Genomic DNA, 69281 nt, shown 5'->3' on the forward strand with positions numbered 1-69281 from the left:
AGAGAGAAAGAATTACTGAAGAAATTCCTTAGTCCAGGGAGTAGGGAAGATGAGAAGGAGGTTCAGCCTACTTTGTGGCTCTTGCTTTTAAATGATTACCTCAATAAAAACTTGGATATTGTATGTGCATTCTTATATGTGTAGGGCCCTTAATAAGCTTCATCAATCCATGGTTCCATGGGGACTTTAGAATCCTGGACCAATCCAAACCACTTACCAGGGGAATGTAAGATGAAGTCTTCCAACTTAACAAAATGGCGGAATATTACCAGCAGCCAACAAATGGGTATGGTAAAAGGAGGGTAATGATACAGCAGCAGCAAAACTGATGGCCCTTTTGACTCGGCTGTACAATGAAGGTCTGTATCTATTTGCTTGTGGACTAGCAGCACAGCCCATGCTAGCAGATTGAATGTCTAATAGACCCTGGGAATATATATAAGAGAGAAAGAATTACTGAAGAAATTCCTTAGTCCAGGGAGTAGGGAAGATGAGAAAGAGGTTAAGCCTACTTTTTGGCTCTTGCTTGTAAACAATTACCTCAATTTTATGAGTGTTCACAGCAAAAGAAAGTATGGAATTCCCTAGAGCAGCTTGCAGAACCTAAGTGCATGACATAAGATGGGTCTTGCTTCAGCTGCAATACTGGAGAGTGTCCTCCTCTGAATTTGCCAAGTTTTTGGCAAGTAGTTTTAGGCAAGAAATACATTGAATTTGTGTTTATTTCTGAAGTTGCAACAAGAGTGAGGTCAGCTTTACCAGTAGGTCAGAGAGGAAAACACAGCTAGATAAACTAATTCTATTTTATTATAAGACTGCATTAACAGAACTTTGCAAGTCTGAAAATACCATTCTTTCACCATCATTTAGGGAAGGTCCCTTCCTAGCCTCTTGCTCTGCCCACTGTGCAGCTTATCTGACCATTCCCTAGGCAGCATTTCTTTGCCATATCTTTCAAGATCTTTTTATATTCCAAATACAGCTGTAACTAAGTAACTAATAATGATTGCCAATCTCTTTGAATCTGAGAGCAAGATGCCAGGTCCTTCCAACTACTCCATATAGAGAGAAGATACTCTGTTGTTGCTGAGAAATTATCCAGCTGTCAAGATGTCACTGATACAAGGACAATTTTGTATCATATTATATTGATTATACTCTAGGCATGCTTGCTGTGCTTCATAGTTGATAGTTATAGAATTACTAAAAATGATAGGTTAGACTTTAGATCCAGAACTTAAACCATTTGTAACTCCTTCGCACTTCTCACTAAACCTCCTGGCATCTATTGTCAGATACTTTTGCCCAGCTTCGTCTGGTGCACCAGTTACGGCCCTATCTGGACCGAGATGCCCTACGCACAGTCACCCATGCGCTCGTGACCTCCCGGCTAGACTACTGCAACACTCTCTACATGGGGCTGCCCTTGAGGACCACGCGGAGGCTTCAACTGGTGCAGAATGCAGCCACGCGAGTTGTTATGGGAGTTTCCCAATACTCCCGTGTAACACCTCTTCTCCGTGAGCCGCATTGGCTTCCAGTTGCCCTCCGGGTGAGATTCAAGGTGCTGGTAATGACCTATAAAGCTCTAAATGGCTTGGGTCCGGATTATCTAAGGGAACACCTGCTGCCGGCATCAACTTCCCATCGTCCTGTGCGCTCCCACAGGGAAGACCTTGTCAGGGTGCCGGCGGTTAAGGAGTGCCGGTGGGTGATCCCCAGGTGGAGGGCATTCTCTGTGGGCGCGCCTGCCCTTTGGAATGATTTACCGGTGGAACTTCGGACCGCCCCCGATCTGCGTTCATTTCGCCGGGATCTGAAAACCTGGTTTTTTGATCTATCAGGCCTGGACTGAAGGGGTTTTAGCTTTTAATATTGTTTTAATTGTTGGGCTTATGTAATTTAATCTATTTTAATTTATACTATTTTTATATTATATTTTATGCTGCCCTGTAAAACGCCCTGAGTCCTTCGGGAATAGGGCGGTATAAAAATTTAATTAAATAAATAAATAAATAAATAAATACTTCTTCTCAGTTCTCCTGTTCAAATAGCCCCACCAAATTGAGGTATGATCGTCCAGTTACCGACTGACCCCTGAATATATTAGACCATTTACCCACCAGTCTCATTCAAGGTTTACTAAGTCATGTATCCATCTCAGAAATTGGTTTCTGGCAAATTCCAGAAAGGTGATACATGATCCCACACTAACAACACCATCATTGAATTTCCTTCTTATCAGTAAATAATGGAACAAAAAAAATGTTTGTTGTTCAAAAAAGATGCTGAAAAACAAGAACTGATAAAAGGTTAGATGCATCATTCTCCTTTAATTAAATGTTAAAATATTTGGAAAATGCAGACAAATTATATAAATCATTATCTGAAAGGTACAGTTCATGAATATTCTACAGTATATTGTATAGGAATGAAACATCTATATTAAAATTTGAAAGAGAATAAAAGTGATTGTATTAGCAGTCCTTTTTTCTCATTAGTTGTTCTCTGTTGTTCAGGTCTGGCCGAAACACAATGATATAACATTTTGGGGAAAATATGCAACCCAAAAGCCCAGCACTAGAGGCTAAGATGGAAAAGATCTCCACAGCTACCATGTATTTTCCCTTAGAGCTCAGGTATGCTGGGACAAAGGACAACCAAACACTGCAAAAAACTAACATGCTAAAGGTGATGAACTTGGCTTCATTGAAAGTGTCAGGTAATTTCCTGGCAAGAAAAGCTGTGATGAAGCTGATAAGAGCCAGGAAACCCATGTAACCAAGGACACAATAAAATATGGTCACAGAGCCTTCATTACATTGCAGGATAATTTCTTCAGTTACTGAGAACATATCAACCTCTGGGAATGGGGGAGCAAAAATCAGCCACAGAGTACAAATGCCTGCTTGGATCAGGGAGCAGGAAACAATAATGCAATTAGTTATTTTTTTCCCCATCCATTTCCTCAACCTGGATCCTGGTTTGGTGGCCATAAAAGCCAGAACCACTGTGATGGTTTTTGCCAGAATAGAAGAAACAGCCACTGAGAAGACCATGCTAAAAGTTGTTTGTCTTAGAAGACAGGTAAATTTTCCTGGTTTACCAATGAATAGCAGGGCTGAAAGGAAGCAGAGCAGGAGGGCAATGAGGAGAGTATAGGTCAGGTCTCGGTTGTTGGCTACCACAATGGGAGTGTTGTGGTGCCTTATAAATGCTCCAAGCACAAGAACGGTAGTCAAAGAAAAAGAATGTGATAGACAGGCTAAACTGATTCCTAATGGTTCTTTGTAGGTCAAGAAACTAATACTTTTGGGAATACAAAAACTGTGTTTCTTGTTTGGATAGTATTTGTCTTCACATCTGGAACATTCTTTTCTATCTGAAAAAGAACAAATGATGTGATGCTTTTCTCATACATAGTCTGTATATCTATCCACAATGGCATAATAATTAAATCAATTTATGATTTTAAACATATAATCTTTATATCTGGTAATCTGTATAATATTATCAAGATACCTGTTTGATGTAATTGGCATACTAATTTCATTGATTTTATTTAAAAGTATTTGATATTTATCATTGTTTTTATCTACCTATCATTTGCCAAATAAAATAATTGCAGAATGAGAAATACAAATTCGGTATACAAAAGTGATAGAAGAGAGTTTAATGGAAAATAGAAGAAAATTAATGGAAAATGAAGGAAAATGCTGGAAAGAGCAGTAATATAGTTATGTCACAAATTGCCACAGAAATGTGTTGCCTCACTATTGGAAAATTTGAAAAAGGAATGTTAAGTGAAAAAGTATAGTTGGGAACAAACACATCCAAGAGATGGCTGAACAAATGAGCTTGACAGAAAGTTAATGTATATCATAGAATGCAGTATGAAAAATGTGTTGAAAAAGGGTAAGGAATAATTAAGATTAATGTTGCGGGTCCTGTATCACTAAGGAGATACATCTGGTGGGATGAAGAAAAAGGGCCTTCTCTTTTATGGCTCCCTCTCTTTGGAATATCCTTCCTTCAGAAATTAGACTGGCCCCTATTTTTATACTCTTTCATAAGGCCCTGAAGACTTTTGCCAGCCATCCAGGGGAAGCCAGAGTGAAATGGCTCATTTGACTGTGTGTTGTTGCTGGGGGTGGGGCTTATTGTTTTTTTTATGTTTTATTATTATTTTTTTTATTTATTTTATGTGTTGTGATTTTATTGCTTGTAAGCTGCCTAAAGTCACTGTGAGTAGTGTTTATTTTAACTAACTAACTAACTAACTAACTAACTAACTAACTAACTAAGAATAAATAAATAAATGAAAGTGCAAACTAATTCTGTAATAAAACAGAAGTAAAATACATTTTGTGAAAAAGTTAAAAAGTGATAAGGATGCAGATGTTGATATTCATGCTAACATTATTATTAAATTAAGTTATAGGTGTGGGTTGCTTGTTTCTGAACTGTGTAATGTTCCATCTGTTACTGGCAATTTGAAAAACACCATTATTATTTAGCTATAAAAGGGAAAAATAATAAAAGTGAAAGGAAAAATACAGGGAGATGTGAGATGTGCCTGGGAAGGTATTTTGCAGAATTGGGTTACATTCCCTTGGTAAATTGGGGACTCTACTCATTCTGGTCCAAAATTGGAGATAAGCCAGATCTTTAAGGCCTGCACTGTCCTGTGCCACTCATATGGTGAGGAAAGATTGTTCCAAACTTCCATCTGTAATTTCCACCCAAGACTCATTCTCCTTAAGTGCCTGTTGCCTTGCCAGATTTTGATCACCAGGGAGAAGTGGTTACTTTACTCCCTGCCCTGTACATCTTATAAATTGCTGTTTCAGATCAGATTATAATAGCATCTTTCCTTTCAGTCTTGTCTGCTGTCATTCAGGACATATACTGTATGTACCTCTCCCTGTGCTATGGAGAACAGGGAATCATAAAATTCTTAGTGGAAATTGAGTAATGAGAGAGGAAGTATGGTAGAACGTTTAACAGACACTGAGTACAAGGGAGAGGGAACAGTCCGTTACAGAAGAGACTCCATAGTCCAAGGGGGCAGGGAGAAACACGACCAAGAAGCATAGAGTAATTACAGTAGGTATAAACTGATGTGGAGAATCATGTTGGTAGGCTTTCAAGATTTTATTTCTTTAACCTATTAATGATAAACATCAATTCAGAAATTCAAGTGGTTTTAGTCTTCCGATTCACATGGCCTCTAAGGGCTTGACAGTATGTGAACAAGAGGGTTTATCATAAGTTTGTTGATTGAAAAGAAGTATATCGTGAAAAGGGTGAAGAATGAAACACAATTGGAATTAAATTTTGGTCACTAAATGTGGCAACAGCAGTGTGTGATTGAAGTGAAAATAAAGGGTGAAAATAAATGGCTGTTTAGTGAAAGGTTTAGCATAATCCAGGGATTAAAACTGGTGTGGTTTATGTCTGTTTGGCTGTTTAAAAAAATAGTCTATTAGGAATGTTTGCACTGTTGGTTTTTTCAGGATACAAATTTATTTATTTAGGGTCCAAAATGAATATCTTTTAACATGGCTATTCTACTGTAATTTTGTTTCAAAGTTATACTTTTTTTTATTTTTTATTTTTATTTTAATCCCGTTTATATCCCACCCTTCTCTGAAGACTCAGGGCGGCTTACAATCTAAGCACAAATCAATGTGCTTAGCAATAGCCTTCATTCTATGTATATGCCTGCTTATTAGGGCTTTCCCTCCCCCCCACATGGCATTATTACAAAGTCAGCTTATTGCCCCCAACAATCTGGGTCCTCATTTTACCTACCTCGGAAGGATGGAAGGCTGAGTCAACCTTGAGTCTGGTGGGATGCGAACCTGCACTAATTGCAGGCAGCTGGTGTTACTTAAGGAGGCATTAGCCCACTGCTCCACCAAGGCTCTTACTTCAGATCTACTGGATTTCAGTTATTTTCATAATATTAATTGGGTATGATTTGAATTACAGTCCAACAGATCAGGACCCTAGACGATGGGAAAAATGAGGAGGGGTCAGGTATCAATACACAATTGCGGTGATGCTTCATAGATGGCTGGATGATAGCTCAGTGTATAAATGAAGAGCTGGCAACTTAATTTAGTCATGATTATGATCATCACTGAAAATTAATGATCAATGTATAATTGAATATTCCTAAGAGGAGAAATGATTAATCTCCAGTTTCAGAAATATATTCTGCATATTACAGAGCTCATGCCATGTTGAATTTAATCAGAATTTATTCCTTTTTTTAGAAAAAAAAATCAGGAGGTGATGAAAATCTCTTACCATTCTCAGTTGAAACCCTCCCTTCTGGGCATAGGACGCAGTCATAGCAGCAAAATGGCTCTCCCTCCTTCACTTTTTTGCTGAAACCAGGATAACAGCTCTCACTGCAGATAGAGATGGGTATCACCTGGAAATTAAAGAGTAAAAGTGTATATCTGTAAGTTTTTTATTCCACTGATCACATTTGAAATGATGAGAACTTGCTGTGGACATCATACCAGATTAGGGATAGGAGTAAGCATTTGAAAAACATTTTTACAATGCATAAATTCAGTGGAATATACTTGTTTTTAAATTAAACAACTACAATCATGAGTTGGGAAAAGTGAAAAAACCTGGATTCCTAAGAATAAGTTTAGCATGGGCACAAGTGGGCTGGGAATGAGACATGATTGTCTTATTATTATATCGTGAAAAATGATGCCCCACAAACTAACACCTAATTAATCTTTATGTCACATATAATCATATCTCATAATGAGACTTTGAAGTTGCTTATATGAAAATAACTTTATATAAGAATTTACTATTGCCCAATAATATGAATTTACATATAAAAGTGGAAAAACATGTTAATTCAGAACTAGGAACAATAAATAAATCCTACCTTTTTAAACCAGCTGTGCCATGTAATCATCTCATCATTAATGGTTAATATTTTATCTGGAGGAGCTGAATAATCCACACTTCCAACTTTCATATGAAGAAATGAATTGTTTGGGAAAGCAATCAAGTTGAGAATATCAAGTCCAGCTGCTATAATTCCATTCTGATCAAAGGAGACTGGTTCCCCAGCACCATTATTAAAAGCAACATTTCTCAGAAAATAGTGGAACTAAATTGAAAGGAAAAATGCAAGTATTTGGAAAGACTAAATTGCCAGTCTCCATGCTGATATATTTTACAACAGAAAAGATTTAATAGATTCGAGATCCTTTTCCACCTCATTGTATTGCAACTGAAGAGAAAATAGAATCAAATAGAATTAAAAGGATCAATTACTTTTGTTCAAAAATGAGGTGGAGCTAAGGGTTATGATTAACACTCCCCTAACTTTCCCCTAAAATTTGGCTTAACAGGAAAAAAACCACAGAGCGATTCTGACTTCTGGAGTTGGAGAATCATAAAGACATAGAAAAACAGATATATTTCTAAGCAAGAATAATGGGAGTTGAAAAATAAACTTTCTAAAGTTATAATTATGAGTTAACTAACATAGGAAGAGTCCTAAAATAAATCAGTAGGCAATAATCATATAGTAATCAATACTTAAAATAGAGAAAATATATAAAGAAGTTCAGCATTTTGATGGAAGCATAATTTTATTTTTCAATTCTAAAGCAGGGGACATCAGTCCAAATAGAATACGACGCCCATCACTCATAATATTATGCCTAATGTGGATGTTACCTGCCAAAAATCTTGATTATGAATCTTCCTTCCTACTCTACCTATCATTGATCTCGCGGTATTTCTAGAGGACGACAGAGCATGTAAAGCATGAGCTATGGCATGAATAGCATTGTAGATGCTGTAGCTGTGGCCAGTCATATCCATTTCAAAAAGAGTTCCAGGAAGGCTTTCCAAATTCTCTTTACCATTGCAAATATTCTCTTCTACATCACTGACAGTGATATCTGGGAACACGCAGTCAAAGGCTTCTTGCCAGAACTGTCTGATAAACGTATCTTTATTTGTGCTGAAGGGATTTTGTTTCTCAGCAAATGATCTAAAGTCGGAAAGAGCAGTGGAATGAATTGTGAAGGAAAGGGCACCATCGATTATTTTAAGATCCCAAGCACGTTGAACAGGAATTAGACTGAACTCCATCTGTGCTGTCATTATCCAAACAATACCTTTTGGTTTACTTTTCACCTCTTCTACATTTGGAATATATTGAAGCCATAATAAATTTCCCATTGCAAAAGATTCTCCATTATACACCACTGCATTTGCCTTATTCTCCATGATAATATCATAGATTTTTGCTGCCTTCTGAAGCATGCCATCAATTCTACTGAAATCAGTTACTTTGGGGAATTGACGAACGAAAGAAACACAAACCCCATTTTGGGAAAAAAGAGGAATTATCGTTTCTACAAATTTTTCTCCCTGGTCATTGTCCATGATAAGCATCCCAATCCATGTCCAATTAAAATGCAGGAGCAGTGAGAGAATCCCTTTATGCTGAAGAGGTTCTGGTGGAACCATCTGATAAAATGAAAGCCCTGGGGTTTTATCATCCATTATTGGAGCAGAGCCATAAATGAGCTAGAGAAAAGAAAAGGAGGTAAGAGCAACATCTAGAGAACATATTCAAGTGTTCAAAACTATCAACATACAGTATATTGAATTAATAATCCATAAAGCCAACCCTTTTAAAGAGCCTTGCCTGCCTTGTTGAGATGAAAATTCCCTGAATTCCTATTCCTGGAATTTGTAGTGGTGGAAGGCATGACTGCATGGAAGGTGTTGGAAGGCTGTTGCTTGCCACTCAGTGATGCTCCAGATCTGGAGGAATTATTGATAAGAATATATCTAAAACCAAGCAGTAGATTCATAGTTGATGGGTAATTCCTGTTTCATATTTTCAAAATATAAGAGGATATATAATTTTATTTGTACACATGCACAGGTATACCTGGGAGGTTTGTCTACATGCAGAGATGGACAAAGGGATTTGTATGTTGATGTAAATTTTTAAAAGGGTATATTTCTATAGTTGAAGGTGAATCAAAACAGTTACTTCAGATTAGAGAGGTTCTGTTTCTTGTGATATCTTTTGCTATACAAGAACAAAAATTTTAATTTCATAAGGAATTGTGAAATTAAACCCATAAAAAAATCTCTGCCATACATTAAAACCATTTAAGAATTAATAAAAAGTTTACTAAAATTTTCTGGCATCTCTGTAGTGCACAAAATAACAACATATTTTCAAAACCTTCTATGCATTCCCAAAGATTCTTTAGCTGAGTAAACAAAGTGTTTATTTACAACATATAATTTAAGGATTGGCTTATGAAGGTAATAAAGATTTGATCTGATTGATTTGACTTGACCATGCATGACAAATATGATAAAGTATAAGATTTCTAGAAGTATAAAGATTTCAGCTGGTAGTCAAAAGATGTGAAATTCTTTTAATTTCACAACAGAGATAGTTTCATTTGGGAAGTGGTACACCTTTTATATTATGCTAAGTGTAAGAAAGCAAGAAAACTTCTAGAAGAAATTAGTGATAAATAGACATAGAAACAAATTCTACTTAAGGTAAGGTAAAGGTAAAGGTTCCCCCGCACATGCGTGCTAGTCGTTTCCGACTCTAGGGGCCGGTGCTCATCTCCGTTTCATAGCCGAAGAGCCAGCGCTTGTCCGAGGACGTCTCCGTGGTCATGTGGCCGGCATGACTAGACGCCAAAGGCGCACGGAACGCTGTTACCTTCCCACCGTAGTGGTCCCTATTTTTCTACTTGCATTTTTACGTGCTTTTGAACTGCTAGGTGGGCAGAAGCTGGGACGAGTAACAGGCGCTCACTCTGTTACGCGGCACTCGGGATTCGACCCGCCAAACTGCCGACCTTCTGATCGACAAGCTCAGCGTCCTAACCCACTGAGCCACCGAAATTCTACTTATATACCATTAAAAGCAACAATTGAAAATTAAAAAAAAAGAAAATCAGCCTTAAGAATATATTTTCTTCTCTTGTTCCTGTTAAGTAACATTCAGATAAGTAACAACTAGCAAAGATGAGCAAGGTCAATCTACTAAAAATTGATAGGACAAACTGCTATATATAAAAATCCACTAACTCTCCCTTCATAACCATACCTTCATTGCTGTCACTGTATGTTCATGTATGTGTGTGCTTGAATTACTGAAATGAGGATGATAGCTCTTGCTACACCTAGAAACAGGTATCATCTGGAAATTAAAGAGGAAAATGCTTTTTCAAAAATGTTTCGAAAAATGTGATTCCTTAAAAAAAGGCTTTTTGATCTAAGAATCACATTTAAAAGGATGAGAGCATGTCATGGGGATTTTCCAAATTTAGGAAGAAGAATAATAGTTTAGAAAATGCTTTCATATTCTAACAATTTAGCTAAATATGTTTATAGATTAAACAATGCAATCATCAGTTGGGAAAAGAGGAAAAAAAACCCTGAATTGAATCATGGCAGATCTGTTATTTGGGAATCATGTCCACCAACAAAAACGTTGACATTATACTGGATATTTTGTATTTAACTGGAGATAATAATTATTTATTAATGTGCAATTAAATTTTACAGATATTGAAAAAACTGATAGTTTTCCAAAATACTTGTCTTTAACCATATTAATAACAAAAATATTAATGAACATTGCATAAATCTTTCTATATGCAGAGCTTGATTCATCTTGTTTAAAGGGAATAAGATGAATTTCTCTTTAAATTATCACTGGAAAACATTACGGATTATACTAATCACTTGAATGTTGGTCCCTTTGGTAACAATAGATACTAATTCATTAAAGATTAATTTCTTTAATGATACTAATTCATTAAAGATTAATTAATTGATTTTGATGAAATATTATTGAAACTCAAAACCTTAACACAAAGACCAGGCTAAAAAGATTGTTGTACTGTTTGTGAAATATGGTGCATCAAACTAAATCAATCAACTATTTATGGTATGGTTCATGCACTTTGCTAAGAACATAGCAAATACTGAACCACAAAAATTTGCATATTATTGTAGTCTAAGCCATGAGGTTGTTTAGAGACAGAAAACCAACCTTTCCCCAATAATTTCAAATAAATAAAATAGTCCAATCTCTGTAACATACTGAAGAAACACCTAACAGCTAAACCTGCTACAAAAAGAGCCCGAGTAGGTAGACCTCACTGGTTTGATCCTGATTGCCAGCGACTGAAAAAGAAATTGAAGGCAGCCATGAGGCTTGCCCAGAGGAATCCTACTGCCCATATACAAGCTAACATGCTGCACACAAGAAGGGAATGTAAAAAAACTATAACATTAAAGAAAAAAAGTTTTGCCATTTCAATCTGGTCAGAACTCGAGTTGGCTGCCAGAAGCCATAAATCAGTATTATTTTGGCACTCTGTAGCAGGTATCCTGAAGGAACAGAGATTTGCATTCGACATACCAATCTCTGCTGAGGACTGGGAGAGTTATTATCAGTGCTTGTTTGCTCCCACCAAACTGGTAAAGAGACTATTTTTAAACAGTGATTTAGTAAACCCTAGAACTCCTCCCCCCCCTTGGCCACCAGTCTCAGAAAAGGAGATACAGTTCATCATTAAAAGCCTACAGAGCAATAAAGCCCCAGGTGAGCATTTTTTACCAGCAGAATTATTTAAGAAATTTCCCAATTGGTGGGGCCCTGTATTAGCGGGTCTTTTTACACACATGAATAACACCTGCCATATACCAGATGGGTGGAAGATGGCAATAGTTGTCCCCATATATATAAAAAAGGGAATAAAAAGGATCCTAGTAATTACAGGTCCATCAGCCTGATTGACATTGTAGCAAAAATATATGCTAGGTACCTTTTGAACAGAATTGAAATCTGGGTAGAGGAAAACAACATCCTCAGAGAAGAACAAGCAGGTTTTAGACAAAACAGATCTACCATTGATAACTGCTTTGTCTTGAACCGTCTAATTGCCAAATACGCCTATAAGAGGAGACCCCTATTTGCTGCTTTCATAGACCTTACAGCAGCATTTTATATGGTAAATAGAGACGTACTATGGAGTAAATTGACATCTCTTAAAATAGAACCCAGACTCCTGGCTTTGATTAAAGCCCTTTACACAAGTACCTTTTTTGAGGGTGCGGTATGGGGTTAATGGGGCCCTGACTAACAGGATTCACACAAATAAAGGGATAAGGCAAGGGTGTATCCTGGCCCCATTATTATTTAATTTATACATTAATGACTTCATTAACCCTGGCAAGTCATTGGTACATACGCCGAAGATCCTAAATACTTACTGTAACAGCTTGTTTTATGCTGATGATATGATTTTGTTATCGTACTCACAGGTAGGATTACGTAGGCTATTAAGAAGATTCAGCTCTTATTGCCAGGATAACTCCCTAATCATTAGCAAATCTAAATAAAAAATAATGGTGTTTGGAAGAAACCATCAGAGACATAAGTGGCATTTAAATGGTGAACCAATTGAGCAGGTTAACACCTTTGTATATAGAACCATAGTTACCCAGGTCCCTAGCCCCATTAATTAAGGTTTATAAGGCTAAGGTTACCACAATGCTCTTGTATGGAGCAGAAATTTGGGGTCTTTACTCAAACACAATCCTAGAACAAACACAGTCTCAGCATTTGAGATCTATTTTGGGTGTAGATCCAAGAACATCTGCTGCAGCAGTTAGAGCTGAATTGGGAATTCATACAATTCATGCATTATCTAAAATTAGAGCTTATAACTACTGGTGCAAAGTTAATGAAATGGAGACTGACAGACTCCCCAAGTTATGCCTACTAGAGCGAATAAAACTACAAACACAAATCTCCTGGATCACCAAACTAACAAATTTTGTAAGAAGCTGTGGCCTTCCTGTCTCTTGCGTAACAGAACAATCCAAAAAAAGAGTTGCCCAAAGAATTAAGGATATAGAAGCACAAACTGATATAGCTATCCTTAGTAAGGTGGGTAACTTGAAATGGCTGAGTAAATATAAATATACTTTTCAAGTAGACAATTATTTGAAGTTACAACTCCCAAAACATCTTAGGGAGATATTTACGCAAGCAAGATTCGAACAGCTTGACACAATGGTCAGATATGAGAGATTTCATGCTATACCCTACAATGAGCATCTCTGCATTTGCGGAGCGGCAGAGGTAGAAGACCTGGCTCACATCCTATTTGACTGTTGCCTGTATAAGAGGGTGAGAGACAGGTATCTTGGTCTATATACCAAACAAATGACCCATTGGGATCCCCATATCAAAATAACTTACCTTATGTCCGGCCAGAACGTGAAAATAACATTTAACGTAGCACAGTACTTAAACAAAATGGTTCAGTTGAGATCTGCATTTGGGACTGATTGGGGTAGATTGCAAGGGCGACTTTGAAATATAATTTTATCATATTTTATCTATATCTTAAATTATTGTTCACTATTACAATTTCATTTTAGATTGTGTTTTATTACCATTTCATTTTAAATCGTATTTTATTCTAATTCCATTTTAAATTGTATTTTATCAAATTCCATTTTAAATTTCTTTTATCAAATTTTAGTAACAATTTGTTGCTGGAACTTTGCACTTTGATATGGCCCAAGGGCTAATCAATAAAGACTTTATTAAATAAATGAAATATATGGGCAATGTGAGCCTAAGTCCAGCACAAAAACAAATAAATCTGTTTAAAGGCATTTTTTTCAACTTCTGAACTATTTAAGGTAAAGATAAAGGTTCCCCCGCACATGCGTGCTAGTCGTTTCCAACTCTAGGGGCTGGTGCTCATCTCCATTTCAAAGCCGAAGAGCCAGCGCTAGTCCGAGGACGTCTCCGTGGTCATGTGGCCGGCATGACTGGACGCCAAAGGCGCACGGAACGCTGTTACCTTCCCACCGGAGTGGTCCCTATTTTTCTACTTGCATTTTTATGTGCTTTCAAACTGCTAGGTTGGCAAAAACTGGGACGAGTAACAGGCGCTCACTTCTGTTACGTGGCACTCAGGATTTGACCCGCCAAACTGCCGACCATCTGATCGACAAGCTCAGCGTCCTAACCCACTGAGCCACTATTTACCTGATTATAAATAATGTTGCAAAACAAAACTGCATTGCGAAAGTAGGTCAGTATAAGTAGCATGACATTTGCCTGCAAGGATATCCAACCTACCTGTGGAATCTTATAGATATCCAAGATAGTTGCCATGTGAAGGGAGATTTCAGCATCCAGTCCTCCAATAACTGCTATGACTTTATTCTGGATGTTACATAGGTAGTTGGGAACCAGTCTCTCAGTTGCTGATAGAAGCAGCATGGTAGCTTGATAAGTCCTTTTAGCAATGTCATAACTATCATAAATATGGAAGCCCAGGGTAAGATTGGGTAGGATTTGTGGGTTTTCATTGATCTCCTTTACTGCAAATGCCAAAGCCAGGATGTGTTGGTAATTCTTAGGAACTCCACTACAATTAGAATAGTATTGCACATCAGAAGGATATTCTACCTGTTCTTATATTATAATCAGTAATTATACTATAGCAGGCAAACCCCATCAAGTAATTCTGTCTTTCTGATACAGTAAATTAAAAGCCCCCAGGATGTAGATTAATATAAGTACAAGTGTACATTGATAAAGAAGTCAATATTTATTGTTGGAACTCAGATATTTCTGCAGAAAATATGTGCAAATGATTTCAGACATAAACACAGGGAATGTCTGGAATCCACATATATAATGTCACTTTGTAAAAGAAAGATACTCAGTTCTCTGGCAGAGAACCAGGCTTCCAGACACTCTTGTATTGTTAGTTGAAGATCTTGTAGTGTGTTTGAAGGAGTTATTAGGTGCAAGACTAATTAATGTATATTATTTAAGAGGAGTATGTAGAAAAATGCAAAAGCGTTCTAAATCAGACTTCCCCAAACTACCTGCCTCACAGTAGTGCTCAAGCAGAATAGCAATAATTGAGACTTATATGCATGGAATCCCAGCTATTTGGAGGTGCTCAGTTTTGGAAGTTTGCTTTAAACATCTCATTATATTCCACACTATATTTTGCCTGGTTGAGAAAAGAATGCTTTTCTGAGGATCTCCTTAACTTCCACCCAGTCAATTAACATTTTGGAATGGCAATGCTATAATCTATTATTTCAAGAGATACAAATGTAGAAAAATAAAAATAAAAAACAATAAAATCCCTTACATAAACTGTCCAAACAATACTGGTGAGGGATGATCTTTAAAGGTAATGTCTTCAGAGACTGGACCAACCTGAGATGAAATTCCACCAACCATAAGGTCTCCTGGATGATGGTACTTGTGATATGGAGGATATGGATGAAAGATGCTGCACCTATAAGTCATGCACACCACATGGGGATTCAACACTAGCATTAAGATCAGTAAAATTGCCATTCCCATTAAAAGGGCAAAAGAACCCCTTTTATTCCTAGAACAAAGCCATTAACATTTCTGCAATTTACACATCTTGAGTCTTTAAATCTGAATCTTGATCTATTGAGGATCAAACCTGGGGATCCTTATCCATGCAGAAGCCAGCAATGTTTCTCTTGATCTCTAAATAGTATCCATATTTTAAGAAAAAGAGAGAAAAGCAACATCTTACGTCAGTTTTTTTTGTTAGTGTTGGGCATTGAATTTCCATGGGATTTGGATTGACAGTAGAATTAATAATAGTAATTTAGATGCACAACAAGAAGGTAATTTTTAAGTCAGAGTGCAGTTCCCTAGGGAAAACCTGAAGAAATCATGCTTTTTAAAGTTCAACTATTGTTTTCACTTAAATTCTTAAAGGAACTGGGGCATTTGGCAAGGATGAATGATGAGGAATATTTGAGTGATTGAAAGCCACATTCATATTTTTGGAACTTTGATAGTGATATTGGGCCAAGTGATCACACCAAGAGATATGCTTGAGATTTTCATGGTTTTGTTTGAGATGGTATTGTGAAGGTGGCTTGCTGATAATATAAGCCAACTTTGGATGATCAAAGAAATTAGCAGGCCAGACCTAAACTTTATAAATGAAGAGCCATCAAATGATTGATTGTAATATAAATATGAATCATTTCTGCCTAAACAGGAATAAGTGGAGTATAGTTATAGACTGTTCAGTCCAAATCACTGAGCACCAAACACAGAGACACAGAGAAGGACTCAAAAGAAGTAGACTGCGGATATTATAATAAACCTTTTTATACTGAACATTTGTTTTAAATTTTGCCACCAGAAATTTTCTTGACATAGTCAGCAGTATTTGGTGTCCCTACTTTGACACTGATTTACATATGAAAAGTGGGCTATTTATTTTATAACTCAGCCTTTTAGCCATTAAAATTTTTAAAAAGCAAAATAAAAATAACCCCTCATCTACTTCAATGTTTCTTTTCTTTTTAAATGAGAAGTAGTTCATTTATTGTTTCTTTCGCAAAATCAGGTAGCAGCATTAACATAAAGTCCTCGACTTACAACAGTTCATTTAATGACAGTTCAAAGTTACAATGGCACTGAAAAATGTGACTTATGACCATTTTTCATACTTACAACCGTTGCCGCATCCTCATGGTCATGTTATCTAAATTTGGACAATTGGCAATTGACTTATATTTATGATGGTTGCAATATCCAGAAGTCATGTGATCACCTTTAGCGGCCTTATGACAAGCAAAGTCCATGGGGAAGCCGGATTCACTTAACAACCGCATTGCTAACTTAACAATTGCAATAAATCACTGGCAAGAAAGGTCATAAAATGGAGAAAAACCAATTTAACAATGGTCTTGCTTAGCAAAAGAAATTTTGGGCTCAGTTGTGATCATAAATCAAGGATTACATGTATACAGAAAAAATATAAAAAAATACAGAAAGATATCTCCTAGCACGTAAATAAAAAGTCACATATTTTATATGTGAAAATTTTATCCTATATAAGAAACACACCAGATTATAATTTATTGCTATTAAAATAAATGATAAAATGCAACCATGTTTGATAAAGCTGTTTCTGTTTCTGAAATCTTCAATTCTTTAACTTTCTCTGTGATTTTTTTTTCTAATGTGGCAATTGAAGATGCTAATTGCTAATCCCTAATTTAGCTGTTGTATCATCTAAAGTTTTCCAGGGTTGCAAATTATTGTTTTGGCTGCTATAATTAAATAAATAATTTTATTTTTAAGCTTTTGGATTGGGTCTGTAAATAAGTGTAGTAAGCCTAACCCTGGTCAATTCTTTCTTTAATGATGATACTGATCTCTCCAAAACTTTATGACAAAGCCATAAATGAGCTACAGAGAAGAAAAGATAGTAAAAGCCATATCTGTATTGTGTTTTCAAGTATTGATAGGAATGTGCATACATAGTATTAATAAGCCTTATATACTGTAAATCTTGTAAAACACATAACCATCTATCAGAAATTTAACAGAAGACTAAAGTTAAGCGTTGATGAGTTCTATTATGTCCTTAAATTCCTTTACCTTAAAGATGTTTTTCCCCTTTACAGACAAAGCTAATTAAAATTATGTTTGAGATGTTACTAAATTTCTATGTCCTTTATTCCTACAAAAATCTATGAGTATTGCTGCTTTGAACAGAATCTTTGAATTTAATCAGAGAGGTCAGAAGCTGGGTGGAATTGGGTCCCTTTTAAAATACCTTGGAAATTTGAAAGAGCTGGAGATTCAGTGGAATTTCTAGCTTTGAAGAGAATGAAATATGTTTGCAATTTTCCTGCATGCATTAGAGAAATGTGGCTCTGGTGTTTATAGCTTACTCTTTTGCTGGAACCTATTTAGGCAGGTTTATTTCAAAGATTTGTCTATATTTCTCTTTCTTATCTGATAATTTCACTTTTGGCATTCTCAGATCATTTAATTTGCTAAAATTTTAAGTTTATGTATCTTTAAAGATCTAAATTCCACTGAGTTCAAATGTCTTAACCTCTAGTAATGGGAAAAGGATTATAATTCAAAATGAAAGTGACATTATGTGTTAAACAATATCCCACATTTAACTGCTCTTGTGTTTTTAATCAGGAATAATAGAAGTAAACTCAGCAGGCTAGCTATACTAGATATGCCCATATTTCTTAAATTGGCAGCCAATCTTATAGTACATTTGACATTGCATACATGGCCATGTGACAATGGGATGCTGCAACCAGTTATAAATGCAAACTGGTTGCCAAATGCCTAAAATGAAATCATATAACTACAGGGTTTGTATGCAGAAGTTGGAACTTCAAGGACAGGTTATAGGTAGCTTTTTTGAAGTCTGTAGTAAATTTGAATGATCATTAAGTGAGGTCTATCTCACTTGGTACCACATTGGCCCAGAATGGAGAATAAAAACAAATTTCCAGTTTAGTTACATTACAGGATATTTCTTCTGGTTTTGTTTTTAGGCTTACCCTTTCATATTGGTAGTTTTCTAACTGACTTATGATTACTTAATTATGATTAATTCTAAACAAGTGCCCTACTGCCCTAACCCCCCTCATGACTGTTAGATTGTTAGTGCCATTTGTTTCCTTCTATCCACTAATAGGAAGTGAAGCAGTTTAAAAAATAAATGTGCTTTGGGAAAAGATTCTGAAAAAAGACTAGTTTCAAGAAATGATTAGAAGAGATGAGATACATGCAGGTTCATTTCACTTTGTCAAAATCTGATAACTTTCCATAAATATCTTAGATTGCATACAGAGAAAGAAGTCTAAATTAAGAACATTGAGAATAGAGGGAGAGACTTATTTTTGTCTTATTAGTTGTTTTCTGATATTTAGGCCAGGCCTGAATACAATGATATAACATTTGGGAAAAAAGATGCAACCCAAAAGCCCAGCACCAGAGGCTAAGATGGAAAAGATCTCCACAGCCACCATGTATTTCCCTTTGGAACTCAGGTATGCTGGGACAAAGGACAACCAAACACTGCAAAAGACCAACATACTGAAGGTTATGAACTTGGCTTCATTGAAAGTGTCAGGTAATTTCCTGGCAAGAAAAGCTGTGATGAAGCTGATAAGAGCCAGAAAACCCATATAGCCAAGGACACAATAAAACATGGTCACAGAGCCTTCATTACACTGCAGGATAATTTCTTCAGTCACTGAAAACATATCAATATCTGGGAATGGGGGAGCCATTGCCAGCCACAAAATGCATATACTTGCTTGGATCAGAGAACAAAAAGCAACAATGGAATTGGCTAATTGTTTCCCCACCCACTTCCTCATTATGGATCCTGGTTTGGTGGCCATGAAAGCCAGAACTACCATGATGGTTTTTGCCAAGACAGAAGAAACAGCCATTGAAAAGATAATGCCAAAAGTTGTTTGTCGGAGAAGACAAGCCACTTTTCTTGGTTTACCGATGAATAGCAGTGCTAAAGTGAAGCAGAGCAGGAGGGAGATGAGGAGTGTGTAGGTCAGGCTCTGGTTGTTAGCTTTGACAATGGGAGTATTGTGGTTCCTCATAAATATTCCTAATATAAGGATTGTAGATAAAGAAAAGGTAAGTGCAAGAGATGCTAAACTGATCCCTAAAGGTTCTTCATAAGACAAGAAACTTATAACCTTGGGAATACAGAAATCCTTTTTCTTGTTTGGATAGTATTTGTCTTGGCATCTGAAACATTCATTTTTGTCTGAAATAGAAGAAATTGTATAACATTAGTATTTCATGCATATCATAAATCTGGCCAGAGTGTTATCATACTATTGCCTATACTATTAGGCAGCTATTTTGATTAATGCATATATAGGAAGGCCTACAGATATCATATAATCATGCTTGGTCTGATACTCAATATGATCTTCTACTCTTGCAGATTGTATTTAATATTAAGATTAGAAGCTTTGTATGTGATTAGACAAAAGGTGTAATAAAGATAAATTGCTTTAGTAAATGTAATCATTTTTTCACTTTAAAACTATTAACAGTATTTGGATTTTTGAAGTTACAACAGTTCCCCCACAAAAGGTAGTACATACGACCCAGTTTCAAAGTTGCATCCGCTACAGCACCCCTGCAGTTAGTCATCCTTATGACCGAAAACAGAGATGTTGCAGTGTGTCCCCCCTCCCCATCCTGCCTTGCTAGAGTCCTGCAGGTGCTGGGCCTGCTTTGTCACTTCAATGGGTTTTTCACACTTCTGTCTACCTTGGTCATCAATCACTCAGTTACTTTTTGAAGATTTCCTGTGTCCAGGAGGTCAGGGTATGGAAGGAGGACAAGCTGCTCTATTGTTGGGCCACACAGCACAATCCCACATGTGACCATCTTTTTTTCTGAGTACAGCCACAAACCGCTTCAACCCAGCAATCCATGCAGCCTGGCAGATAATCAGTTTGTGGATATGTGGCATGATTGTGGAAGCACAAACTTGGAAAATGATAGCTGCATATAGGACCCAAGCAATGGAGCAGTTTGTTTTTCTTACTAAACCTAGTGTTAACTTCACCAGCATTAATGAGGAAAAGAAAACCACTGTTTGCTTTCCCTCGCTAATGTTAACATTAGCATACCAGTGTTAACTTGTGCCTGCATTTGGCTCCCCATGGTCTTTCCCACTCTTGAACCTCCCGCTCCCCCATGTTCCACTTAAAGATTCGTACATGTGTTTAACAATTGTATTGGGGACAGCAGGGATGTGGTTTATTAATTGAGTCAGTTCACTTAATGGCATCTCAATTACTGATATAATGGGGAAGCTCCATTGTGACTATAACTTGAGGACTACTTATATTATCCAGTATATATCTATCTGCCCACCAAGATTGGAAGGCAAGATATATTGCAGGTTCCATCTGTTAAGGAAGTACATCTAGTGCCATATAAATATGTTTCATAAATGAATTAATAAAATATTTCTTATCATGTTGGGTATTAAAAGATGCTGCATCCTATTATTTTACATATCTAAAAACTTCTATTCACTTATTTTAATATACTTGTAATTTTATAATTTTGAGATTCAAATTTAATATAGAAAAAGTGAATCATAATGTAAAATGAAGCTATATGAAATATAGCAATTCCCAATGGATAGCTTCATATATAAATGAGGACTTTATTTGATTATTTATCAGGAAGCTGTTTTATTAAATAAAATATGAACTGTTTTTCAGGAATTTTTTTAAGGGTGAAATGTGAATTAAAACCTGAATAAAATCAGTAATTATGTTCTGATCTTGCCATTTTGTAATCTGTTTGTAATCTGTTTCCTAGATGCCATTTTTGGTCTAAAGGATCTTCTGTTCCCTTCAAAATTACTTCAGTGGTGTTAAAGACTCCAGATGAGAAAAAGTTGGAGAAAACTGATGAAAAAGGTGTTTAGAGACAAGTTAGTAATAATATTTGATAGATTCTTTAATGGCAGTTGTTAGATCTATAAGAAAGGTGTCAACTTCTCTCTCTCTCTCTCTCTCTCTCTCTCTCTCTCTCTCTCTCTCTCTCTCTCTCTCTCTCTCTCTCTCTCTCTCTCTCTCTCTCTCTGTGTGTGTGTGTATGTGTGTGTGTGTATACATACATACATACATGGATACAAAATTAGGTAATCCCTGTTGTTAATGCATTGAGACAGCTCGACATTCTGGTAAATAGAAGTTTTTAATCCTCACATCTTAAAAATGCTTTCTAAAAAATCTACTTGTTACATTACATTATTCTTTTATTGCCTGAATTTATTTTGAACAAATGGGAGAGGATTACCATTCTCAGTTGAAATTGTCCCTTCTGGGCAGGGAATGCAGTCATAGCAGCAAAATGGCTCTCCTTCCTTCACTTTTTTGCTGAAACCAGGATAGCAACTATCACTGCACACAGAAAGAGGTCTCACCTAAAATGAAAGAGGAATGTTTTACATTGGAGAATGATACAAGAAAAGCTACAATTTGACACCTATTTAAGTTCAAAGGGCCTACTCAAGATGACTTAGTTGATACACTAGAAATTATTGTTACAGATGGATAAACTGCTCTATTTCGTAGCCATTTCACTTTTGCATATCTTCACTTTGCGTACTAAGGTGACAAGTTGCCTTGAAATTGTAAGTTGTGAATTATTTTCTCCCAAATGTTCACATATAAATGTATTTTCATCTACAATAAAGTATGTCTTTGTCTAAAAATATATAGGTTTTTGTTCCTTTGGAAATGTAAGTTTGAATAACTGCAATCCATAACTAATAGGTAAGCTTCTCAGCTTTTCCATATATCCATTTTGGGAAGATTATAAGAATCATAGAATTGAAAGAGGCAATGTAAGCCCTCAACAAAAAAACAATGCTTTATGAATCAGCAGCAAGATGCTTACTTGACCTGTTCAAAATGTCTCTCTGAGACAATAAGTCTATTTCTGATCCTTATCAATTTGCATATATGCATTCAAAATACCATTCTGTTTTTTTCCTGGACTTCAAAGAACCCTGTTAAATTGTATGCATCTATTCACAGAAACTAGGAAAATTGTATTCAACTACAGGAATATTTACCCTTGCATGATTTGATATTCTACATTTCATTTTAAATTGGGATTTTAATTCATTATGTGTATTAATGAAAGAAGACAGTGGCCACTGGATGTAATGAATAAATTTATGCAAAAACTTCTCTCTAGAAATTAAATCAAATATGCTTTTAGATTAAGAAATGCAGCACATTGCTTTCTAAATTTTGTAGCATATTAATGCTGTTGCATTAATAATATTTGCAGTCTTCTATGAATTTCCCATCATCAATTCCTTACTTAAAATTTTAGCATAATGATTAATTACACTTTTTAGCAGATTAAAAAGAAGTAGTTTACAGGCATATCTGATTTATAAGAGAACTATCAATGCTATATCTCTCTACTTTGCTCCAATGGGTGATGGTATCATTTGCAAAGAGTAGAGGGTTAAGCACAAGTACCACATAATTCCTAATTTATCCGATCAATGGAGTCATCAAGATTAAGACAAGCTAGACTTTTTGAGATTAAATAAAAAAAATCATTAATTTGATTATTTCTTGGGGTTCACAATACTTATCCATTTTATGTTTTATATTATATAGCCACCCATTTCACATATGTGACCTTTTGATTTGATGACCAATTTCTGATGTTAGAGGTGATCATTTTCAACAACTCTGAATTTTTCAATCCCAATTGTCAACAGTCCTGGATTGTTTAACCCCACTAAATTGCTACCAGACTTGACTAGAAAGAAACAAAACCCATTCCTTATGAAAGGGAATTTCCTGATTCTAGCAAGTAAATATGTTCTAAGAAATGTGAAATAGCAGCAACTTCCCTGATAAGTAAATGTGTCTCTCCAAATATATTTCTTTAAAATTTAAAAGGAGAATAACTAATACAGTGAACAATTTAGTTATATCCTTTTTCTTTACCATCTAATTCTACTGGAACTGGAATTATCAAGAAAACATGGTACAGAAATTACATCTCAGCAAAACATAAACATTAAGGACAGTTTTCACAATAAATGATATAAGAGAGAAAACAGAAATGATAGTTAACATGTATACAATCAACAGGTAGTATCCACTAATGTGAATTCTCTTTCATGAGGGAAGTTCACTTTTCCCTAAAGTTTAATTTAGGAAATGTAAAAGTATCTGAATTTTTAATTTTCCACATGACCTAAATATTTTCCTTTCCAGCGAAGAATCCGAGGAAGCAAGCATTCTCAATATCGTAGAATTGTAGAATAGACAGTAAGTGACCTGATGGCTTTCTGTGAAGTGTCAGAAATGGTTTTTGGCATTGGATCAGGACTTTAATATAAATCCAACTTTACGAAATTATGGATATTGACAGATGTGCTACCCTTGTCTGTGATGTGTTATGTTTCTTGTTCTTTTTATGATTAATTTTAATTGTTGTTCATCATCTAGAGTCATAGTCTTCCAACAATTTTTACATAATAAAGAGAAAACCTTGGCAATTAGAGTACAGGTGAAACTCGAAAAATTAGAATATCGTGCAAAAGTTCATTTATTTCAGTAATGCAACTTAAAAGGGGAAACTAATATATGAGATAGACTCATTACATGCAAAACAAGATAGTTCAAGCCGTGAGTTGTCATAATTGTGATGATTATGGCGTACAGCTCATGAAAACCCCAAATCCACAATCTCAGAAAATTAGAATATTACATGCAATCAATAAAACAAGGAGTGTACATAGAACAATATCGAACCTCTGAAAAGTATAAGCATGCATATGTACTCAGTACTTGGTTTGGGCCTCTTTTGCAGCAATTACTGCCTCAATGCGGCATGGCATGGAAGCTATCAGCCTGTGGCACTGCTTGGTCTCATGTCTCTCATCTTTCTCTTGGCAATGCCCCATAGATTCTCTATGGGGTTCAAGTCAGGCGAGTTTGCTGGCCAATCAAGCACAGTAATCCCACGGTCATTGAACCAGGTTTTGGTGCTTTTGGCAGTGTGGGCAGGTGCCACGTCCTACTGGAAAATGAAGTCAGCATCCCCATAAAGCTCGTCTGTGGAAGGAAGCATGAAGTGCTCCAAACTTTCCTGGTAGACGGCTGCGTTGACCCTGGACTTAATGAAGCACAGTGGAACAACACCAGCAGATGACATGGCTCCCCAAATCAACACAGACTGTGGAAACTTCACACTGGACTTCAAGCATCTTGCAGTGTGTGCCTCTCCATTCTTCCTCCAGACTCTGGGTCCTTGGTTTCCAAATGAGATGCAAAAGTTGCTCTCATCAGAAAAGAGGACTTTGGACCACTGAGCAACAGACCAGGTCTGTTTTTCTTTAGCCCAGGTAAGATGCTTCTGACGTTGTATGTTGTTCAGGAGCGGCTTGACAAGAGGAATATGACATTTGAAGCCCATGTCCAGGATCCGTCTGTGTGTGGTGGCTCTTGATGCACTGACTCCAGCCTCAGCCCACTCCTTGTGAAAGTCCCCAACACTTTTGAATGGCCTTTTCCTGACAATCCTCTCCAGGCTGCGGTCATCCCTGCTGCTTGTGCATCTTTTTCTTCCACACTTTTCCCTTCCACATAACTTTCTATTAATGTGCTTTGATACAGCACTTTGGGAACATCCAACTTCTTTTGCAATTACCTTTTGAGGCTTTCCCTCCTTATAGAGGGTGTCAATGATGGTTTTCTGAACAACTGTCAGGTCAGCAGTCTTCCCCATGATTGTGATTGCTACTGAACCAGACTGAAAGACCATTTAAAGGCTCAGGAACCCTTTGGAGGTGTTATGGCTTAATTAGCTGATTAGAGTGGGACACTTTGAGCCTAGAATATTGCACCTTTTCACAATATTCTAATTTACTGAGATTGTGGATTTGGGGTTTTCATTAGCTGTAAGACATAATCATCACAATTATGACAAATCACGGCTTGAACTATCTTGCTTTGCATGTAATGAGTCTATCTCATATATTAGTTTCCCCTTTTAAGTTGCATTACTGAAATAAATGAACTTTTGCATGATATTCTAATTTTTCAAGTTTCACCTGTAGACATTTGTAGATCAGAGGAGCAATTATTATATAAATTCATATACTAAAATTAATTTACCTACTTTTTCAAGAGACTGTTGAACATGAGGAATTTCCATATCATAATAGAGACATATAATTCAAAATCATGATAATTAGATCTGATTATTAGGCTGATAATTAGATCCTACCTGGTTAAACCAACTGTGCCACGTAATGACCTTTTCATCAATGGTTAAAAGTTCATCTGGAGGAGCCAAGTGATTCACCTTCCCAACTTTCACACGAAAAAATGATTTGTTTGGGAAGGCAAGCCAGTTGATGATATCAAATCCAGCTGCTACTATTCCATTCTGATCAAAAAATACCAGATCTCCAGCGCTGTTGTTAAAAGAAACGCCCCTCAGAAAATAATTGATCTAGAGCAAAAAATTAAATGCCAGTTTTGAGAACATTTCCTCTTCATGATGGTATTTTCTTTTGAAGTTAACCAAAAAAGAACTTTCTAGACTTCTCTCTCTCTCTGACTGGAAATCATTTATAAGGCTCAGTGGGAGAAGCCAGATTGGTGTGCATTAGGGAAGAAACAAAAGAATGAATTACACTACTATTCCCTTAAGTTTACCACAAACTCAGAATGGTGGTTAATAGAAAAGTAATCTGATTCTATTATACCCCAAAATATCTAAATTCTAAACATGTGTTTATTATAACCATATTAATAGATACACCATTAAAATCCTAAACATGGAAAAGTGCCCAGCACAAATCAGTGTACAGTATTGTATTTATATCGTATTTTCAATAATAATTAAAAGGAATTCTGATAAAATTCTGAGCTTTTGTTACATTGCTAAGAGATGGGAAAACTACTGAAATTCAGACCTACTGTAGTTTTGCCATCACACCTATGTACATGATGCTCCATCAGATGAGGGTGGTGCCATTACCTGCCAGAAGCCTTGATTATGTATCCTCCCTCCTTTTCTCTCTGCCATAACTTTGTGTTTATGTTTAAAAGAGGACAGAGCATGTAAGGCATTAGCTATAGCATACAGAGCATTGTAACTGCTGTAACTATGACCAGTCATTTTCATTTCAAAAAGAGATCCAGGAAGGCTCTTCAGATCCTCTGTTCCATTGCAAATATTGTCAGACACATCACTCATTGCCATATTAGGAAAAACACAGCTGAAAGCTTCTTGCCAGAACAGACTGATAAACCCATCTTCCTTTGCACTGTAGGGATTTTTTTTCTGAATAAATGATTTGAATTCCGGTAGCTCAGCAGAGTGCATTGACAAGGAGAGGGCACCATGGATTATATCTGTATCCCAATGGAGTTGAAAAGCTGATGAAGTGAATTCCATCTGGGCTGTCATTATCCACACAATACCTTTTGGTTTACTTTTCACTGGTTCCAGCTTTGGCATATATTGTAACCACCTCAAGAACATCATAGAGAAAGATTCTCCATAAATCACAAATGCATTAGCTTTACTACTCATGATATGTTCATATACTTTTACCCCCTGCTGAAGCATACCATCAAGTTTAGTAATATCACTAAATTTTGGGATTCTTTCAATAAAAGAATAACAAATACCCTTTTTCGAAAGAAGTGGAATCATAGTTTGTGCCATTTTTTCTCCATGATCATTGTCCATGATAAGAAACCCAATCCAGATCCATCTGAAATGCAGGAGCAGTGAGACAATTCCTGCATATTGAAGTGGTTCTGGGGGAACCATCTGGTAGAAAGAAAGGCCTGGAGTTTTATCATTCATAAGGGGAGGGAATCCATAAATCAGCTAGATAGAAGTGGATAAAAATAATGGACACATGTATATAGTACTTTCAACTATTATCACAATCTGCATAGATTATATTAGCAAACTCATACTATTTACTTCTTTGGTGTATGGCCATTTCCCAGTTGGGGTCATGTTGGTGTTCATGTTGGTATATATAACAATTTCAACATTGCTACTTGAAATGATGTTTGTCATTTTACTAAATTTACTATATGCTTCATTTCTGCATAAATCCTATGGGTCATTTGAACCATTCCTTTAAACTGAATTGAATCACTGAAGTGATTTAATGTATAAAATTCACTTATGTTCCTTTGGAGTAATTTGAAGAGATTTCTCTCTCTCTCTCTCTCTCTCTCTCTTTGTGTGTGTGTGTGTGTGTGTGTGTGTGTGTGTATTCCTTGGATTTTCTGACTTTGTTGTATCTTATACATTTTATAGATAAGAACACTTGAAGAAATAACCTCCACTATAAGTAATTTACTTTTTTGTAAAAATATCCCAGGGATACATTACCTGTTGACCATCCCCTAACTCTGATGTATGACACAGATACATTATCATACCTTATACTTCTTTTCTGACAATTAAAATATGAAAACACAAAAGGTAAAAGTAATTCCAATTGTGTAGTCTCCTGGCCATTACTATAGAAGAATTCTATGTAGAGAATTCAGCCCTTCTCTCCCTTTTTGGAAGATAACAAATGTCACAAGTGAAAATAAAATAAAACTTTATTTAAAAAAGCTGAATTCTAAACTCTTGTTAATTATAGTATGCACAAAAAAGAATAATTACAATTACAGTTAACAATTGTTCAAATCATGGGTCAGAGAAGCTGCAAAGGAATTAGACAAGAAAAATCTACAAATATCTGTTCCATGAAAATATATTGGAAAGGTTTTAAAAATATTCTTATAGGACAGTTTTTCAAATAATGAATTTTATGAACAAGTCTGAGGTTTGAATAAAAAGTTGAAATTATACTGAGCTTGAACAAAGAATTTAAAATCCCTCCCCAAGACATAAAGGTAAAGGTAAAGGTAAAGGTTCCCCCGCACATGCGTGTTAGTCATTTCCAACTCTAGGGGCTGGTGCTCATCTCCGTTTCAAAGCCGAAGAGTCAGTGCTTGTCCGAGGACGTCTCCGTGGTCATGTGGCCAGCATGACTAGATGCCAAAGGCGCACGGAACACTGTTACCTTCCCACCATAGTGGCCCCTATTTTTCTACTTCCATTTTTACATGCTTTCGAATTGCTAGGTTGGCAGAAGCTGGGACGAGTAACAGGCACTCACTCTGTTACGCGGCACTCGGAATTCGACCTGCCAAGCTGCCGACCTTCTGATTGACAAGCTCAGTGTCCTGACCCACTGAGCCACCACGTCCCCCTCCCCAAGACATACATTGCCCTAATTCCTTTTCCTGAACTTTTTTTTGTGATGGATGGTTGGTGGGTAGGAGGGACTCAAAATAGTATTCAGAAGCCCAATTCTTTCCCAAACTCAGTTCATACATGTTTCCCAATAGTATAAGAGATGCAACATATATCTCTTATTAAGCTCGCAAATTTAAATTGATACTGGCAATCACTAAATCTTGAACCTAAGATTAAATCTGGCAAATTTGCACTTTAGTGCTAATTAATATTAGCTCTTAACAGTTATTGAAAAGCTTGGCACCTTGACTAAAAAAAAACAACCCCAAAAATGTTCAGCAGAGCTATATATTATTTATTTATCATGCTCTCCCAATCAATAGATTTGCCTTGATAAAATGATAATTAAGATCAAACTTAAACACAGAATATAACTGTCAGATGCAATGCATTATCTTTGATGCAACAAGCCATGGTTGACTTCTTTAATTAACTAGAAGTAAAATAAACCAGTCTGACTGTATAAGAGGTAGAATACATAAACAACAAAAAATGGTTATGAAATATCTAAAAGTACATAACACCATTTCTTGGATATCTTCAAAGGTATGCATTCCACTTACAAAATGCACTGTAAATGGATGGAGGATTGAAACTAAGTAGTGATGTTTACAAGAATGTGACTCTTGGATTTGCAGGGATAAATCCTTTTTTTCCCCATTCCAGGACTTTGTAGTGCAGTGTAGGACTGGAATGCAATACAATATTCAAAATAATTTTTTAAAAATAAAAATTATGTTAACTTGGCATGCAGATAGATAAATATATCTCACCTGTGGTTTCTTATAGGTATCCAAAATAGTTGCCACATGAAGAGAAATTTGTGCATCCAGTCCTCCAATAACAGCTACTATATCATTCTGGATGTTACATACATAGTTGGGGACCAATTCCTCCACTGATGATAGAAGTTGCAGGGTGGCCTGGTACGTTTTTTGGGCATTATCACAACTGTCATAGATGCAGACACCTAAGGTGAGATTGGGTAAGATCTGTGGGTTTTCATTGATCTCCTTAACTGCAAATGCCATAGCCAGGATGTGCTGGTAATTCTTAGGAATTAAGCTACAATGAAAGTTGCATTCCATATATCAGAAGGCCATTACACGTTGACCAGCTTTTGTGTTTTAAAGAGGAATTCAGCAGGCTGGCTGCACCATTTTTCTGACCTTGTCAACTCATAGCTACCTGCATTTACTGTTAAAATGCATGGAGATGATTTACATTTTTGCACAAACCTTGCCTACTATATTTGGATTTTTTCCCCACCATGCACATTAGGGAAGGGAAATATGTGAATTTTAGATTCTTCAAAAAGTTTCTTTTTTTGTAGGTCATGGTATCCAATTCCAAACTATTCTCAGATTCTATATTAAAAATAACCTTAGAATTCTGTATAGTATTTTTATATGCATTTGTCCAAATAATTTTTTACTTGCAAATTTGCCCAATGTACATAATTTTGAAAAGACTATGCAAATTCACATTCATGTTTACTTTAGTATTCAGACAAATACAGGTATCCTTAATACAAATGTCTGGATTATTCTTGATTTACAAAATGATAGAGATGAGATTATACATGGCAAGTTTACTTATTTTGTAAAGTAATAGATTTGTGATAGAACTGAAATCAATTTTAAAAATTGTGACTTAGATGAAAGCTATACCAATAAACAGTGACTATTTTTAACATTTAAAGGATGAAGGAGATAAATTTATTGATCATTCTTTGAAAGAACAGGAAAATTACAATGTTTTAATGTTTAATGTTTCATTGAAGAAGAAATTACCACAAAAACTGCAAAATAAAAGTGTAACAGACCAAACATGATCAAGACCATGCATGAAGTGGAAGGAAGGTTGTCAAGGATAAAACTGGCTTAATAAAGTGATTTGGCAGGTGAAAAACACTGAAAGGAAGATAGTGAAAGTGAAATAGAAAGAAGTTAGTCTTGAAACCAGCTTTCCCCAATGTGGGTTCTCTGCAGGAATGGATTCAATTCCCAGAGTTTCTCAGCTGGTTAGATATTTCAAAGAATTATGACAGTCAAAGGCTACACTTTGAAGGAGGGTGATGGTGGTGGTTTCCTGAATTTCAGGAATGCTACTTTAAAATTCTGAATATCTGCCATAATATATTCTTCCTCAGATGATCTTTCCTCAGCATCTTACTATCACCCAGGCAAAGTATTATATTAAGACAACATTGCTCATTTTGCTTAAACAAGTGACCAAACTGATTGAAAAATTAAGCAATTATCCAGTTTCTTACACAAACTCTCCTGGCAATACTGGTGAGGGTGTTTTAGTGAAGAGGACTTCTTTGGGGATGATGCCAGTCTGCGAAGCAATGCCACCTACAATGAAATCTCCTGGTTGTTGGTACTTATGATATGAAGAGTATGGATGGGTGATGCTGCACCTACGAGACTTGCAGACTATGTGAGGAAGCAGCACTAGCAGCAAGATCAGTAAAATGATATCCATGCTCTGGATATCAAAAAACTCTTTTGCTTCTATAGCACATTAGCATTTCTGCAATTAATAGTATCTGGTCTTGAATGGTGGTTTCTGAAGTCTGAATCGTGGACTTTGGGAATAGTATGGGAAAATAACACTCTTCATCAGTCTTAATTATAAGGTTCACTGAAATCCACAGGGATTCGGAAAAGCAACAGAATTAAACACAATCATTAAGATAGACAAACAATAATTTAAGTTATCAAAGTTTGATTCCTTATGGAACTGCTGGAGAAGCAATGTTTTCCTGAGTTGAAAAGTTTTTTTCCCCTCTTACTCAGGTAAAAGATGATACAGATAGATCTTGACAGACTTGAACATTGGGTGCTATCTAACAAAATGAAATTCAATGGTGAAAAAATATGGTTCTGCATTCAGGCAAGAAAAACCAAATGCACAGGTAGAATATAGGTGGTTTCCTGGCTCAATAGTGGTAGCTGTGAGAGGGATAATAATAATAAAGTTGGAAGGGATAGGAGCTCATCTAGTCCAATCCCCTGCTCAGGCAGGAAACTCTATACCATTTTGGACAAATGGCTGTCCAGTCTCTTCTTAAAAACTTCCAGTGTTGGAGAATTCACAGCTTCTGGAGGCAGGTTGTTTCACTGGTTAATTGTTCTAACTGTCAGGAAGTTTCTCCTTAGTTCTAGGTTGCTTCTCTCCTTGATTAGTTTCCATCCATTGCTTCTTGTCCTGCCTTCAGGTGCTTTGGGGAATAGCTTGACTCCCTTTTCTTTGTGGCAGCCTCTGAGATATTGGAACACTGCTTGTCCTTCTCTTCATTAAACTAGACATACATAATTCCAGCAGCCGTTCCTTATATGTTTTAGCCTCCAGTCTCCTAATCATCTTTGTTACTCTTCTCTGTACTTTGTACTCTTTCTGGAGTCCTAGTGGACTCTTGGGGTCCTAGTGGACAATCACTTAAATATAAGCCAGCAGTATCCTACAGCTGCCAAAAAACCCAATGCAGTTCTAGGCTGCTTTAACAGAGGGATAGAATCAAGATCGTGAAATTATAAGGTTAATATCACTTTATAAAGACTTGGTAAGATCCAGTTTTAGTCACCATGATGTAAAAAAGAGTACAGAGTACAGAGAAAGAGTACAGAGTACAGAGAAAAGCAATGAAGATGATCAGTGGACTGGAAGCTAAAACATATTAATTATGGTTGCTGGAATTGGGTATGTCTAGTTTAATGAAGAGAAGGACAAGCAGTGTTCCAATATCTCAGGGGTTGCCACAAAGAAGAGGGAGTCAAGATATTCTCCAAAGCACCTGAAAGCAAGACAAGAAGCAATGGATGGAAACTAATCAAGGAGAGAAGCAACCTAGAACTAAGGAGAAATTTCCTGACAGAACAATTAATCAGTGGAATTACTTGCATGTTCTGGCTGTCTGCTAATAATTGGCCTTAGTTATGTGTCCGTCTTTCCATTTTTTGTATTTTTCCTTTTTGTCTTTCAGTTTTTCAAAGAGATCTTTGTGCAGCTATTCTGGTTTCTTCTTGAATTTCTTGTCTTTCTTTTTCAGTGGTATTGTGCTGGTATGGGCTTTTATGATCACATTTTTCAGAGTTTCCCACACTTCTTTTCCCCTTTAGAATTTTCATCCATGTGCGGATCTGGCGTGCATCACGGAGACTTGGTTGGGCTCGGAGGGAGGGGTTCCTCTGACCGAGTTATGCCCTCCAGGTTTCCGTGTGCTACACCAGCCACGGGCTCAGGGTATGGGTGGTGGGGTGGTGGTGGTTGTCCGGGAGACTTTATGCCCACGGGAGACCACCATTGTCCAGATGGCCAGGAAAGAGTCCCTCCTCCTGAGATGTGGCCCTCGGGCTCAGTTGGGCTTGTTGCTCACATACCTGGCACCCAGCTGTGTGGCAACAGCCCTGCCCGAGCTGCTTGACACCCTCTCAGGGTTGGCGGTGGAGTTCCCCAGGCTTATAGTTCTGGGGGACTTCAACTTGCCTTCACTGGGAGGATCATCTGAGTTAGCTCGGGAGTTCATGGCTTCCATGATGGCCATGGGCCTGATCCAAGTGATTCAGGGCCCAACCCATGTGGGGGGTCACACTCTCGACCTGGTGTTCCTGTCTGGACAGTGGTTGGATGATCTGGGAGGGGGTTCACCAACCATTGTTCCCCTGTCATGGTCAGATCACCATCTCCTGCGGCTGGTCTTCCGTTATGCCCCCCCCCCGCCGCTGGGCTGCAGAACTGACCAGGTGGTTCCGCCCCAGGCGCCTAATGGACCCAGAACAGTTCCAGATGGCGCTTGGGTCTATACCCATTGCCCTCACCCACAGCCCAGTTGATGCCTTGGTGGATGCCTGGGAAAGGGCGGCCGCCGGGGCACTTGACTGTGTGTACCCTTGCGACCTCTGACCCGGCGCAGATCCTGTTGGGCTCCATGGTTCTCTGCAGAGCTCCGGGAGATGAAGCATCGGAGACGGGGTCTAGAGAGCAGTTGGAGATCCAGCCAATCCGAATCTGATCGATTGCAGTTAAGAACCTTTATAAGGTCTTATCTTGCAGTGATGAGGATGGCGAAGTCTAATTACTTTGCTACCCTCATCGCGTCCGCAGATAATCGCCCGGCTGCCCTGTTTAGGGTGACTTGCTCCCTCCTTAATCAGGAGGTGAGGGAGGATCCCTTACAGGGACGAGCCGAGGAGTTTAGTCATCATCTGGCGGACAAAATCGCTCAGTTCCGGGCCGGTCTGGACTCTGACTGGGCAGAGTCTGACGTGGAGGAATCGGACGGTCTTGAGCATGTTATCTGGACTGAGTTCAATCCTGTTTCCCCTGATGATGTGGACAGGATCATGGGGAGGCTGAGCATCACCACCTGTTTGTTGGATCCGTGCCCCTCCTGGATGGTTTATGCGGCCCGGGAGGAGACACAAGGCTGGTTCCAGGCATTAATAACTGCTTCTTTGAAGGAGGGTGTCTTCCCTGCCGCCTTGAAGGAGGCAGTGGTGAGACCCCTCCTCAAAAAGCCTGTCCTGGACCCGGCTGTTTTAAATAACTATCGTCCAGTCTCCAACCTTCGCTTTTTGGCGAAGGTTGTTAAGAGTGTGGTGGCGCATCAGCTTCCTCTGTTCCTGGAGGAAACTGATTATCTGGACCCGTACCAATCGGGTTTCAGGCCCGGATACAGCACGGAGACAGCATTGGTCGTGCTGGTGAATGATCTCTGGCGGGCTCAGGACAGGGGTTGTTTCTCTGTCGTGGTCCCATTAGATCTCTCAGCGGCTTTTGATACCATCGACCATGGTATCCTACTGCAGCGTCTCAGGGGGTTGGGAGTGGGAGGCACCATTTTACGGTGGTTCTCCTCCTATCTCCTGGGCCGCTCGCAGTCGGTGTTGACGGGAGGGCAGAGATCTACCCTGAGGCCTCTTGTTTGTGTAGTTCCTCAGGGGTCGGTTCTCTCTCCCCTCCTGTTCAACATCTATATGAAGCTGCTGGGTGAGATCATTCGTGGTTTTGGGGTGGGGTATCATCAGTACGCTGATGATACCCAACTTTTTCTTTCCACCCTGAACCAACCCAGCGATGCCCTCGCCGTGATGTCCCATTGCCTGGAGGCGGTCCAGGTCTGGATGGGGAGAAACAGGCTTCATCTCAATCCTGCCAAGACTGAGTGGCTGTGCATATCGGCATCTCGGGTTAACCAGACTATTCCACCTTTAACGATGGGGGGTGAGGTGTTACCCCCCATTGATAGGGCTCAGAACTTGGGCATCTTCCTGGATTCATGGCTCAATTTTGAAGACCATATAGGAGCTGTGACCAGGGGGGCTTTTGCCCAGGTTCGCCTGGTGCACCAGTTGCGACCCTACCTGGACCGAGATGCCCTACGCACAGTCACTCATGCGCTCGTGACCTCCCATTTAGACTACTGCAATGCTCTCTACATGGGGCTGCCCTTGAGGACCACTCGGAGGCTTCAGCTGGTGCAGAATGCAGCCGTGCGAGTTGTGATGGGAGTTTCCCAATATTCCCATGTAACACCTCTACTCCGCGAGCTGCATTGGCTTCCGGTTGCCCTCCGGGTGAGATTCAAGATGCTGGTAATGACCTATAAAGCCCTAAATGGCGAGGGTCCGGGATATCTGAGGGAACACCTGCTGCCGGCATCGAGCTCCCTTTGTCCAGTGTGCTCCCACATGGAGGGTCTTCTCAGGGTGCCGCCGGTAAAAGATTGCTGGCGGATAACACCCAGGGGGAGGGCCTTCTCAGTGGGTGCGCCTGCCCTCTGGAACCAGCTGCCAGTGGAGCTTAGGACTGCCCCCGACCTCCATTCTGCCGGGACCTGAAGACCTGGCTCTTTGAGCTCTCTGGCCCAGGCTGAGAATCTTAATTTTAATTTTAATTGGGGTTTTTATTTGTTGAGGGATTGATATAATTTTTTTAATTGTTTTTAACTTTTGTATTTTTTGTTTTTAATCACCCTGTAAACCGCCCTGAGTCCTTCGGGAAAGGGCGGTATATAAATAAAATAAATAAATAAATAAATAAATAAATAAATAAATAAACTTTCCTAGGTTCTCTCTGAGTTTGATAAAGTCAGCTCTTTTGTAGTTTGAGACATTGATTGGATTGTTTTCTGTTGCTAGTGTTTGCATTATATTAAATTCCAGTATGATGTGGTCACTTTTGCCCAAGGTTCTGGGAACTTCAACTCCCTCTATATGTCTTCTCTATTAGTTAGAATTAAGTCCAGTATGGCTTTAAATCTAGTTCCCTCCTCCACCTTTTGGATGACAAAGTTGTCAGTTAGATTGGTTAGGAATCTGTTTGATCTCTCGCTTGTTGCAGAGTTTGTCACCTAGTTGATATCTGGATAGTTGAAATCTCCATTACTACTGTGGTATGCTTCCTACATACATTTGTTCTCTTACATGTAGTGTTCTCTTACATATAGTGCAACTCCCCCACCTCTTTTTGTAGACCTGTTTCTTTTGAACAATTTGTATCCATCCATCAGTTCATTCCAATCATGGGTTTTGTCCCACCAGGTTTCTGTTATTTCAATTGTGTCATACCCTCCCTTGTGTACTATTGCTTCTAGTTCACCCTGTTTGTTCCACAAGGTTTGAGTATTTGTATATAAGCATTTACGACTTTTATGCTCAACAGTATACTGTAAGAACTAGTTTGCTATATAAAAAAATCAAGATAAGAATTAAGGGAATTAAGTCATACATCATTCATTTAGAATCACTGCTTAGAGTTTGACTAAAAATGCACTCACACACTCCACAAACTCCTTTTATTCTGAGTATTCATTTTTATTCTCTGTTAGAAATTAATTCTTTTCCCTACATTGGCACTGCTTTCTCAATGAAAGGTGGACTACATTTTTTATAAATCATCACCATCTTTTCAAATCACCAATATCTTATAAAAACTCAGATATATGCTCATTTCTTATTCAATTCTGCCCAAACAAGTTGAACTGTCTTACCTGCCACAAAAATCATAGAATACCTACTACCATTAGAATTAAATATTTGCTAGGATCTCCAGTTGCAGTTATTTTCCTGGGCTCCAAGATCCAGTTATTTTCCTGGGCTCCAAGATCACTACAGACGGGGACTGCAACCAAGAAATTAAAAGACGCTTGCTCCTGGGGAGGAAAGCTATGGCAAATCTAGACAGCACACTAAAAAACAGAGACATCACCCTGTCAACAAAAGTGCGTATAGTCAAGGCTATGGTCTTCCCTGTGGGCCATCAGTTTGACACCCCTGTATTAGATGTTCAATCTGCTAGCATCAGCTGTGCTGCTAGTCCACAGGCAAATAGATACAGACCTTCATTGTACAGCCAAGTCAAAAGGGCCATTTTTTGCTGCTTCTGTCATTACCCTACTTTTACCATACCCATTTGCTGGCTGCTGGTGATATTCTACCATTTTGTTAAGTTGGAAGACTTCAACTTACATTCCCTTGGTAAGTGGTTTGGATTGGTCCAGGATTCTATGGCCCCCATGCAACCATGGATAGATGCAACTTATTAAGGGTCCTACATACAACATTAAGAAAATGAAGATCATGGCATCCGGCCCTCTCAATTCCTGGCAAATGGAAGGAGAAGAAATGGAGGTAGTGACAGATTTTATTTTCCTGGGCTCCAAGATCACCGCAGATGGGGACTGCAGCCAAGAAATTAAAAGATGCTTGCTCCTGGGGAGGAAAGCTATGGCAAATCTAGACAGCACACTAAAAAACAGAGACATCACCCTGTCAACAAAAGTGCATATAGTCAAGGCTATGGTCTTCCCAGTTGCAATGTATGGCAGTGAAAGTTGAACCATAAGAAAGGCTGAGCGCCAAAGAATTGAGCCCTTTGAACTATGGTGCTGAAGAAGACTCCCGTGAGTCCCTTGGACAGCAAGGTGATCAAACCGGTCAGTTCTAGAGGAGATCAACCCTGACTGCTCTTTAGAAGGCCAGATGCTGAAGTTGAAACTCAAATATTTTGGCCACCTAATGAGAAGGAAGGACTCACTGGAGATGAGCCTAATGCTGGGAAAGGTTGAGGGCAAGAGAAGAAAGGGATGACAGAGAATGAGATGGCTGGATGGAGTCACTGAAGCAGTAGGCATGAGCTTAAATGCACTCCAGAAGATGGTAGAGGACAGGAAGGCCTGGAGGAATGTTGTCCATGGGGTCATGATGGGTCAGACATGACTTTTAATCTAATAAAAATATTATTAGGGCACTTTTAATGTTGATATAATATTAGACTTATTTCAATTTTTGTATACTGAAAGTATTTACCATATTACTATACCATTTCCAGGTTAAAGATTTTGATAGTTAAAAAAAGAATAAGGTATTCTCTGTGTACGGCAACAGTCTATGTTCAGTTTTGCAGCACAAACACCCTTAAGTAATCTAAAGAGCAAAGCAGATGAGGCATATTCTCAACATAATCAGATCACATACTGATTACATACTGATTTCAAGGGAGATATAGGTAGTCCTTGACTTATAACTACAATTGAGCCCAAAATGTCTGTTGCTAAGTAATACAGTGAAGTGAATTTTGCCCCATTTTATGACCTTTATTGGCATAGTTGATAAGTGAATTACTGTAGTTGTTAAGTTAGTAACATGGTTATTAAGTGAATCTGGCTTCCCCCTTGACTTTGCTTGTCAGAAGGTTGCAAAAGGAGATCACATTTATATAAATTTATATAAATCAGAAGCTAAGAGAAACATTTTTGTAAATATTTTACAGTGCCTAGAAAGAAATCTAGATTTTAAACTTTGACAAAGGACAAAGCACTTATTTCCATCAGTCTTTCCTTCTTATTAGTTGGTCCCTGTTGTTCAATTCAGCTCTGAACACAACGATATAACATTTTGGGGAAAAAATGCAAAATAGAAGCCCAGCACCAGATGCTAAAATAGAGAAAATCTCCACAGCCACCATGTATTTCCCTTTGGAACTCAGGTATGCTGGGACAAAGGACAACCAAACACTGCAAAAGACCAACATGCTAAAGGTGATGAACTTGGCTTCATTGAAACTGTCAGGTAACTTCCTGGCAAGAAAAGCTGTTGTGAAACTGACAAGAGCCAGGAAACCCATATAGCCAAGAACACAATAAAACATAGTCACAGAGCCTTCATTACATTGCAGGATAATTTCTTCAGTGACTGAGATCATATCAACATCTGGGAAAGGGGGAGCCATTGCCAGCCACAAAATACAGATGCTTGCTTGGATCAGGGAGCAGGAAACAACAATGGAATTGGTTAACTTTTTCCCCACCCATTTTCTCATGCTAGATCCTGGCTGGGTGGCCATGAAAGCCAGAACCACTGTGATGGTTTTTGCTAAAATAGAAGAAACAGCCACTGAGAAAACCATTCCAAAAGTTGTTTGCCGGAGAAGACAGGTCACTTTTCCAGGCTGGCCAATAAATAGTAGCGCTGAAAGGAAGCAGAGCAGGAGGGAGATGAGGAGAGTGTAGGTCAAGTCCCGGTTGTTAGCTTTGACTATGGGAGTGTTGTGGTTTCTCATAAATACACTTAGCACAAGAATTGTGGTCAAAGAAAAGGAAAGTGCAAAAGAGGCTAAACTGTACCCTAAAGGTTCTTCATAAGACAAGAAACTAATTATTTTGGGTGAACAGAAGTCCTTTTTTTTGTTGGGATAGGTTTTCTCTTTGCATTTAGAACATTCACTGCTGTCTGAAAGAAACAGAGATGTAATATTAATTTAACATGCAAATCATAAATTCATCAGTGTGCTATTATTATAATTCTAAGGGAAACTTAGACTTTTAAGATTTTGATATGGGAAGCCTTCAGTGCTCACAGGAGCCACCTTCATTTGGCTGATTTCAAAATACACACATTTTTTAGATTTTATTAAGAATTAAATTTAGATTTTATGTAAGCAAATAAATAAGAGAGAAAATATGAAACAAAAGTCAGGCTAAATCTATAGTAATATGTCCCTTTGCTTTATTAAAGTAAAAATATCTTGTTTTAAAACAAATATTACCATATATATTCTGACTATTAAAATTTATATTTCTTATTTTTCCTTCCAGGTTGCCTCAATAAATAATGCTATGTCTTATTTGATGTTTCCAATATGAATCTCCTTTATTCCTCTTCATTTAGATGTATGTAATTGTGGAATGGGTTAGGTTAATGTATATGGTGAATTAAATCTATTAGTTTACCTCATAAAATTTGTAATTTCTATATACCATATTTAAATAGCACTTAGACTTATATACCACTTCACAGTGCTTTACAGCACTCTCCAAGCAGTTTACAGAGTCAGCATATTGCCCCCAACAATCTGGGTCCTCATTTACCGACCTTGGAAGAATGGAAGGCTGAGTCAACCTTGAGTTGGTCAGGATTGAAGAAATCAAACTCCTGGCAATGTGAGCAGAATTAGGCTGCAGTACTGCATTCTAACCACTGTGCCACCAAGACTCAGATAAACCACAGTTCAGATGAAAGTAGATTTATATAAATTTAGGTTATAATAATGAAGAACTTAGATTACCAATCTCAGTTGAAACTCTCCCTTCTGGACAAGGGATGCAATCATAGCAGCAAAATGGTTTCCCTTCCTTCACTTTTTTGCTAAAACCAAGAAAACAACTCTGACTGCATGCAGAAATAGGTTGCACCTAAAAATAAAAGAGGAAAAGAATGTCTGGAGGAGGGATTTTGAAACTGCTTGTCCAATGGGCCCATTAGAAAATTTAATAACAAATTGTAGGCATTTTCAAAACAAGTATAGAACTTTTAAAGTAAAGCAGTCAATTCAACATCTGATGATAAAGTAGTAAAGGCATATCAGAATAGCCTACCTGAGGACATTGCTGCAAGATGGGCCCTGGGGAATGAAGCTCCCTTCCCCAGGCCCGAGTTCTACCAGCTGGGGAGTCCAATAGGACCAAAAGTCGCCCCCTAGAGGCGACTGGCCAAAGGGTGAAACTTTGCAGATCGCAGGCCAGTGGTAGCTGGCCTGCTTGATCTAAAGGAGCCCTCGGGACCAGCAGGAAGAAAGGCTGACTGCACCCATGTGATCTGCCAGAAGCAGCTGATTGTTGGAGATAACAAATTTTAAAAGCAGAAGGCAAAACAGCTGATCCGGGGGAGACTACTATCCTTTTCTCTCTACAAGTGATAATACAGGTTCTGGGAAAAAGCATTCCAAAGCAAGAAATCCCCAAGCTTTGGGGGGGGCTTTTTTTCTTTACCCCTCCCTCCTGAACTATAAGCTGTGGTTTAAGCTTTGGGGGAATTAAAACTGACTTATAATAATACTGTGAAGATAACTGGGGCATAAAAGAAGCCTAATTTGGGGAAACTTTTGGATTTATAAAACTTTTTTAAAAATTTTGTTTGTTTGGAAACCATTTGTTTTAACTTTTTAAACTTTTTTAAAGTATAGTGGAAATGGACATCTAATGACACCTACTGGCAAAACTGAGAACTACATTTAATTTTGTATTTTTTTTCTCTTTTCTTTATCTTAAGTAGTTGTTTTGATTGGAGTCTTAAAACTTGGCTGTATGCCCAGACATAGCTTATAGTTTAAACATTTTGCTGTCCTTGGAATTTATAGTCCTGAAGATTGTGGCTGAAAAAGAAAAGACTCTTTTTGGATTGCCCTGTCCTACAGAATGAATTACAATTATAAATATAAACTGTGTTTGAAGTCATTGGACTTCCCTGGATTACAAATACAGCTTGACCTAGAATTTTTACAAGCTGTTTTGAAAGAGTTAATAATAAGAAATCCCTTCAAACAGAATACTTTGGATTACAAATTTTGGTATATTTTCTTTTTCTTTTTTCCCTTTTGCTCTTTTTTTACCATTTACTATTTTTATTATTTACCTCTCCTATTTGTTAGGAGCCTATTGGATTATAAATTTTGATTTACTTGGTGGATTACAAAGTATGATTTAAAGATAAAGATGAGTGCCTCCAACCTATCTAAAGTTGGAAACAAAGGATCTTCTGCTCCCTCTTCGGCTTCAGCAAGTCCAGTTTATAAGAGATCAATTGATACAATGCTTCAAAAGGCTAATAACTTCCAAAAGGAAACTCAGGTAATCCTTTAAGCAATTCAAAAGGCAATCGCTATTCACATGGAGGTCACAATGAGAAACCATGAGGAGTTAAAAAGTGATTTTGATAAAATGAATAAAAGAATTAACAATATGGACTCTCAATTTGAACATTTTAAACAGATGGTTACAGAACATCAACAAAGAATCCAAAAAATAGAAGATAAACCAACCAAGGTTGACCAGAAACTAGAAGTTTTAAAAGATGAAAATCAGAAGTTGATCCAAATAAATAAAGAACTAGAAGACATGATAGCTGGGGTGGAGATGGAAAGAGCCTCATACTTTTTAAGATTTCAAAATTTAATGGAAATATTAAATTAAATCTAGCCAAGATGGAAATAATGGCTCAACAGATTAAAAAGGCTAAACAGAACTTTTTTGAAAATGCCAACAAGCCTGAGAGATGGTTAGTATATAGACTGAAAAAAGAAAAAGAGAAAAAATTGATAAACAAGCTGCAAGATCCGAAAGCTGAATTACAGTTTCAAAATGATACAATTAAAAAAAAATGTTAAGATTATTATGAGATACTTTACAATGTAGAGGAAATTCCAAAAGAAAAAATACAGCAGTATTTAAAAAAGCAGACTTACCAAAAATTTCAGAGAATATTTGAAACATATTAAATGGGAAAATATCAATGATGGAGATTATAGAGGCTATACAAAGGCAAAAAATTGATAAGACTCCTGGCCCAGATGGATTAGACCAATATCACTATTAAATGTAGATTATAAAATCTTCACCTCAGTAATAGCAGAAAGACTAAAGAAATTTTTGATCAAATTTATACATACAGACCAAAATGGTTTTCTACCTAAAAGACAGATAAAAAATAATTTAAGAATGATTCTTGATGTGTTAGAGTACTATGAAATTCATTCAGGGAAACAGATGGCTTTAATATTCCTTTAATATTCCTTCAACCTGCCATCCCTGGGGGTATCATCTGAGTTGGCTCGGGAGTTCATGGCTTCCATGACGGCCATGGACCTGATGCAAGTAATTCAGGGCCCAACTCATGGGGGGGGTGTCACACGCTCATTTTGTTTTTCTATCTGGACGATGGTTAGATGATCTGGGTGGGGGTTCTCCAATTATTATACCCCTGTCATCATCATCTCCTGCGGCTGGTCTTCCATTTCACCACTCCTCGTCACGGGGTTACAGAACCAACAAGATGGTTCCGCCCTAGGCGCTTAATGGACCCTGAGCGGTTCCAGGTGGCACTCGGGTCCCCACCTGCCGCCTTCGCTCACAGCTTGGCCGATGCCCTGGTGGAAGCCTGGGAACAGGCAGCCACGGAGGCACTCGACCGTGCTGTACCTATGCGGCCCCTGACTTGGCACAGATCTGCGGAGCTCCGGGAGATGAAGCGTCAGAGATGGGGCCTAGAGAGCTGTTGGAGATCCAGCCGGTCTGAATCCGACTGATTACCACTCACCTATTTGAACAAGCCGGCCTGGTCTGATAGGTTTGGGGTATTTTAATTGTAATTTTAATTAACTTTTTACTGCAATTGGGCTATTCTATATAATTCTCATTTTAACTTTTGTATATTGTATTTTTATTGCATTTTATTGCCCTGTACACCACCCGGAGTCCTTCAGGAGAAGGGCGGTATAGAAATTAAATAAATTTTAAAACCAGCAGAACCCAGAAATTATGCTGTTTGCTAAATATTGAGAATGTTATTTGGAAAAACCCCAAACCCAACCCTAATCCTAACCCTAACCCAAATCCTAACCCCAACCCCAACCCCACCTTATTCCTAACCCTACAAAAACTATTACAATTTATACAAAAAAATAGCCTACTTGTTATGATAAAGCTTATAGGTAGACAAATTAGTTTATTTCTCAGCTATATTATTACAACATATGTTGTGTCATAAACTCATTGTGTCCTCTTTCAGTACTTAAAAGACCCTGGAGAATATTATTGCTTCACACATAATGGAATTAGTTGAGATTATTGAATAACAACAGCAACAAATTTCAATGAGTTTTGTTGTAGTATTTCCTGAGATGTTGGTAATAATGTTCAGTTTGACATGCAATGCATCAGAGTAGGCCAATGAAAGTGATCTATTGTATTTCTTTTCAAGACATTCTGCTGGTTTTAAAAAATAGATTTGACTTCTCAAAAAGGGGGGAAAGTTTAGTTAAGAGATATCTATTTGTCTATCCATACTTAGGCACTTATTTATCTTTACCTATTCCATTAAAACAATGAACTGACCATAGTAATGTAGTTACTTCTGCAATTAGCATTTACTTCTAGATGGAAAATTATCCAATAATACACGAATTTCTAAATTTCTAAGAGAATATATTGTCCATGATTGATCTACTGTATAGTGAGAAAATAAATGAGGATTGAATTTCATTTCAAACACCTAAAGAAATAATGAATTGAAAGCATCTGGATGATGGAAAACTTGTATTGGATAGAATTGATGAGATCCTCAGAAACAGGGAGTTGAGAAATTTAAAGAAGAAAAGGCAGTATATGAATTGGTCTATGGATGTGGTAGAAGCAAATACAAAATGCAAAAAAGAAAGAAACAGAAAAATAAAGTGAATGGTATAGATGAAAACTAGATTTAGCTACAGAGAATTATGTTTTCGCTTAAGTCATGCCTTTAATTTATTTTGCTTATTGATTGTCAACCCTTTTGTTGTGCTTTAATCTGAAAGAAATAATCTGATGGCTATACTCTTCAGGTATGAAACCTATAGAATTACATGCAAATTAAAGCATAGTGACATAAAAGTGTAACCTTGTCTGATTTTTCTATTGATTGAGATTTCTGTTGTCACAAGATCTGATCTAGGACAATTCACTTTAATATGGAATTAATATTAATTAAAAGTCAGCCAACTGCAAGTTGTAAGAAAAAAATCACATACAAAGCTTGGACTTCCGGTGGCGGCGCGGCGCCGTAGACAGCCTTCCCGGGCTGCCCGCGGCTCAGCTGTTTGTTTTTTCGCCCGAAACAGCGCCGATCAGCTGTTCGGGCGAAATTGAAGCCCCCTCCTCGGGAGAAGAGGAGGGGGTGAGGCCCCAGGTAGGGGTAGAGTTCTCCAGGGCCGCCTGAGCTTGGAGCTTGGGCGGCTGAAGGATTGAACTCCCCCGAAGCCTGGGTTGCTCCCAGCTGGCCGGCGTCTCTGCTCCGAACTTCTTGGAGCGGAGCCAGGCGTCTGCGAACCATCCCTGCCTGCAGAAAGGACTATGATTTAAAGGAGCAGGCAGAGCGGTACAAGAGACAAAGGTGAAGAGATTTATTTTAATATACTCTCTAGCTTGTTGGACTTTGTAAACTTTTGAAAGTGCGTCATAATTGAGGACTAAAAGATGGCGGCGAAACCTCCCCCTAAAACTCTTCGGAGTGGTGGATCCTCGCCAGTGCAACAATCATCACTACAGGCATTGCACCCTCCTGAAGCGCTGACACCGAAGGATTTACGAGATGCTTTGGATAAACTTTTGGAATCAATCAATCAATCAATGGCAGATAAATTTGCGCAGATGGAGGAGAAACTGGAGAAACTGGAGGAGAGAATGGAAGAGAGGATGGAACAGAAGCTCAGCGTGATGAAGGTAGACATTTTGTCCTCAGTGCATAAAGTGGCGGAATGTGTGGAAGAATTAGATGAAAAAATGGATGATTTGGCTCAAAGAAATGCTATATTAGAAGTAAAGGCTCGAGAGAATGAAAATATAAGAGACAAAGTGGAAAAGGAGTTAAGCTTGGCCCAATATTACCAGATGCAGTTTGCTATCAGAATTAGAGGTTTAAAAGAGGATATTAAAGAAGATTTAAAGCAACTGATCTCTGAGGCTCTTGAAGGGGTATTAAACCAGCCAGCATCTGAAATAAGAGCAGCTATGGATAAAGTGTTCAGGGTGAATTCATGGATTGCTAGGCAGAGAAAGTTGCCTAGAGATGTGGTGGTTTATTTTGCAAAAAGAGAAATTAGAGACCAAGTTATACAAGCTGCCTATGATGTTAAAGTGGTGATTGCTGGACAAGAAGTTCTGGTTTTAAAAGAAATTCCTCCAAGGATCTTAAGGGGAAGGAAGGACTATGCATTTCTTGTGCAGGAGCTTAAGCAAAGAGATATAAGGTTCAGATGGGAGATCCCTGAGGGGCTGATGGTGATGCATGAAGGTAAAAGGTACCGGCTGATTACTGTGAAGCAAGCGCGTGATTTCTATAACAATGTCTTAAAAGCAGCCCCATTAACACTTCTGGAAGCTGGAAAGGGATCTGGAGAAGGAAAACATCAAGAGGATGGAACAGAGGAAAGTGGTGTTGGAGGAGATCAAGCTACAACTTCTTTGGATGATCCTAGAGAGCAAAGAGTAACGCGTGCTGCTTTAAAACGAGCAAAGAAAATAAAAGAACAAGATCAGCAAAAGTCTTCAGATTCTTCACAACGTACATATAGTCAAGCTGTGGGAGGAGCACGGCCTAAAGAAATTAGTCCTATCAAAGCTGTGGTCCAAGAGCTTTTGGAGGATATGCATGGCAACTAAATTTCTAACCTGGAATGTTAATGGATTAAATTCACCGCAGAAGAGGAAGAAAGTTTTTCAATACTTAAAACAATTTAAGATAGATGTTATATGTTTGCAAGAAACGCATATTAGAGTTTTGGATCAAAAGTATTTATTGAACTCGAGACTGGGTACGCAATTTGTTGCCTCTGCAGAGAATAAGAAAAATGGAGTGGTTGTTTATGTTAAAAGTGCCTTAACAGCAGACTTAATTGAAGCAGATAAGCATGGACGATATGTTATGATTGAGCTGTTGTTAGAAGGTAAAAAGACGCTTTTAGTTGGATTATATGCACCTAACCAACAACAAGCTGATTTTTTTTAGCTTATTTCACACAAAGATTACCCAGTTGGATTATAAATCTTTTATTTTTATGGGAGATTGGAATGGTGTTTTGGATGTACAGCTGGATAAGGCTGGAGTTTTTAAGCGCATTCCAAGTCATGCAAGACTGCCTAAATCCTTTTTTGAAATGAAGGATGACTTGGAATTACGAGATATTTGGCGTGAGAGACACTTCCAAGAGAAGGATTATACCTTTTATTCTGACAGACACCAATCTTTTTCAAGGATTGATTTTATTTTGTTGACTAATGACCTTTTTCTGAGATCTAAAAAGGTGAAGATTTGTGCGAGAATTATCTCTGACCACAGCCCAGTTTGGTTGGAGATTGATGAGGAGAAAAGAGACAGACGCTCGTGGCGTGTAAATGAGAATTTGTTTAGAAATCAGAAAAATGTGGAAGAATGTAAACAGCGGATGAAGGATTTTTTTGAGATTAATATGAATAAGGGTACTTCTATGGACATGGTTTGGGATGCTAGCAAGGCCTATATGAGAGGGGTGTTGATATATATGAACAATAGACATAGACGTGCAGTGGAAATTAGAAGGAAACAACTGGAGAATGAAATAAAGGAAAAAGAAAAGGCTTTGATTTTGAATCCAGAGGATGTGAAGATTAAGGAGGCTATTAGATTGCTAAGAGGACAATTTGATAAATTAATGGCAGATCAAGTGGCAACTAATCTGCGGTTTGCTAGGCATAATACTTTTTGCAACGCTAATAAACCAGGCAGATGGTTAGCTTATAGACTGAGAAAAAAGCAAAGGGCCTCTAATATAGATAAGATTGAATATAAAGGAAGGGTTGTGTTTCAACAGAATCTTATTAAGGATGCTTTTCTGGATTTTTATTCGAAATTATATACTAAGGAGGAAATTAATATAAAAGATATTGATATATATTTGGAGAATGCTAGCATCCCGGTTCTTACGCAAGTACAAAAAGAGGGGATTAATCAACTGATTACAGAAGAGGAAATTTTTACAGCTATTAAGGAACTGAAGGTGGATAAAGCACCAGGCACTGATGGCTTGACTGCGGCCTATTATAAAAACTTGCAATTAGAGATGATAAAACCGTTAAAGGAACTGTTCCAGACAATCCAGAGGGGGGGAGAGGTGCCCCCGTCTTGGAGAACAGCTTTTATTTCTTTGATTCCGAAGGAAGACCAGGATGCTACTCAAGTTAAAAATTATAGACCGATATCGCTTTTAAATACAGACTATAAGATATTTGCTAAGGTCTTGGCTAATAGACTGATGAGGGTCCTGCAACAGGTGATTCACGGGGACCAAACGGGGTTTATTAGTGGTAGGCAAATGAAAAATAATGTGAGACATATAGTTGATGTGTTAGAGTTTTTGGAAAGGCACAACCAGATCTCTGCAGCGCTAATCTTTTTAGATGCTGAAAAGGCTTTTGATCAATTGAATTGGCAATTTTTGTTGAAAGTCTTAGATAAAATGGATTTTGGCGAAAATTTTTTGCAGCCGATTAGGGCATTATATCAAAAACAAACTGCCCGAATCATAGTTAATAATAGCTTGACAGCAGTATGTAATATTGAGAAGGGCACAAGGCAAGGGTGTCCGTTATCGCCCTTGTTATTTGTGTTAACATTGGAGATACTATTGACCAAGATTCGGAATTCAGAAAAAATTAAGGGAATTCAAGTTGGAGATCAGGACTATAGATTGAGAGCATTTGCCGATGATCTGGTTGTTACAGTGACCCAGCCAGAGAACTCTGTTGTGGACCTGATGGAGATAATAACACAATATGGCAAAGTTTCTGGATTTAAAGTAAATATACAGAAAACTAAAATTTTGGCTAGAAATATGACAGTTTCACAGAAGGCTCTCTTAGAAGGATTAACTGGATTTGAGATTGTTAAAAGGGTTAAATATCTGGGGGTGATTTTGTCGCCCTCTAATACAAAGCTATATAAAAATAACTATGAAAAATTATGGGGAAAAATTCAAAAAGAATTGGAGAGTTGGCAAAAATTGCAATTGTCTTTGTTGGGACGGATTGCAGCAGTGAAAATGAATGTCCTGCCCAAATTTTTATTTTTATTTCAAATGATACCGATTCTTAAGAAAGATTCTAATTTGGAGGAATGGCAGCGTGGTATCAATAAATTTGTCTGGGCAGGGAAAAAGCCACGAGTTAAACTTAAGATTATGCAGGATACTCGTGAGAGAGGTGGCCTTAAGCTGCCCAATTTGAAATTATATTATGAAGCTGCTGCATTAGTAGGAATAAGCGATTGGATTAATTTGACGCAATTGAGGTTATTAAATCTTGAGGGCCATGATCTGTTGTTTGGCTGGCATGCATATTTGTTGTATGATAAGAAGGTAGATATTGTGTTCAGGATGCATATTTTAAGACAGGCATTGCTGAGAGTTTGGAAGAAGTATAGACATAAGTTAAGCAGCAAGATACCATTGTGGGCAATTCCAAAACACGCAATAGAAAATATACATGCTGGCTTTAAACATGATGTGACTACGTACAAGGAGATTTTAAGTTTGGAAAGGAATATTTGGTGCTTGAAAGCATATAGCCTGTTGCGAGAAGAGAAGGTTGTCCAAACTTGGTTTCAATATATTCAGTTACGGGCCAGGTGGAAAGAAGACCAGAAAAATGGATTTATAATGACTGATGAAAATTTGATAAAGCAAATTAGAAACCAGGGACCAGCACATATTAAACGGATATATCTTGCATTGCTGGAGATTGATTCAGAAACGGAGCTTGTTAAAGATTGCATGATAAAATGGGCCCAAAACATTCAGGAAGTTATTACAATGGACACCTGGGAGAAGATTTGGGTGAGGAATGTAAAATTTACTCAAGCTCAAAATTTAAGAGAGAACTTTTACAAAATGTTTTATAGATGGCATTTAGATCCCAAAAAGCTTGCAAGTATGTATCCGAAATACCAGCCTAAATGTTGGAGATGTGGTGATGAAGATGCAACATATTTTCATATATGGTGGACATGTAAGAAGGTTAAGGCTTTTTGGATAAAAGTCTGGTGGAATATGCAGAAGATTTTTAAACGGAGGATAAAGTTTTGTCCGCAATTTTTTTTGTTGGGAATAATTGTTGACGCTACAGTTGTGGACTCTAAGCTGATGTTGAACTTAGTTACGGCAGCAAGACTTTTGATAGGTCAATATTGGAAGAAAGAGGTACTGCCGACTATAGAAGAATGGACTTTAAAGGTTTCCGACCTGGCAGAGATGGCGAAGATTTCAGCCTATTTGAAAGATCATTCGCAAGAACGTTATATTATGGAATGGAGAAAATGGATTGAGTTTATCCAGAACAAGTATAGGGTTAAGAAGTTTTATGTAGCATTCGAATGAGTCTTCTTTCGTTCCTTTTTCTTTCTTTTATGCTAGTTTTTTTTTTATATACATTTATTATGGTTAAGGTGTGTTTTATCCTATATAAGCTAGAGAGTGATGGATTTTAGAATCTATAGTCTTTAGTATATGGTAGTTTATGATTGCTTTTTTACATACATATACCTTGTATTTAGCTCTGGGAAGTCGGGGGGGGAGGGGGGGTGGAGGGAGGAGGGGAGGGAGGGACGTTGGGGGGAGGTAGGGGGGGTAGAGGGAGGGGGAAGGGTTTTTTTTTTTTTTTTTTTTTTCTAATGGAAAACTGTATTTTAAAACTTTTCAATAAAAAAAAAAAAAAAAAAGCTTGCTTAACTCTCCTAATATTTACTAAATGAAATCAAATTTTTGAATAGAGAAAAATATAATTCATATTATGAATTAGAAATCAAATAAATATATAAACAACATCTTTACATAATATTTTTACTGGAAGTAAATAAAATCAACAAATTATTCAACCAATAAATAAAATTCAGTATTACCTGATTAAACCATTTGTGCCACATAATGTTTTCATCATTGATGGGTAATAATTCATCTGAAGGACTTAAGTGATCTATATTTCCAACTTTCACTCGAATAAATGATTGGTTTGGGAAAAAAATCCAGTTGATAACATCAAATCCACCTTTTACTATCCCATTCTGATCAAATGAAATAAGCTTTCCAGCACTGTTGTTAAAAGATACACTTCTCAGAAAGTAATGGAGCTAAATCAAAAGGAAAACGCAAGAGTTTTGGAAGAGTTAAAATATTGCTTTTCATGATGGTAATTTTCAGAAGACACAACTGGATATATAGTTGCATTCTATGTATGTTACTTCTCTTTTTACTAGAATTAAAAGAAGAAGAGTTGAGAGTATAATTTATAAGGATTATGTGAAGAAAATTAGTATGACAGGAGAGATGGAAGATAATGGATCCCACTAAGATTTTGCTAACCACTCTTTTATCATTTGAATGCTACTTAAAATAAAAACAACAAGATCCAATAAATTAAAATCTGCATGATATTCAGAGTCAAACAGTTACACATACAAATACAGATCCATGTGAGATTTGTGAGGGACAGGAATTAAGGAAATGGAGATCAACTCTGCCATTATACAAGTACTCTTGCTATGCAACCAAATAAGGACATTGGGTCCATTACCTGCCAAAAGTCTTTTTTATGGATCTCCCCTCCTATTCTGTCTGTCATACCTCTTCTTTGATATTTTGAGGAGGACATGGCATGTAAAGCATAAGCTAAAGAGTGAATAGCATTATAGATGCTGTAGCTGTGACCAGTCATTTTCATTTCAAAAAGAGATCCAGCAAGGGTCTCTAAATTCTCTGTCCCATTACAAATATCCTCAGGCACATCACTCGTAACTATATCAGGCAAAACACAGGAAAAAACATCTTGCCAGAATAGATCGATAAATCCATCTTCCTTGGAGTTGAAGGGATTTTTTTTCTTAAGAAATGATTTAAACTCTGGTAGGTCAACTGTTTGCATTGTGAAAGAAAGAGCACCATTGATTATTTCTGTGTCCCAATTGCGTTGAAATGCTGATGAAGTAAACTCAATCTGGGCATTCAGTATCCATACAATTCCTTTTGGTTTACTTGTCACATTTTCAAAATTTGGTAGATATGTGAACCATCTCAAAGTCCCCGTGGTGGTAGATTCTCCAAAGACAATTGTCACGTTATTTTTATTGTCCATGATAAGCTCGTATACTTTTACTGCCTGATCAACCATACCAGGCAATCCACTTACATCATTATATTTTGGGAGCTTTTCAATAAAAGAATAACATATTCCTTTTTTGGAAAAAAGTGGAACCACATTTCGAAAAATTTCTTCTCCATGTTCACTATCCACTGCAAGGAGCCCAACCCAGGTCCAGTTAAAATGCAGGAGCAGTGACACCATCCCTGCATGTTGAAGGGCTTCTGGTGGAACCATCTGGTAAAAAGAAAGGCCTGGAGTTTTATCATTCATCAGTGGAGTGGAGCCATAAATGAGCTGATGAGACATGGAAGAGAAAATAATAGTCAAAGCTGTACAGCTTTTTCAGATTGTCATAACAAGCTACATACTGTAGATGATAACAGTGACAATTGCATCAGTCATATAAAACAATCTTAAACACTATTGATGCAAATAATGTTTGAAGATCCTCTACATTTTCAATCCCCTTCATAGATTACTGCCTTGTCGTGGCGAAGGGGCTTGCATAGTTCAATGAAGCTATGAGCTATGCCGTGCAGGGCCACCCAAGACAGACAGGTCATAGCAGAGAGTTCTGACAAAACGTGATCCACTGGAGAAGGAAATGGCAAACCACTCCAGTATCTTTGCCATGAAAACCCTATGGACAGTACCAAAAGGCAAAATGATATGATGCTGGAAGATGAGCCCCTCAGGTCGGAAGGTGTCCAATATGCTACTGGGGAAGAGCAGAGGGCTAATACTAGTAGCGCCAGAAAGAATGAAGCGACTGGGCCAAAGCCGAAAGGACGCTTAGCTGTAGATGTATCTGGTGGTGAAAGGAAAGTCCGATGCTGTAAAGATTTTTTCTCCATAGGAACCTGGAATGTGAAATCCATGAATCAAGAAAAGCTGGATGTGGTCAAACAAGAGATGACAAGACTGAACATCGACATCTTAGGAATCAGCGAACTAAAATGGATAGGAATGGGTGAATTTAATTCAGATGACCATCAGGTATACTACTGCAGGCAAGAATCCCTCAGAAGAAATGGAGTAGCCTTCATAGTCAATAAAAGAATAGGAAAAGCAGTAGTGGGATACAATCCCAAAAATGACAGAATGATCTCAGTTCAAATCAAAGGCAAACCATTCAATATCACAGTAGTCCAAGTCTATACCCCAACCACTGGTGCTGAAGAGGATGAAATTGACCAGTTCTATGAATCCCTACACCACCTTATAGAACTAACACCAAAAAATGATGTCCTTATCATGATGGGGGATTGGAATGCTAAAGTAGGAAGCTAAAAGATAACCAGAATAACCGGCAAGTTTGGCCTTGGAGTACAAAATGAAGCAGGGCACAGGCTGATAGAATTTTCTCAAGAGAATATGATGGTCATAGCAAACACTGTTTTCCAACAACTCAAGAGACAGCTCTACACATGGACATCACCAGACGGTCAACACAGAAATCAGATTGACTATGTGCTCTGCAGCCAAAGATGGAGAAGCTCTATACAGTCAGTAAAAACAAGACCAGGAGCTGACTGTGGCAAAGACCATGAGCTTCTTGTTGCAAAGTTTAGGCTTAAACTGAAGAAAGTAGGGAAAAGCACTAGGCCACTCAGATATGAACTGAATCATATCCCTGTTGAATATACAGTAGAGGTGACAAATAGATTTAAGGAATTAGATCTGATAGACAGAGTGCCTGAAGAACTATGGACAGAGGTTCGCAACATTGTACAAATTGTTGTTGTTGTTGTTAGCTGCGAAGTCGTGTCCAACCCATCGCGACCACATGGACAATGTTCCTCCAGGCCTTCCTGTCTTCTACCATCTTCTGGAGTCCATTTAAGCTCACGCCTACTGCTTCAGTGACTCCATCCAGCCACCTCATTCTCTGTCATCCCCTTCTTCTATTGCCCTCCATCTTTCCCAGCATTAGGCTCTTCTCCAGTGAGTCCTTCCTTCTCATTAGGTGGCCAAAGTATTTGAGTTTTAGCTTCAGGATCTGGCCTTCTAAAGAGCAGTCAGGGTTGATCTCCTCTAGGACTGACCGGTTTGATCGCCTTGCAGTCCAAGGGACTCGCAGGAGTCTTTTCCAGCACCACAGTTCAAAGGCCTCAATTCTTTGGCGTTCAGCCTTTTTTATGGTCCAACTTTCACTGCCATACATTGCAACTGGGAAGACCATAGCCTTGACTATACGCACTTTTGTTGACAGGGTGATATCTCTGCTGTTTAGTGTGCTGTCTAGATTTGCCATGGCTTTCCTTCCCAGGAGCAAGCGTCTTTTAATTTCTTGGCTACAGTCTCCATCTGCAATGATCTTGGAGCCCAGGAAAATAAAATCTGTCACTACCCCCATTCCTTCCCCATCTATTTGCCAGGAATTGAGAGGGCCGGATGCCATGATCTTGGTTTTCTTAATTTTAAGTTTCAACCCAACTTTTGCACTCTCCTTCTTCACCTGCAACAAGAGGCTCTTTAGCTCTTCTTCACTTTCTGCCATTAGAGTGGTATCATCTGCATATCCTAGGTTGTTGATATTTCTTCCGGCAATCTTAATTCCAATTTTTGATTCATCTAGCCTTGCCTTTCTTATGATGTGCTCTGCATATAGGTTAAATAGGCAGGGTGACAGTATACAGCCTTGCCAGACTCCTTTCCCAATTTTGAACCAATCAGTGGTTCCGTGTCCAGTTCTCACTGTTGCTTCTTGGTCCACATATAGGTTTCTCAAGAGACAAATAAGATGGTCTGGTACGCCCATCTCTTTAAGAAGTTGCCACAGTTTGTTGTGATCCACACAATCAAAGGCTTTAGCATAGTCAATGAAGCAGAAGTAGATGTTTTTCTGGAACTCTCTAGCTTTCTCCATGATCCAGCATATGTTGGCAATTTGATCTCTAGTTCCTCTGCCTCTTCGAAATCCTGCCTGTACTTCTGGTAGTTCTCAATCCACATGCTGCTGGAGTCTAGCTTGTAGGATTTTAAGCATAACTTTACTAGCATGAGAAATGAGTGCAATGGTGTGGTAGTTTGAACATTCTTTGGCACTGCCTTTCTTTGGAATTAGAATGTAAACTGATCTTTTCCAATCCTGTGGCCACTGTTGAGTTTTCCAGATTTGCTGGCAAATTGAGTCTAGCACTTTTGCTGCATCGTCTTTTAAGATTTTGAATAGCTCAGCTGGAATATTGTCACCTCCACTAGCTTTGTTGTTGCTCAGCTTTTCTAAGGCCCACTTCACTTCACATTCTAGGATGTCTGGCTCGAGGTCAGTGACCACCTCATTGTGATTATCAGGGATGTTAAGCTCATTCTTGTATAGTTCTTCTGTGTAATTTTGCCACCTCTTCTTAATCTCTTCAGCCTGTGGTAGGTCCCTGCCATTTTGGTCCTTTATCATGCCCATTTTTGCATTGAACATTCTCTTCATCTCTCCAATTTTCTTGAAGAGATCTCTGGTCCTCCCTATTCTATTGTTTTCTCCTATTTCTTTGCACTGTTCATTTAAGAAGGCATTCTTATCTCTTCTAGCTATTCTCTGGAATTCTGCATTAAATTGGGTGTATCTTTCTTTTTTTCCCTTGCCTTTCACTTCCCTCCTTTCCTCAGCTATTTGCAAAGCTTCCTCAGACAGCCATTTTGCTTTCTTGCATTTCTTTTTCTTTGGGATGGCTTTTGTTGCTACCTGTTCTACAGTGTTGCGAACCTCTGTGCATAGTTCTTCAGGCACTCTGTCTATCAGATCTAATTCCTTAAATCTATTTGTCACCTCTACTGTACAAAATGGCAGAAAGTGAAGAAGAAATAAAGATCCACTTGTTGCGGCTGAAGAAGGAGAGTGCAAAAGTTGAGATGAAACTTAACATTAAGAAAACCAAGATCATGGCATCCGGCCCTCTCAATTCCTGGCAAATAGATGGGGAAGAAATGGAGGTAGTGACAGATTTTATTTTCCTGGGCTCCAAGATCACCTCAGACGAGGACTACAGCCAAGTAATTAAAAGATGCTTGCTCCTGGGGAGGAAAGCCATGGCAAATCTAGACAGCACACTAAAAAGCAGACACATCACCCTGTCAACAAAAGTGTGTATAGTCAAGGCTATGGTCTTCCCAGTTGCAATGTATGGCAGTGAAAGCTGGACCATAAGAAAGGCTGAGCACCAAAGAATTGAGGCCTATGAACTATGGTGCTGGAGAAGACTCCTGTGAGTCCTTTGGACTGCAAGGCGACCAAACCAGTGAGTCCTAGAGGAGATCAACCCTGACTGCTCTTTAGAAGGCCAGATCTTGAAGTTGAAACTCAAATACTTTGGCCACCTAATGAGAAGGAAGGACTCACTGGAGAAGAGCCTAATGCTGGGAAAGATGGAGGGCAATAGAAGAAGGGGACGACAGAGAATGAGGTGGCTGGATGGAGTCACTGAAGCAGTAGGCGTGAGCTTAAATGCACTCCAGAAGATGGTAGAGGACAGGAAGGCCTGGAGGAACATTGTCCATGTGGTCGCGATGGGTTGGACACAACTTCGCAGCTAACAACAACAACATTTTCTATATTACTCTTTGTATGTGAAAACAGGAGGATTGCTTTAGATTTAATAATTGCTTAAAATTAAATACTGGGCATTCAGTCAAAACTGGGCATGGCTAGTCTAGTGAAAAGAAGGACCAGAGGCAACTTGATAGCAGTATTCCAAATATAAGGGTCTGTCACAAAGAGGAGGAGGACAACTTATTTCCAAAGAACCTGAAGGCCAGGCAAGGAACAATGGAGGGAAACTGATCAAGGAGAGATTCAACCTAGAAATAAGGAGAAATTTTCTGATAGCAAGAACAATCTATCAACGGAACAGCTTGCCTTCAGAAATTGTGGGTGTTCCATCACTGGAGGTTTTCAAGAAGAGACTTGACAGCCACTTGTCAGAAATTGTATACGGTCTCCTGATTGAGCAGGGGATTGGACTAGATGACCTCCAGGGCCTGATCCCCACTCTGTTATTCTATCATCTGAATGTTTGGGTAATTCAAGATGATGTATTGAATCAAGTGCCTTGAAAATGGTTATGATTTGAAGCTTCAGTGAGTTTCCAGGTTCCTAATGTCTTAAGCATTATTTCCAATGTCTTTCTATAAATTGGAATGTATGGCAAAAGACTTTTTTGTGTCACTAATTTATCCTGTAACTTTTTTTTCAAAAAAAAATATGTGCTGTCAAAGCAGGCACTTTTATAAGTAAGTAAGTAAGTAAATAAAGTTGATATTTTTTATGTGGATGGTCTATTCATCTTTAAATCCACACCCTTTTATTTCTTCTCTTTCTTTATTTCTCAATCTATTGTTTGGTCCTTAGCTTGTCCTGTTGGCTCTGTCCAATCTGTAGACTCATTACTCCCCAGTTTCATTTTCTGTGCTCCCCTCTCAAACTAAAAAAAAAATGTTTTCTTTCTATTATTTGTCTGTTTCTGACTTGTCTTATTGTGGCCCAAGTGAGCCTTCATCATTGTGTGGGTAAATGTGAAGTTATGGACTTGCTGCAATTGCATATAACACAGGCTGCTTCTTTACATATTATACAAATGATAGCGCATACTATTTCCAAATATAGTAACACCAGAATATAAAAAAAACACCTGTTTCACAGGACAAGATCTGCCATTTCTTAATTGTATTACAATATCACATCCACATTTGTATGTGATGGATGGAGCTTGTGTGGTGATGTTTCAATCCATATTCCATTACTTGCCAACTTTATACCTCCATTATTGCTTATATGCAATAATGATTGGGATAAGCTTCCAGACTTTTTAAAACTGATACAGAAGCACAAAAAGAAAAGAAAAGAAAAGAACAGTTTTTCCATACTGATGTCACGAAGTGATTGGACAATAGCAGATTGTTCAATCTTTAATAAGAATTTTCAGTTTAAGAAGATTTTTTGCTGTGCTTCCTTTCCTTATCTGTGCTATTTCTGTCTTAAAATGGGAAAATAGTTCCAAAAATGTTTTGACATATACCCATTGAGAATACTTGATTAATAATTTGCAGGTTTATTGTTTTCTAAAGGATCTATTATCCTTGCCATTTCCCCCCATTCTGCTACAAAATAAAACAAATGTAGTTGCAGGGCTTTTTTTCTCATAGAACGCTCAGAACGGAGTTCCGGCACCTTTTTTGGATGGAACCTTGTAGGGTAGGCAAGGTGGGTTGTATGACATGTGTGAGTTCCGGCACTTTTTTCTTTTTACAAAAAAGCACTGTGTAGTTGTATCTACACCAAATCTTTTATTGAACTGAATCTCAACTTGAATCTTGGCAGATTTGTATCTCTGCTAATCAGTGGTTTTTTTGTAAAAGAAAAAGGTGCCGGAACTCACACATGTTATACAACCTGCCTTGCCTACCCTACAAGGTTCCATCCAAAAAAGGAGTTTAATTAATTTAAACTCCTAATGTATCATGGGGAAAAAACATAAAACAACCTAATATTATACAAATGTTATATAAGCAAGAAAGACTGTGTGCACATATTATTAATATACACAGACTATGCATATTTTGCACAGCATGTACTTTATAAAGGATAAGTTAATATTAGCAACACAGATTTTTGGTATACAGCCTAAATCAAAAAAGACATTTAATTTAATGCATCTCAAATTGTTCAGTATGAAAGTGCATTTATTTGCTTAGTTCATTTATATGTACTCTTAAGCAACAGCCAGTTAATAAAATGCAAGAAAACCATTCATTCAAGTAGAAGAGATCTGAACAGTTTTTGACTGCTGGTGACTGTTTAAACCAGTCCCTGCAATTTTCTTGGCAAGGTTTTTTTGGAAGTAGTTTGCCATAGCCTCCTTTCTAGGTAGCGGAAGAGAGTGGCTGAAAGAGAGTGGCTACACCAAGGTCACACAGTTGGCTTTGTGCCCAAGATGATAGTAGAAATCATAGTCTCCTGGTTTCTAGCCCAGTGCCTTGCCTTAACCACTACACTATACCAACTGGCTCTACCCAAGCCATAAATTGATTTAAATGTAATGAGAAACCCCTTAAATTTGGAATGGCGAACAAGTGAAATCCAGAGCAGGATTTTTCTTAAATTGTAAACCTGATTTATGGAGGAAAAATACTTCCATTTGGGACAGATGTACTTATTGATTGAGAATAACCTTGTGATCTGCACACTATTAGGCTTGTCTAGATTCATTTTCAATCTAGCCTACCAATCCCGACCACAGTCCAATGCAAAAAGGACCAAAACACAAGGTTTAGCATTCCTGATGATCTGTTATTATGAAAAGAGGACCAGGGATAATATGATAGTAGTTTTCCAACATCTAAGGGGCTGATACAAAGAAGAGAGGGTCAACCTATTCTCCAAAGCACTGAAGGCAGAACAAGAAGCAATGGATGGAAACTAATCAAGGAAAGAACCAACTTAGAACTAAAGAGAAATTTCCTGACAGAACAATTAATTGGTGGAACAACTTGCCTCCAAAAGTTGTGGGTGCTATCTCAAGGATGGGACCCAAAAGTTGTGGGTCCCATCCTTGAGATAGGAGTAACATCATGAGAGAGCCATACAGACTATCTTGCATTCTCTAAGGCATTCCAGAAAAAAACTTAGTTGGTGGTACTAATCACCACTGAGATATCCACAAGTCTGATCTGGGACAAGTTGTCCATCTTCTGCTTCTTTCAGTGTACCAAAGCTATCTGTACACCATTCTCAAGTCTGAATCTGAACTGAAATATATTTAAACAATTACCTTCAGAATCACTTGTATTTGTGGGTAGATAACATTATATGTAGACTTATTTGGAATTTTGTTTATTCTTGCACTGATTTCCTACGGCTCTCATTGAAACTAAAGGACTAGGTTAACACAGTTAAGCAATTGTTAGTGTGGGCAAAATTGCTCTGCTCATGAAACATGCTTTATCTAACTAAATAAACCATATTATTGCTTAATGTAATGGTTTGGCTCACACAGTATGCTAAGCTAATGTTTGGCTTTTCTATTACACACTGAACCATGAACTACCCAGCTGGTTTTAGTTTAAGCTGGCAGGTTATGTGAAAATAGCTAACTAGTTTGTATCCAGTGCATAAAATATACCTTCTGAGCCTGCACTCATAATAAGAGGAAGAATAGGAATCAGAATAATTCTTATTGAATAATTCTGTTCATTAAATAGAACAGGCCTGTTATATAGAAAATAAATGCAACAAAAAGCAATTAATGTCATGCAGTAATTAAAAGTCTAGTTTGACATCTCTTAATGTCTTTACAAGTACATATGCCATGAATTCAGTGGGCATAACTCCAAGTATATACATGAAAGATTGCAGTTCAAATGGATTACTTATGATATTATGACTGTTGGAAATACAGAAATACTCAAGTATAGTTTGGAGTGCAATACAACATTGAGAATACTCAAGGAATTGAAAACATTATTAAATTGGTATATAGATAAAAGTATCTTACCTGTGGAATCTTGTAGATATCCAAGATAGTGGCCACATGAAGGGAGATATGGGCATCTAGTCCCCCAACAACAGCTATTGCGCTATTCTGCATGTTACATATGTAGTTGGGGATCAACCTTTCCATGGATGATAGAAGCAGCATGGTGGCATGATAGGTACTGTGAGCCTTGTCATAGCTGTCATAGATGCGGAAGCCCAAGGTGAGATTGGGTAAGATCTGTGGGTTTTCATTGATCTCCTTCACAGCAAATTCCAAAGCCAGGATGTGCTGGTAATTCTTAGAAATTAAGCTACAATGAGATTTGTGCTTCATATGAGAGTGCTATTCTATATTGAATTACTTATGGTTTCTAGACAAGAATTATTAAGATAGAAAAAAAGCACCGTTTCTCTGACATTGTAAACAAATAGCCACATGCATATGTTGTTAGAGGGACGCGGTGGCTCAGTTAGGATACTGAGCTTGTTGATCAGAAGATCGTCAGTTTGGTGGGTCGAATCCTGAGTGCCGCATAGCAGAGTGAGTGCCTGTTACTTGTCCCAGTTTCTGCCAACCTAGCAGTTCGAAAGCACATAAAAATGCAAGTAGAAAAATAGGGACCACTACGGTGGGAAGGTAACAGCGTTCTGTGCGCCTTTGGCATCTAGTCATACTGGCCACATGACCACGGAGACGTCCTCGGACAAGCGCTGGCTCTTTGGCTTTGAAACAGAGATGAGCACCGGCCCCTAGAGTTGGAAACGACTAGCACGCATATGCGGGGGAACCTTTACCTTTACCTTTATATGTTGTTAAGATGCAGTGGAGTGGCTTTCATGTGAGTGAAAACTTTGCAGTATTTTGACTTTCAAGTCCAAAAATATATAGTATATAATGACAGAGCCTCTTCCATATAAATTAGTAATGGACAAATATTAATTTGGGATTCTCTGAAATTTTTGTATATAAAGTTTGGTTATCCATTACCATATTACTTAGAAGTTACTTTTTAAAAATATACACACATTCTCTGCATGTTTGTAAAAAAATACATATTTAAAATATATTCATCAAAAATGCATTTTGTGCTTTTCTTAGCAATTTTGCCTAGTGTGCATACATTTGTAAAGAATTTAAAATTAATTTTGCATTGAAGTTCACATTCCAATAATACAAGTATACATTATTTAAATGTCTATACTGTATAGATTCTTCTTTTAATCTAACATATCACTAATAAGTGGATAAATATGAAGTTATAAATTTGCTTTCTTAAAAAAGTTGAGTATTGCTAAACAAAATATTTGTTCAAATTCATGGTACAAGACACTCCCCTGTTCTGGTAGTAGGTCTTTTTGAAATATGGCAACTCAAATTTAACACTGTGATCCAGCATAGTTCTTACATATGCATTTAACATGGACATACACATAGTTGTGCACACAAGCATGTAACACTGAGAACCTTCATGAAACTTGATTACCAAGTAATTTATATTTCAATATTGTAATATTGGAAAAAAGGCACAGTGCAGGATAACAAACATCAACTTATCTTTTAAAATATAAAAAAATGTAAGCAATAAATGTTCTCATATAGAAAGTATTCTTTCAAAATATGTTAAATCAGGAGAATAAACAGGACAACACTGACAGTACTGTAAGAGGTTTCTGAAGGGAAAAAAATGAGACAGAGAGAGATAGACAAGTCTGAAAAGAGCTCAAAATTCAATAATAGTGGCATTTGCAGGGTTAAATATTCAAACTGCTGTCTTTTAACTCTACAAAGATACCTGATCTCTCTCTCTCTCTCTCTCTCTCTCTCTCTCTCTCTCTCTCTCTCTCTCTCTCTCTCTCTCTCTCTCTCTCTCTCTCTCTCTCTCTCTCTCTCTCTCTCTCTCTCTCTGTGTGTGTGTGTGTGTTATTTTATTATGAAAGAGGATTAAATCTCTAAGTTATCACCCAATATTTTCCAAAAGGAAAACAGTGATGAAGCACAATATTTGGCAAATAATTCTAACTAGTAATACAAATTCTAGATCAACCTTTCCCAGACAGATACTAAAGTGATGAATATCAGCTCTGGGTTTCGACTCACCAAATAGCAGAGTGCTGCAGGAAGGAAATGGTACAAGTTGAAGTCCACATAAGAGTGCATTCCATTAGAAAAGGACTACTGTAAATTCAGTTTCTGGAAACACCCATGACATTATAGAAAGAAAAAAACTTGCAATGATCTAAGTGGGGGTGTCTCTGAGGAGTGGTAAAGCAAGGTCCCCTATCTGGCAAGTTCAAAGACAGTGTTATATCAAAATAATAAAATTTACAGTCTTTTATTAAGGATTATACAGGATATGAGAAATGGATTTCTTTATCCTTCCTTCAAGGTATAAGTGAAATTTTAAGTTCACATTTTTTAAAATTAGAAATGAGGGGAAATTTTATGGACTATTGTAACTGGAAGACATATGTGAGTAGACAAAGTCCAAAGCATGAAGAGGAGAGAAACTGTCATGATGAGAGAGTTGGTAAGACAAAACAGTGGTGGAGCAGTGGGCTAATGCCTCCTTAAGTAACACCAGCTGCCTTCAATTAGTGCAGGTATGAGTCCCACCAGGCTCAAGGTTGACTCAGCCTTCCATCCTTCCGAGGTAGGTAAAATGAGGACCCAGATTGTTGGGGGCAATAAGCTGACTTTGTAATAATGCCGCTTGGGGTGTGTGTGAAAGCCCTAATAAGCAGGCATATACATAGAATGAAGGCTACTGCTAAGCTTGTAAGCCGCCCTGAGTCTTCGGAGAAGGATGGGATATAAATGGAATTAAAATAAATAAATAAAATAAAGCATCGAAAAAGGAACAGAACAGTACAAGAGCTTTAAACTAATTCTCCTCAATCTTGGAATCTTCAAGCTGCATAAATTGCATTTCCTAGCATTCCCCAACCAGAATGGATTTTTTTTTGAGAATTCTGGTAATGACACTTTAGGTGGCCCTTGTTTGGGGAATGCTGCTTTCCACATTGGAATATATACCATCCTATTTTCTTTCTGTTTTCTTGTATTCATAAAAACAGCTTTCCTAAACATCTCTTTTATGATGCTCAAGCTAATCAGGGATTATTCTATATGGCAGTGCTTCATTTGATTATTCCAGGGATCAAAAGCCTGGAAGTATTAGCAAGCAGTGATTTAATTCCTTACACAAAGTCTCCTTGCAATGCTGGTGGGGGGAATTCAGTGAAGGTGACTTTCTTGCTGAAGATGCTAGCTTGAAAAACAATGCCTCCAATCATAAGGTCTCCTAGCTGATGGTACTTGTGATATGGAGAATGTGGATTACTGATGCTGCATCTGTGAGTCTTGCACACCATATGAGGAAGCAATGCTAGTAGTAAGACCAATAAAATTGCCATTCTCAGGACAAGACATTAGTCAAGAATCTTGTGGGTTTTTTTCTTCTTAAGGCATAGCTATTAACATTTCTATGATTTTCGCTGCTTCACTTGAAAGACTTTCATCTGCTAGAAAAAAACTGAACTTTAGACTCTCCTGCATAGATACAGTTGATCTTACCTGCCCATACTCCCACCCTCTCCACCTCTAAATCGTATTATTTGTATATATATATCTCCCCATATATATCAAAGGTGAAGAAGCAATTATCTCACAATTAAAAGTTTTGCTATTGGGGATATCCACAGGGATTTGGAAAAAGAGGAGAATTAGTTATTTAGACTCCTGAATAGGAAGTTAATTATTAAGACCCAGCTTGATTCTCTATGGAATTGCTAGAGAAATTGTTTTTTCTTACAGTACAGCAAGTATTTTCTCTTTCACTCAGTTAGGAAAGGCTATTTTGGCCTAATTCAAAATGAACATTTTTTATTTATTTTTTTGCCAGTTGAAGGACCACAAAGCATCTGTGAGAAGGTTGAAGTTGGTAGACAGATACCGTAGTTTGGATTGGGGTTTGTGTTGATGTGTTTCCTTTTATTTGGAGAAGAAATTTACAGATGTTTATATCAAAGTGCCAGCAGAACTTGTTTTGGGTTGTTTTAAAATTGTTTTCTTATGATTGACTTTGCTTTACTTTCTGAATTGCAAAGTATTGTATAGCAAGAGGACATTTAAATGTAACAACAAAACAAATAAAATTGAAATATATTATTCTTGGTCACAATAGAAACATAGAGCATAAAATAACAGAATTGGAAGGGACCTTGGAGGTCATCTAGTCCAACCTTAGGAGAGTGGGTTATCATTCTATTCTGCAGCTATTTTTTTAAAAAAAATCTCAGTGTGCTATCAGACGTAATCTTCCTTAGGGTACTTCTTTGAAATATTAAGAAAACCTGAACATGCATAATTAAGTGACACAGGCAAATCTGAGAAAGTACTGCTATTTACACAGACTTTCTGATATGAACATTTTTGATAAAGGATAAATAATTTATTTCCATGAATCTATTCCTCCTTATTCAAGTCATGTCATATTATAATACATAATTGAGAAGGGCAATCTATTATCCCTACACCTGAAGTTGAGATGGACAAAAAATCTCTAGCAATCATGTGTTTTCCACTTGCTAGAACAAAGCATAGCTAAGCTTTGCAAAGTATCAAAATATTGGCTTCATTGAAAGTGTCAGGTAGTTTTCTGATAGAGAAAGGTAGATGAAAGAAATGAAAGAAAAATTGCCAAACATGCAATAGAATTACTGGATTCATAAGAAAATAGGAAAGAACACAATAAATTGACAATTTTTTTCTTATCCACAACCTCATTATGGACTCTGGTTTGATGCCCATGAATGCTAGGATCACCATGATAATTTTTGCTACAAAGGAACCAGGAGAGAGTGATGATGCAAAGGCTTTCTTTCAGAGTACCTAATTTTCAGAAGAAGCAGAGGAGGAGGAAAAACAAGAATTCAAGTGGAGTCCTGGTTATTAGGTAAATTTTTTTTAAAAAGTGTGTGTTTCATAAATGTATCCAGAACTAAAGCAGCAGTCAAACAGAAACAAAAAAGAAAGCTTAACTGTTCACTAAACGTTTCTCATGAAAATAAGAAACTTATCACCTTGGCAATACAGAAATCCTGTTTGGATTTCTCTTTGGGTAGTTTCTTCTAGAACATTCATGACAGTCATTTTTATTTGTCATCTATTGGATTTTTGAGAATTCCAGAATTTGATAGTGGTTATTATACTGAGGCACTGCATCTTTCAATTGAAGATTGCATTGTGCAGTTGTCCTTAGCTGTTGATTCCTGAAGAGCCTTTCCTAACCTACCAAGCCATTATATCCTCTTGGTATACTGAGGAACTACAGTTACTGTAAGCTAGTAGAAAAGTAGAGCAAAAGAAACCGATGAGTTTCAGTACAGTTTAGGGTCTGTGGGGACACTTTACTGATATATTTCATTGGCCAAATAATCAATACTTTTTTCATGCACAAGGAAAAGGGCATTTGAGTAACCTGGCTAAATGTTCTGTACCAGCCTGCTACCAGCCCTGCAGAAAAGGCAGGGACAACCCCTTTACAAATGGCAAGAGGCTGGAATAAAGCCTGCCAAATTTATTAACATAAAACAGCAAAACAAGACACCAACCATGGAACAGGAGCTATGAAATAGGAACTAATCAAGCGGTTGCCTTCAGCAAACCAGCCCTCCCACACATTCCCCTTTTATACAGTTCAGGGCGTGGCTTCTCTCTGCCTCCTTCCGAGGTGCACCATTGCCTTCCTCTGTTTACTCCTGATTGACTGCCTCCTATGTCAGGCGTCCTTGAACAGGGCCAGCTGTGGGTCATCTTCATCCACGCTGTCAGGCTCACACAGCTGGGTCTCTGTCGTGACCAGGTGGCAGGGGCCTGGCTGAGGGCTCTCATCAGCAAGCTCTCCAACCCCCTCAGCAAGCTCTTCAACACCCCCCTCCTCCTCCTCTGAGTCGTCCAACCCAACTGCCGAACCCACAGGCTGACCCTGAATCACAACACTAAATAAGTTGTAATTCTGTTTCACATGTTGCTTGCCATTGCTTCCTTCCAGTAATTCTCTTTCTTTTTGAACTTTGCAGTATGCTTATCATTTATGGTGTTTCTAACACAGTAGATGGTGAGTTTAATATCCCAATACCAGACTGCTTCTATTGTCTTTTTTTCTTTGTTAGTGTTAGAACTACAAAATATGATCGAGAGTGATACTTTGTTTTTTACTACTCTATCTTAGCTTATTGCATATTAATTGGAGGTTTTCAGAACATACATGAGATAGGACAGAAAAGGAGGAAACTTTCTTTTTTTTATTAAAAAGTTTTACAATACATTTTATTTTTAACAAACAAAACACAACCCCACCCCACCCCCTTCCCACTCCCCAACCCTCCCCCACCCCTCCCTCCCTTCCCCCTCCCCCCTCCCCGACTTCCCAGAGCTAAGTACAGGGTATAAGAATACAAACAATCATAATCTACCTTATGCAAACAATCATAAACTATTAAAACTATCGCACTTTAACTCTTATAAATTAACTCCAAACAGTATAAATATCACATCAATAATTATTCAAATGCTGGATAATACTTTTTAATCCCATATTTACTCCACAGTATTTCTCTGTTGCAAATAGTCTTTCAAATACACTAAAATCTTTGCCATATCCTCCATGTTGGGAACTTTTACAGTCCATTCTTCTATAATCGGCAGTTCTTCCTTCTTCCAATATTGCCCTACTAAAAGTCTTACTGCCGTAATTAAATTCAACATCCGCTTGATATCCATAACAGTAGTGTCAATAAAAATACCCAATAAGAACAATTACAGACAAAACAAATTTACATCCATCATTAAAAAACCAATTTTCGTATCTTCTTTCCACCTGGTCTGTAATTTTCCATACTAAAACCAAGTTTATACAATCTTTCCTTCTCTTAAGATATTATACAGCTTCAAGTACCATACATTCCTTTCCAAACTTAAAATTTTCTTATATGTAATCACATCATTTTTATATTTTCTATTACGTGTTTCATTATTGCCCATAAAAGTAGGTTACAAGTTAACTTGCATCTATACTTTTTCCCAAACTCGCAACAGAGCATGTCTTAAAATATATACCTTAAACACATTATCCACCTTCTTATCACACAATAGATATACATACCAACCAAATAACAAATCATGACCTTCAAAATTTCAGTAAGCACTACTACAATTCTTCCCAATTAAGTTTTCATAATTATTTTAAAATTAAAACAACATAAAATATTACAAAACATAATTATTTTATATAACTCTACATTTGAGGGTGAAAAATATATCCCCAAATATTTAACCCTTTTAACAATTTCAATTCCCGTTTACTCTTCTAAAACCACCTTTTATGATCCTTATTACATTATTATCTCCTTCAGTTCTACAACTAAATCTTCAGGCTCGTCTCATTCGTCTAGAAGCAGCACGCCTCCTCCAATTTCTGGCCTCCTCCACGGATACTGAAATTTGATCCACTCCTGTAACTTTCTCATCTGTCTGCATTGTTCCTTCAGCACCTTGTAAATTCACTCTGTGTCGATGAGACTCTCCCTCACCTTTCTTCTTTGTAGATTCCAAAAGTGGTATGGGGGCTGCTTTTAAAACATTACTATAAAAATCACGTGCCTGAATCACCGTAGTAAGACGATGCCTCATACCTTCATAGGTCACCACCATACCCACTGGTATCTCCCATCTGAACTTGATATCACGTCGTCTTAATTCTTGTGCCAGAAAAGCAAATTCCTTCCTTCTACTTAAAATTCTTAGAGGGATCTCTTTTAAAATCAAGACTTCTTGCTCAGAAATTGCAAATTCAGTATTGTAGGAGGCTTGAATAACCTCATTTCTAATCGCTCTCTTTGTAAAATAAACCACCACATCTCTGGGTAATTTCCTTTGTCTTGCAATCCATGAATTAACACGGAAAATTTTATCTATATCTTCCATTATTTCATCTGCTGATCGCCCCAGCACCCCTTCCAGAGCCTCAGAAACTATTTTCTTCAAATGTTCTTTAGGATCTTCTTTTAAGCCTCTGATTCTCACGGCAAACTCCATCTGATGATACTGTACCAAGGTCAAATCACAATCAATTTTCTCCACCACATTTTCGGTTTCTGTCATTTTTACTTCTAATCTAGTATTATTTTGACTGAGATCTTCCACTCTTTCGTCCAAACGCTCAATACATATAGCCATGCCTTGAAATGCAGATAAGAAGTCTGCCCTTATTTCTGTTAGTTTCTCTGTGATCTTTTCATCCATAACCTCAGCTAGTTTTTCTGTTAACATCTCATCCAGCTTTTCATCCATTATCTCAACTAATTGTTGCAATTGCTTTTCCATAATCTCTTGCATCACATTCTGCAAATCTTTAACTGTAAGGGCTGGTGCAGGTACGGGTGCAGGAGGCAATAAAGCTTGCAACGAAGACTGCTGCACCGGAGAAGCCCCGGCACTTCTAGAAACTTTAAAAGATGTAGCCGCCATTTTCACCCACTATTGTCTGCTACGCACTTTCACTTTCAAGCTCAGCAAAATCCATTGAGTTAAAGATCAAAAGTCCACTTTCACCTGAATCTCCTGTATCGCTCTGCCTGCATCCTAGTTCTCCAAAGTTCTTTCTTGCTAGCAGGGATGGTTGCAGACACCCTGTTCTGCTCCAAAAAGCCCGGAGCAGAAGTGCCTCACAGTCTGGAGCATACCCAAACTTCGGGGGGGTTCAATCCTTCAGCCGCCAAAACTTTAAGTTTTGGCGGCCCCGGAG

The 69281-nt window shown here is 37.8% G+C and overlaps 4 protein-coding genes across 4 annotated transcripts in view; all 4 read right to left on the reverse strand.

The window, feature by feature from the left end:
• Nucleotides 1-863, reverse strand: part of LOC308678701 (vomeronasal type-2 receptor 26-like) — a gene marked incomplete at both ends in the record, with an annotated part of 16435 nt that extends 15572 nt beyond the window's left edge. The window contains one exon of the mRNA XM_081345938.1: nucleotides 850-863. Coding sequence (XP_081202064.1) covers nucleotides 850-863 — 14 coding nt within the window. The remainder of the gene's footprint in view (nucleotides 1-849) is intronic.
• Nucleotides 864-2477: 1614 nt separating this feature from the next.
• Nucleotides 2478-18479, reverse strand: LOC308678702 (vomeronasal type-2 receptor 26-like; the record flags this gene model as incomplete). Its single annotated transcript, XM_081345939.1, has 7 exons — nucleotides 2478-3382; nucleotides 6316-6442; nucleotides 6923-7150; nucleotides 7726-8586; nucleotides 14213-14504; nucleotides 15246-15395; nucleotides 18472-18479. 7 exons carry the CDS (start codon nucleotides 18477-18479, stop codon nucleotides 2478-2480), a joined length of 2571 nt encoding a protein of 856 aa, XP_081202065.1.
• Nucleotides 18480-18807: 328 nt separating this feature from the next.
• Nucleotides 18808-31291, reverse strand: LOC308678703 (vomeronasal type-2 receptor 26-like; the record flags this gene model as incomplete). Its single annotated transcript, XM_081345940.1, has 6 exons — nucleotides 18808-19706; nucleotides 21773-21899; nucleotides 25742-25969; nucleotides 26501-27361; nucleotides 29575-29866; nucleotides 31077-31291. The coding sequence occupies 6 exons, from the start codon at nucleotides 31289-31291 to the stop codon at nucleotides 18808-18810; spliced, it is 2622 nt and encodes an 873-aa protein (XP_081202066.1).
• Nucleotides 31292-38638: 7347 nt separating this feature from the next.
• On the reverse strand, nucleotides 38639-52274 carry LOC308678704 (vomeronasal type-2 receptor 26-like; the record flags this gene model as incomplete). The annotated part of the gene is made up of 4 exons (XM_081345941.1): nucleotides 38639-39540; nucleotides 40376-40502; nucleotides 50767-50994; nucleotides 51438-52274. The coding sequence occupies 4 exons, from the start codon at nucleotides 52272-52274 to the stop codon at nucleotides 38639-38641; spliced, it is 2094 nt and encodes a 697-aa protein (XP_081202067.1).
• Between the last annotated feature and the right edge of the window lie 17007 nt (nucleotides 52275-69281).

Source organism: Vipera berus, assembly GCF_964194415.1.
Source record: "Vipera berus genome assembly, chromosome: Z".
NCBI classification, from domain to species: Eukaryota; Metazoa; Chordata; class Lepidosauria; order Squamata; family Viperidae; genus Vipera; species Vipera berus.